General features: G+C 48.1%; 1 protein-coding gene across 1 annotated transcript; it reads right to left on the reverse strand.

Moving 5' to 3' along the window:
- Positions 1-1655: 1655 nt before the first annotated feature.
- Positions 1656-33610, reverse strand: ADAM33 (ADAM metallopeptidase domain 33; the record flags this gene model as incomplete). The annotated part of the gene is made up of 24 exons (XM_081998989.1): positions 32512-33610; positions 29650-29732; positions 21052-21128; positions 17455-17530; positions 16900-16976; positions 15906-16092; positions 15412-15477; positions 15228-15299; positions 14547-14713; positions 14359-14443; positions 13495-13637; positions 11095-11272; positions 10646-10735; positions 10200-10395; positions 9164-9272; positions 8430-8634; positions 7397-7474; positions 6459-6567; positions 5961-6111; positions 5235-5325; positions 4277-4522; positions 3818-3981; positions 3013-3030; positions 1656-1707 (listed from the first exon to the last, which is right to left on the reverse strand). Exons 1-24 carry the CDS (start codon positions 32645-32647, stop codon positions 1656-1658), a joined length of 2856 nt encoding a protein of 951 aa, XP_081855115.1. The 5' UTR covers positions 32648-33610.
- Between the last annotated feature and the right edge of the window lie 38479 nt (positions 33611-72089).

A 72089-nucleotide genomic window follows, 5' to 3' on the forward strand; every position in this document is an offset into this window, starting at 1 on the left:
GTCCTCTGGAGGTCATATGAGGATAATCTCAAGAGGTCCCTTTCAACCTAAATGACTCTGTGATTCTGTGACTTGTTATCAGAGTAAGAGATGCTGGATCCTACATCCACCAACCAAGAAAGATATGGAGAAATGCTTCAGGGAGGTTCCATGTGCCTGACCAAAGACTTCAAAACAAAGCCTGATCATAAGAGAGTAAGGAGAGCTTAAGTTAAGGTGGCTTTAACCACAACCTGCAACTAGCAGCCTGTTTTGCAACACTGAGGATAATGAAACACCAGAACAGTTTCCTGAGGGTTGTCCCTGAGCCTGTATCATTAATACCCTTTACATTGCTCAGATACATCTCAGAAAGCTTTGTCCTAGGTCAGATGGGTAGTTGATATGTCACAGACAGTTGGACTGAATGATCCCAGGTTTAAGGGCTAACAGAAGGAGTTCCAAGGATGTCTGTTTGCACTGGTGTGCTGGGAGACCCAGAGTCCTCAGTGTCTGAAGGCTCAGGGAACCTCTGAGCAAGAAAAGAGCCGGAAGAGCCAAGGGACTGTACAAAGCCTTTGTTCTCATTTCAGACCCTGACAGAGCCGCATGTCAAGTCATAGGAAAGTGGCACGGTATAGTACTGTGCAGGTCAACAGCACCTTTCATCTGAGGATTGTAAAGCCCTTTCAAGACATCAGTTTGTTAAACCTCACAACACCCCTGTGAGGTAGGTATCACCCCCCATTTTACAGATGGGGAGAACTGAGGCACAGAGAAATGCAATGGCTTGGCCAAGGCCTTTGGACAAGCCAATGACACAGGCAGGAGGTCTTCCTGCTCTTGTTCCCGGCTTGTGGCTCCTTCCCCCTTTGGACAGCAGAGCATTAGCAGCTCACAGAGCTGGCCTTGCCCCATGAGCAGGGAACATGCAATGTCTATGGAGGGCTCCTGAGCCCCTTGAAAGCACCCTGGTAACCAGCTGCCACCAGCACTTCAGACATTAAACCATTTCCCAGACAGCTTCTCCTTCCAGGTACGACCCCGGGATTGTCACTGTTTTTTCATGTGCAATCAGGCAGGGGGCCAGGAGGAGCCTGAGAACTTGGATTCTTCATGGAAATGTCCCAGCACTGTATGGCACAGTCCAAACTGGAAACCACTTTTCTCTCGGGGCAAATATCTCCCCGGAGACAATGCCCAGCATTGAACTCTGGTGGCAATGGGTGGTGGTGGGGTCTCACCAGGCCTGGAGGAGAAGGAGGAGGTAGCTAGAAGGATATTACACGGCTTTCACTGCCACTGTTGTCGGTGTCTTTTGTCAGTGTTGGATGCTCACTTGACCCCAAGTCACCCCATCCCAGCTCATGTGCAATGTCAAGAAGAAACTAAAGCTGGGCCAGGAAGTGATGCCAGGAGCTGTGGTGGAGTCTCCATCATGGTAACCCCACCGCCAGCCCACCCCAACCCTTAGTTATGTCATGGTACCGATTTCCCCTCTCCTCCCCCCACCACTACAGTTTTTGTGCTGAATACATATTCTGTCTTATAAAAATAGTCCTCTGGTATCAAAAGACAAATAAAACAAGCGAGGAATAAAAGACCCCTGTCGCCAGCAGCAGTGCAAATCAGGAGAGCCAGCTCAGGAAGGATGGGCTTAAGGTGTCCCTGGTTTGTCACTTCTTCAAGGGGAAGGATGTTGATTGGACTTTGATGGCTGGGACTGGCCTACAGCAAGAAGAAAGAGAAAGGAGACAATTCACTTGAGTGCAAAGACCAAGCATCCACCACCTCCACCGCAACCATCCTTCCAGAGCTCAGGAGAGACAGACCAGCTGCTGTCCCTGAGACCAGAGGGGACCTGAGAGTGTCATGGTCACCCATGTCCTCTCTCAAAAATACAACCCCAAATTGTATCACTTTGAGGTGTTTTCCTTTGGCATACCCTCAAAACCCTGATAAGGATGCAGAGTTCACCAAAGCATGTGGTGGCACCAGGCAGTAACCAGCAGTAAGAACTCGGAGTCCACCAGCTGCGGAAGTGATGTCCCCCAAGGGCTTGCTGCTCTCGGTTTCCCATGAACAGCCAAGGTGGTCTGTGCACTACCAAGAGATATCACCAAATCAGCCAACCCAATATGGACCCTATAGTCCATCCTGGGAATTCATGCAATATTTCACCTCATCCATCCAGGAAAGACAACAGTTCCCTGGCCTTCCCCTAGCATGTTGGTGATGTCAAGTAATGAATCCAGACCAGGACATGGGCACGTCCTACTCCCTGGCACAAGTCTGGCCCTGCCAAGTCAACACTTTCTGACACGGGCACCGTTTCAAGAGAAGATGGCCAGGGACTGCTCCTGGAGGGCAGCAAGGACAAAACTGCACCGTTTGGGGAGGGAGCAAAGTCTGGCTGCTGGGATGTGCCAAATCTTTCTCTTTTGGGACCACAGAAAGGCCTGTCTTATCTACTAGAAGAGATGAGCTATTAGGGATTGAGTTACACTGGGAAATTTTGGGGCATATATTCAGCCTCCTTGTGGTGGCAACTACAAAGGCATAAGAATATAAAATAGTCCAAGAGGGTCAAAGCAGTAATTAGCAAAGCAGACTGTCTGGAGATGAGGGACAACTTCATTCCAGTGTGGTAGCTTCTTCTCCATGGCCCACCAAGCCTGGTTACCAGGAGGGGATGCACGTGCAGTCCCCTGAGGCTCCACTGACCTATTTCCAGAGGATTTAGCAGCATAGCAAGAGTTGAAAGTAGTAGTGATATTGTAAAGGACTTAGACTGAATCTCTCAGCTCCAAACTGGAAAAGCCGTGTCCTCCATTCCCTTTGACACAGATGCCCAAGCCCTCCTATTGTGTGGGTGCTCAGAGGGGCTATGTCCTGCTCACCCAAGAGCCTCTGGGAAGGGGGACATGTAATACTCAGTCTCTTGGGTCCCAACCCAGTGCTTAACCAAAGGCCATCCCCGCACAAGCAGCAAAGACCAAGCCCCCATGGTCCTGTACGGTGCCTGTGACTCACCTTTGAGGTGGCATCGGTCTGTAGGGAGGAAAGGGGAAATAGAGCATCAATGTACATCCCTTCGTTCCACTGTCCCCCCAGCAGCTCGCCAATAGCCCTCTCCGTGCTCTGGGGTGGGGGGCCATATGCACTCACCAAAGGATAGCATCTCCCTTAACCCATCAGGACCCTGTAAGACCCAAAGTCTCAGCCTTGGTCACCAATGGTCAACTTTGGCCAAACCCTGTGGGCTCCTGCCAGGTGTAGGCATGGCTGCAGACCCCAGACACCCACAGGTAACTTGCTCTGGTGGGCAGGCTTTTCTCCTGCACCATGCAAGAGGGAGCGTGGGCACAGGGTTGTTTATGTACATAGGGTCCCCACCAATCTGGACAAACACTTTGGCTGTGGTTGCTCCAGGCAGCAGGATTTGGCATATCTTCTGATTTCCTTTCTACCTGTTACTGCTGTCCCCAGAGGCCCCATACCAAAGTTCCCTAATGCCCTACAGGCCAGTTACCTCGAAGTTGGTGGGCTTCAAACTCCTCTGTAGCTACAGCAGCAGGTACAGACCCACACAGACCAGAGCACAGAGGCAGTGTGCTCTGGCCTGCTCCTCAGCAGCCTGACCTGTACACACCAGCCATATCAGGGAGGAGCAGGAAAAACCCAGGTCACGGCAAAGACACCACGAGGGGCAGACCAGAGCACACCACAGTGACATTTGGGATGTCTCACCCAAACGTGACCCACAAGACCCCCCCCAGTGTCCACCTGCAGGACCCCACCAGTGATGGGAGGTATCTCAACTCCTCTCTCAACTTACTTTAATGGCCTTGTGGGGCGACTCATAGCACTTGTACCCGACGCTTTGAAGTTGGTAGGAGGGACCATGACCAGCAGGGTCTGTCCATGTGCAGGAGGCAGCTCTTTGGCCAGAAGAGGACTTCCAGGCAGAGGCCGACGGGGAGGCTGGTGCTTTGGGATGACACAAAGTGTATGGAGAGAGACAACACCCTTAGAAGAGCATCCAATGACCTCCTACAAAACTCTCTCTCCTGCTCTGCTGCACAGCTGAGATGCTTCAAAGCATGTAATGACACTCAAAGTACCTTAAAATATTCTCATTATCTAATGAGATTTCCTCACCATTGCAAAAGATTCATCTCTTAGCATGACGTGACAGCTCCTTAATAGTGCCCAACCCAAAAGAGCCACAGGCAGCCAAAAACCAGGGAATTTCTATGAGTCTGGAAGGAAAGCACAGCCAACTAGCAAAGCTCACCAGCGGGGTCCTCACGGGGCTGCAGGGAAGAGGTTTCTTTGGAGGTGGCAGCTTAGCTTGGGAGATGACCGTTTTGGTAGGACCCATGGGCGATTTACTGGCCGGCGGAGGTGGCCTGGCAGGCTTGGGGTCTCTTGGGCGCAGAGGGATGGAGTGGGGACCCGGGCGAAGAGGGTGGACGACGTTGACAGGCTGGGAGCCAGGCTGGTGAGCGCTGGGTTTGGGGAGGAATGCAGCCCGTGGTGCCTGCAGGGATGAGAAAAGCAGAAGTATGGAGAAAAATGTTAGGTGCGTTTTCCTGGGTGTTGAAAAGCAGATGCCCTCTCAAGGTCTGGGTGCTAGGGAGCTGCAGGCAGAGCATTGGGCATTCATTCCATTTTCTGCGACCAACACTTTCACCATCCTGCCCAAAAGCTGAACATGTTTGCTCCTCACTAACCATATCAGAGCACACAGGGATGAGAAAGATGCTGGGTTCAGTAGATCTGGACCAGGGCTAGCTCTGGTGCATCCATACCACACCAGATTTCCACTAGACAGGAGACATCATCCGTTCTGCTCTGCTCTCAGCCACTGTCGCCATGATCAAAAACCCTAAATTCTTCCTAAATTCAGCCCCAGGCTTACCCATCCAGCAGCAGAAGCATCTGCCTCCCCAGACACCCAGCACAGAGTCATCAGCGGTATTGCAGACCCCCTGCTCAGCTTTTCCATGGAGATGGGCAATTTCCCAACGGAGGCTCCTGGCAATCACTGGGGTCTTTTTGAGCAGGCAGAGCTCAATAAACTCATTTTTAGGAGGGGTGTGTACTACTGACCAAGGGCTCCCAGTAGACACAGTGCATAACCAGCACAGAGCACCAGTTGCTTGCCCAGCTGCTAGAGGGAGATGTGATCACCCAGAGGTATCAAGTCCCAGGGAGGGAAAGCAAACGTGGAATGAGAGTTATTTACTTACTTTATTAGTGTGGCTGGAGGTGGAAATGTTCCGCAAGGTGAAAGCAGCTTTGGAATGGCCACCAGTTGACTTCCGACTGATGGTTTTGTTTCTGCCCAGGATCACAAAAGTAAGTCACAGATGGCAAAATAAAGCAACCATTTTTGCAACAGCTGCCTCCCAAAATGCTGCACGCCGGCGAGATCCTGCCTCCGTTAACAGATCGTTAACAGACAGTCTTGCAGTGCTGGGTGAGCAGTGGTGACAAGTCTGTCTTGAGATAGTGAGGGTAATGAAGTAGATTGTTTGGTTCTGGGTTTTTTTCTCAAATTATTGCAGGAGCTCTGAGGCATATGTGTGTCTGTACTTGTACTGGGAGGGGAAATAATGAGAATTTTTAAATTCAGTGCTACTTTAGAGCCCTTCCAGCTCTTGCAGTCTGCTAGGAGCAGACGGCAAGAAAGCTCCTCAGTACCAGGCCACCTCTGTCATCATTCTCTGGGATTGTCCTGTCCAATGGATCATTCCTGTCCTTTGCTCAGGGGAGAGCTGAGAGCTTCAGATTGTGCCAGGAGAGAGTTCTTCATATCTCAAACAGGTCTCATACCAGTTTGAAACAGGCCTTGTGCACCACCAGCTCTGCCAAAACCATTCCCACCAGGCTGGATGCTGCCAGTGGCAAGAAATTAATGTTTCAGGGTCTCACTGGGTCCTCAAGAGAGAAGGGATTCAGGACTCATCACCTACCTGCATGTCTCCTGGCTCCTCCTCCTCATCTCCTTTATCCATTTATTCAGAAGCGAGTTCTCCCGCCGGTACCAAAAGTAGACGCCCATCATCAGGGCAGGGAGGAAGAGCAGGAAGATGAGCAGAAGGGTTATTAAGATGGCTTCGTGATCTGGCAGGGAAAGCACAAAGGTGAGTGCAGGGCTGGGAGAGCCAATCAGCCTCTGGCTTCACTCAATGCAAACGTTGGTCCCACCTGCCCATTCCTGGCCACCCGTGCTAGAGACATCATTGCTGATCACATCTCCAACAAGGGCACAGTACCACTCAGTGGCCTCTGACAAAAATGGGTGGCCACCAGGCAACCAGAGCTGGGCACAGGCTGTGAGTCTGCCCAACCCGACCCAGCACATTTGGGAGCAGAGCTGTCAGCAGCTTTATCGCCCCATCTCCCCTTCTCGTGGCATCACTCCAGCCCCACCAGCATCACCAGGCAGCGGACGAGAAGTCGTGACTCACTGTCGTGCTGCACGGGGCCACTGTCCACGCTGCCGCCCAAGCCCGGCTTCTCGCAGTAGGGGGGAGCCCAGCCGGCATCGCAGTGGCAGTTCTTGTTGCTGTTGCAGACCTGCAGAGAGAGAAGGAGGGTTGGAGGTCACGAGGGATGTATGGAAACGATGGCCTGTACGGAAACGATGGTCTGTACAGTGGGGATGAGAGCAGATGGCCAATGGCAGGAGTCTGGCTGACGGAGCTTAACCCCTGCCAATATTCGCCCCTTGAACATCACTCGGATCGTGCCTGTGCTGCCCTCGAATCTGTGATTGCCATGTAGCGAGATATTTTCTTGCTGATACTTCTATTTCCCTGCTCTTTGCAGAAACCCTGGAGACAGGTATCTTACACCCTCGGTTTGCACACCACTTGACTAGACAAGCCCAATGCCCTTAATACTTTGCATCAGGCCAGAAGTTTGTTAAACGTCTTCCCCTTGGGATCTTCCCATTAAACCATAGCATCGCTGTTGCCTTATCTGACAAAGCCCCGCGTCCTGCAGAGGGCAAATCTTTGCAGGACTTAAGCTTTGGACAAGGAGGGCTCTTCCTGTTCGCTGAACAACCACCCTGCCCTTTTGCAGTCCCGGTTGTGTTTCTGACTCTTGCTTTGCTCTCAGAGGCAACAGGCACCTGCTCTGAGCCCTAAACACTCTCCAGTTCAAACTGGACCCTGATCCAAATTTTGCAGATGGTCCTTACGTCACGAACGATATTGCTCTAACTTGGACATGGGTAAGCAAAGACCTCAGCTCAGTCTCACCCATAGCTGATGCATGAGAGAGTTATGAAAAGCAGATGCCCGCTGCGTTGCAAGGCTCATCCCCGTGGGAGACGCTTGGTTTTGCTTAAGAATCTGCACTCGTCTCAGGAGCCTGCTGTAGGTCTCAGGCAATAACTCACCCCATGGCCGTTGCACCGGGAAACACACTTTTCTAACTCAAAAAGGGAGGCATTCTGGCAGCGGCGATCTTTGCAAACCTGAGAGAGAGCCAAGAAGCCGAGGTTAGGGAAAGGCCCGAGAAAGTGGAGACAGTGATCTTCTGGCTTCACAGGTGGGAGTCCTCTGGAAGGATGTTATCCATTGGAAAATGTAGGTTGGTAAAATCATATTGTTCCAGGTCAACACATTTCACTCTGATTTTCAACGCAGGCCAGGAAACCTCTGCCATTCCCACATCCAGGATGGCTCAGAGGAGACCAGCCACCACCACTCCCACTCCCCTCCCCTGACAACCCACCTGCCAGCTCCTGGAGAAGGCATTTCCCATCTGTCCCTAAAAAGCAGAAACCAGCCAAAAAAAGCAACACTGGATTTCAAAACCAGCCATCCTTTCTTATGAAAATGTCAACATTTTGGCCTTCCATCCCAAACTGGGATGAAAATTTCACAATTAAAATGCCAAACAGCAAAGGCCATACCTCTCCAGCCAGCTTTGTCTGGCATGCACCCCTGCTACCATGTTGTTGACCGGGCTTCTGCCCTTTCTCGGCTGAATTGACCCTCTGTGAAGTACTTGGAGATGCAGGGGCTGTAAAAAACCCTAATGCTCAGTTAGCAGCTTCTGTTTGGATCTGACATCTTGATTCCTAACACAGCTTTCCCTTGGGAAGCAGTTTATTCATAGGAGGAAGCCTCATCCATCAAGTCCTGGGGCATGCAATTCTTGTTGTGGTTGCTCCACTATGCGTTAAATCAGTAAAGAAGCATGGAGGCTAGAGAGGAGAATTTGGTGGCCTACACACAAGCATTTGGTGATGTCTAGAAATGCCCCAGTTGAGATGTCATCAAGGCAGTGTTTGCAAGCGTGGGGGGAACCACATCCCATGGCCCAGCTGTAATGCAGAGAAGAACCAATGTCTACATTGGAGCTGGGACAAGAGCCAAGGAGCTGATCTCCTGGAGGAGACCCCAGCCCTAGGAAAAGGTACTCACCATCCCATCACCACATTTTGTTCCCGTCATCACCAGCCCGGGGTCAGAGAGGTCTTCCTCATCATCCTTCGTGGTGTACATGTAGGTGCCCCGGCACTTCACCTCCCGCCCGTTGAAACGGATGGTGGTGTCGATAGAGACAGTGTTGGTCCCCTGGGGCTTCTTAGCTGAGCTCTGGCACTGGATCTTGCCACACATAGCATCCCTAGGAGCGGGGCACAGCCAAGGTGAGGGCAGGAGATGTGGGTACCAGCCACCCCACCTCCCCACCCCATCACCCCCTGCCCTGCTGCCTGCTGGCACACCTCCTTCTGGATTTACGGCCGTGGGAGGTTGTGATGGGAGAGGCTCAGCAGGTTCAGAAAGCAACCAAGAGAAATCATGGACAGCACAGAGAAATGCTGAAGGGAACAGTCCAGGGGGGTCCTTCTAACATCCCTGGTCTAACTGGGAATACTGGAGAGTCCGCATTCCCTAAATACCATCTTCCTCTGATCCTGTCTTTGATTTTCCCTTCAGGCTGCTCTGGGAGGTGACGCATGGTGGGACAACCTCCCAGCAGCAATGGGCTTGAGCCCAGGAAGGACCTGAGGTCCGAAACGGAGCTGGCCCAAGGGGTGTTGCCAGGAGGTTGCAGTAGGACCCTGTCAGTCCCTTCGCAGGGGTGGGCAGCGGGGGGCTGCAGGTGCACGAGGAGGAGATGGGGCACCCATGGGTGCCAGTGCTGCACCCACCTCTTGTCGCATTTCACGTAGCGCCCTTGGCTGTCTTTGCCACAGTTGCCGTAGGTGTTGCCAGCCATGTTCACGTCCTGGAAACAGGCGTCCGGGGCCGGCCAGGCGCCTGCGGCGAGGGAGGAACGGTCCCGCATGGGGTGGGGAAAGCGGCCAGCAGGGAGAAATACCGAAACCGGGAGCAGCAGCTGGGTGCTCACGGAGAAAACAGCACGGAAAAGTCTCCCGGAGAGCTGCTGCTGCCGTGGGTGCCGGCCAAGAGCAGCACGAGAAGGGTGAAATCCCCTTCGCGACCGTGGCGCGCGCAGGGGCAGGCGCAGCCCGCGGCCGCGCCTGGCCACGGGTAGTGGGGGGTCCTACGCAGCAGGGGGTCGTAGGCAGCTGGGGGCCATACACAGCAGACGGCCATATGGAGCATACGCGCTGTGGGCCGTATGCAGAGTGGGGGCCATATGCAGTGTGGGGGCTGTATGCAGTCTGTGGCCACATAAAGTGTATGCATATATATATATATACACACACATGAAGTGTGTAACAACCATACGAAGCATCTGGGGGCCGTATGCAGAGTACGGGCTAACTAAAGCGAGGAGGCCATATACAGTCTTTGCAGTGGATGAGCTGCATGCAGTGCTGAAGCCATATGTACTATATGGGCAGCACTACAGCATGGAGGTCACTTGCGGCGTATAGAGCCATGCGCAGCACGGGGATCATAGGCAGTAGGGGGGCCATATGCAGCATGGGGGCCATTTGTAATGTATTGGCTGGATGCAGCATGGGGACCATAAGTAGACGGGCTGTGCACAGCAGAGGACCAGGCACCTGTGGGCGTGCGTGCACAGCACCCCCAGCCCTCCACGCCAGCCCCACTGACACAGACCCTAACCCTGGACGGGGACAGCATAACCCCTCCATCCACTACCCTCCAGCCCCACGGGCAGGGGCCACGGGGACCCCACGGGAAGACACAGCGCTGAGACCCGTCGTGGGTCCTGCTCCGCAGAGGGGTGGCAAGGAGGCCGGTGGGATTCACCTGGTCCCCAGAGCTGGACGCACTGCTGGTGGTGGGTCATGCACATGCCGTTGTTGCAGTAAGCCTCGCCATAGGCGCAGGACGAGCCGTCCAGCAGGTACACGTTGGCCGGGCAGTAGGGCGAGGCACCCGTGCAGTATTCGGGGAGGTCGCAGGATCCCGCTGCTTCCCTGCAGGTTGTTCCAGCCACCTTTAGCTGCGGGAGGAGAGAGAAACATCAGCACTGAGCGGCAGCAAAGGGGCCAAGCTGGGATTGCTGCTGCCTCCTGGCACAGCTCGGGGCCACAAACCATCTATAACGTCCCCTGTTACGTGGGACTATATGGGGCTGTCAAGGTATAAAGCCAAACTCCTGGGCTGGAGCCCAGCCACAGAGCAGCCGGCAGAGACTCTCCTGCGGACACGAGTTCACGCATAACCCTCCTCGCCTGCCCCGGGGGGCTTACCTTGCAGCTCTGGCAGCAGTCGCCGTGGGCGCACTGGGCCCCCTCCTTCAGCGTGCAGTTGTGCGCGTTGCAGCACGGGTTGGTGCACTCCTGCGTGGGGAGAAGACGACACCACCACAGTCAGTGATTCCATCCCTTCCCCACGGCTGCCCCCAGCCCCTTCTCCGCCCGTCACAGCATTGTTCTTCTCGTTTTGCTGTCGGGGAAACTGAAGCATGGGGGGGATGAGGAAGACCTGAGAACTCTAGGGCAAAGTCAAGAAGAAAGTCAGGACCAGGTTAAATGGATTTAGGAAGGTGGGACTGGGTGGAGTCCGTGTGGTGACCAGCAAACCCCTTTCCCTTGGAAATAGCCCTCCCCACACGGTCCACATCCTGCTACCCAGCAGTTGAGCTGAGCTGAGCTGCAAAGACCTCTGCAGGAAAGCGCTGCAGCACCCAGCATTGTACCTCCACCTCCCCGCAGTCACAGTCTTCTCCTTCCTCCAGAAAGCCGTTGCCACATTTCCGTCCCACCACCAGGTCCTTGGTGTCAGGCAGGTTGAAAAGACACATGCCACCTCCCTTCTGGAAGTAGTTCTCCAGCTGCCTCTTGCTGCAGGAGCTGAACACGCGAGGGAAGGGGTGTCTACGCAGGGGACAGATGGGGAGGGACAGGAACCAGGATATCGGGACCAGGAGAAGGTGGAAAACCATGGTCAGAACTGGGAAACAAGGACACAGGCAAACTGGCACAAAGCCTTCCAAGAGTAGAAGCCACCATCAGCCAGATGCATCATGACAGCGAACATGGCTGAGCATCAGACTAACAACCAGGGGACACCACACTGAACCCAAATATTGTCCAGAAAGGGATGGGATGGACAAGCAGAGCCCACTCCCAGAACATCAACTCTCCAGCAAGAAACTTTTGGAGATTGGAGACCCCCATGGTCTGAACCTCAAAGCCCAGGGAGCACCCACGCCTGCAGGCTCTGCCAGCTCGACACTGGTGTAGGTGTCACCTCTGTGCCTCGGTCCCCCGCACCTGGGACACCGCAGACCCCCCTAGTCCTAACCACAAGAGAGGTCTCCACATCTGCGGTGACTATGTGCTCAGGGTGTCTGCTAAACACGTGCCTGTTATCACTGAACCGCTGATGGGAAATACCCGTTTGGGGCTATTTAAATACCTCTGAGGCTGAGATGGACAAAAGTAATTTTAAAAGTTCAAGGAATATGAAAAAGAAACACCCAAAAAAACCCTGTATTGAATTGTTCAGAAGGCCCAAACAGCAAAAAAAATATCAGAGCCTATAACATGTAAGGTCATTTCTCTAACAGCCCAACTGGCCTTTCCTATAAGGAGCTGGAGAGAAACGGTGATTTTCTAGAGAAGTTCTGAGCATGGTTCTTCCGTAATTTTGCACGAGTTTGTCCTTTCTTTGGTGTGATGTACTAACAAGGAGGAAGCAGAGAGTAAAAGCTGTGCACCACGCTCTGCTTCAACGTGGGTTTCATTTCCTCCTATCGCTGAAAAAAAAGCTTTATTTCATATTAGGACATCTCATTTCTGAGATGACACAGAGGGCTTTTTCTAAAAGTATTTTTGAATTCTGGGGGAAATCTCTTGAGCTGTAGGGAAACCTGCAAGTCCATGCAAGTTATGGGAGGGTGAGCAAGAAAATATACCGAATAAGCCGGTGCATGAACGTGCAAACAGGGACAGGTTGAAGACAGTCAAAAATGTGTTTCCTGCCCATGTGGGGAAAAAAATATTTCATCAAAAATAAGAAGGAAGAAATGTCACGGGGACATGTCAGCTCAGAGAGCTTTGCCTGCAGGGGTGAGCAGGGGCACAGCTGAGCTACAGCATCTGCTCCTGCTTTGCACCAGTGCATCCAGCCCCCGAGGGTGGGGGCAGGATAATTAATTAGTAGGATAACTAAACAAACAAGCGCACAACTGCCTTGTCCTGGAAAGCCAGTGCTTTTCCTCACCTTGTGAGACTAAACCCCATGGGGTCAGCGCCGCGGTCTGACAGCCCTGAGAGCCAAGGGAAAACAGCCTGGGGACACCCTGGAACCACATCGTGGGTTTTGGCTGTTATTTATTAATTGGAAGAGCGAGTGGATTCAAATAATGGGGAATAAACAGCTGCTTTTCTGGCAGTGCAGGGAAATCCGGGACGACTGTATTGCTGGGAGAGGGAAAGCCCAACAGGAGAAGGACCTTGGAAAGGAAAGTGGCACCAACCAGCTGAATTTCGTACAGCTTTGGGCCAAATTAAAAGGTAAAAGCAAAGAAAAAAAAACCCTGGAGGGATGCCAGAGAGCATGAAAGCCAATGCCACTCCAGAGCATCCCGCGTCCAGGTTTAGTGGGGTTGAGGTGAGGGATGTGAGCTCATCCCATCACAACCCCGCGATGCCGTTGAGTCCCCGCCAACAGGATCAGGGACTGGGCATGCCTTGGCCCTCCTTGTCTTACAATAAAGAATAATTCCATTGTGCTGAGGTGTGGGTTAGTACAGGAAAACTCCTTGGATTCCTGTGATGTGTCTACCAAACAATATCCATTTACTTTCGTCCCTAGCTCTTTTGGGATGGGGCTGCTACCCCTCTGCTACCCCTTGGAGACCACCAGCCCTACCTGCTCCCGCGCCCAGGGATACGCTCGCTTCAGGGAATTGGGATGCGCAGGGCAAAGGGGGGAGGAGGGCAACCAGCCAGGTCCCCCTTTGCAATGGGGCACCGCACCCACAACGGTGCCTTGCAGGACAGGACGCCTTCCCCAGCCCACCCAGCTGCAAACAGCATCCCCAACCTGCTGAGGGGCTTAGGGCCCCCATCCCGTCCCCACCGCCACTTACCCAGTGGCCGCTGCCATGACACAGCCGCCTTGCTCCGGGGTGGCCTCCACGCAGCAGCCCGTGCTGTCGTGGCTCATGCCGAAATTGTGGCCAATTTCGTGGGCCATAGTGGCGGCTGCTCCGATGGGCTGCTCCGAGTGGTCCTGCATAGGGATGGGGGATGCGTCAGCACAGCAGCCAGGAGGGATGGAGAGGGGTGATCCCACAGCAGGGAGTGGGGTTGGGGTGATGGAGGGACCACAACAGCCCTGGGATTGCAGCTGGATCCCGTGGGAGAGACAGAGAGGGATGGAGGAGGATTCATGGCAAAAGTGGTGTTTGGTCTCCTAGACGTCCCACATGGGACTGCTGGGAAGCTTTTTTGCTGGAGCCAACTGCTGAAAACCTGGGGCCTTGGAAGGCGCATCCCAAAACCCAGAAACCTCAGTGCCCCACACCACCACCCTGCCTAGGGACCACAGGCCACCAGGGCCACCATCACCCCATCAGGAGGAGGATAAGAGTTATCTGGGGTGGAGATGACCCTACAAAACCAGAGAGAGCACAAGCAGGGTACAAGCAGGGACTATTCAATGTGAGGGGCAGAAGTAACACAGGAGACCCTAAGGCTGCTGCTAGCTGCAAGCTAGGGGTGTACATGGGGTGGAAGACCTTTAAACCAGCCCTTTCTCACCACCCTTAGTACTTGGACAACATCTGAGAGGGGTAAGGGGCTACCAGCATCGCCATTAGCTCTCAGGCTGCACCCCAGGACCAACCCTGGGTGGCTGGTCCTCCAAGCCCATGAAGAACCCCAGCAAGATGGGGTGTCAATGGGGTCCCCCAGCCTGGGAGGAGCAGCAGGGACCCCCGTGTCCCTCTTACCACGCTGACGCCTCCGGAGTTATCCGCGCTGCACATCCCCTCCAGCGGGGCCATGCCGATGGTTGTGCCCCTGAACGTCTTCCCTCTGCCCGGAAAGGGGAACGGAGGGTCAGTTAGGACCCCAGGGGTGGTTTGGAGACCCCGGGAGCCCCCTGCCCCGACATCCCCGGGTCCATAGGGGTGCTCACGTCAGCAGCTGGGCGTTGTCGTGCTTCTTGCGTGACCTCAGCGCCTTCTTCCACTGCAGGAAGGACCAGAGCGTGGCATTGGCGTCGCTAGTCACGGCGCACTGGTCCCGCTCCGTCCACACCTCCAGGCCGATCAGGGCCACCTTGATATTCAGTGACCTGTAAAACTGCAGGAAGGGGACAGGGATGGAGGGGACAGGGACCAGCATTCGCTGTACATCCCCCATCCCTGCCACGGCGTTTCAGCTGGTGGGTCTCCACGCGTTCCCTCCAGCTGGGTGGCTCAGGGGCACCCTTGTCCCAAATCCACCTGCAAGCACCAGCCCTACAGGCACAGGCGCGGGCACAGGCGCCAGTCAGTGGCGCCAGTGGCCTTGTGCCACCCATCAGCTGACAATGCCTAAATGTGTCCCTTCTTGAGTGAAGGTCGCCGGCATTGGCCCCCATGGCCGCAGCAGGCGGGCGCCAGCATACGCTTCGCTGCTGCAGCTCAGCCCACGGGTAGCGAAGAGCTTTCCACCGCGTGCTCGCATCCGCCGTCTAAACTCCTAGCCCCAGTGACACGGGGACAGTCTCTGAGGGCCACCACCAGGCTGGCCCCGAGCTCAGGTGCTTTCACATGCACTGGCGATGACGGAGGTGGCCGCAAGGGACCAGCAGGTCCCTCTCGCCGGCTGTTACCTTGTCCACGTAGTTTGCAATCTCCACGATGCGCTGCTTGGTGTGGCCCAGGTTGAGGTTCTGGTTTCTGTACTGCAGAAAGACGGGGATGGGGAAGGGTCACCGGAGGAAGAGCACAGAGGGACACAGAGAGGGGACCCGGCTTTTCGGCAGGGGACCAAATTTCTGCCCCCACAGCGCTCACCAGTGTGTGGTCAGCAACAATGAAGAGCTCCATGTACTTCATGGTCCTCCAGGCATCTCTCTTCGCCTGCAAGAGAGACAGCAAGGCTCAGAGGAGTGAAGGCGCGGGCAGTCCACGGTTCTGGGCATCTCAGGCTTCCCAGACACCGCCGAGCTGCTCACGAAGGACAGAGGGGAAACTGAGGCACGAGGCGACAAGGAAAATGTGAGTGGCCACATGCAATTCCCAATGTCGCCTCACATCACGGCCCACACGGCACAACGCAGCACCGGTACCCAACCCACACATCCTCCCTTTGAGGTCTCCTGCCCAAACTCAAACCAGGAAAGCTGCTCATGCAGACCCCTCACGTCTCATCTGCCTACCCAACCCTGCCCAGATACCAGGGTGATGGGCATCCCACCACTTGCTGCAGACATTTAGCAAGGGGGCAGACAGCCCCACACCCAGCCCTACGCCCCCTCAGCGAGCAAAGAACCCCGGGATGGATTTACCCGGTGGTGCACCGGCTGGAAGAGCCGGGCGATGTCGGCAATGGTGCTCTCGAAATTGTCGCCGTGGCCGCAGGTCCCACCTCGGACGGGCAAGTGCTCTGCTCGGTGGATGATGTGGTGGCCCGGCTCGGGGGTCCCCAGGGGTTTCAGGTAGTAGCTGGTGTTGCTGCTCAGCACTATCAGGCCCCTGGCAATGGAAAGTGGCCCCCAATGGCTCCTGCGGTGCTTTCGCTCTGGCTCCCCCAGCCCCTGCTGAGGCCCCACAAACTCACTGCAGCTCATCTTGGTCCATACCCGGGGTGGGGGCAGAGATGAGAGGTGGGTGTCTCTGACAACACATCCCTATGAGCTAAGATACCCTTAGCATTAAAACCTCCGTGCCGGTCAGACCACACGAACGTGGGGTGGCAGCTGGTGGTTGCAACGGGGCAAAGCTCAGTCCTGGGGTTCCCGCTGCAGGGTCCGGGGTCTTGCCTCCTCCGGAGACAACTTTCCTTGAAGGCAACTTGTGCTGCCAGAAGAACGGCCTCTCCCCCCGCTGCCCGCCCCCAGGACTGGGTGAAGGATGGGAGAAGGGGAGCAATGGAAGGACTAAATAGATTAGGTAGGCCACTCTAGAGTAGATATTAGGAAAAATTTCTTTATGGAGAGAGTGGTCAAGCATTGGAACAGGCTGCCCAGGGAGGTGGTGGAGTCGCCATCTCTGGAGGTGTTCAAAAAACGTGTGGACGTGGCGCTTCAGGACATGGTTTAGTGGGCTTGGGGGTGTTGGGTTGGTGTTTCGACTTGATGATCTTAAAGGTCTTTTCCAACCGTAATGATTCTGTGATTCTGTGAAAAATCAGCCCCGTGAAGCATCTAGAGCTGGGCTTCAGGACCACCGGTTCTGCTCCGGGGCGTCCCCAGAGGGGTCCCTGCAGAGAGGGAGGGGCAGCCGGATCCATCCCCGCCTTCGTCAGCCCCACCAGGTCCCCAGCCCCGCACGTCTCCGTACCGTATTCCCGAGCAGGTGCTGAGCACGAGCCAGGAGCCGCCGTAGCCCCGGACGTGCCCGTGGTAGTAGCAGTGGTCCTGGAGAGCGGCGACGGAAACCTCCGTTAGAAACCACCACGCAGGACCGGGCAGCAACAAACCCCCCGTGCTCATCCCAAAAACCCCACCCGCCACGGCCAGGCGAGCGGTGTCCCTCTGCACCGGGGAGCGGGAAGGAGGAAGCCGGGACGCTGCCGGCTCCGGCGGTTCAGCCCGGGACACGGGCAGCCCCACGCCGGCGCTCGGCCCACTGGAAGGGTGACAAACGGCGGGCGGGGGGACGCCGGGGAGAGCGAGGGCTGCTCCGGCCTGGCGCGGCCTGTGTTTATTTCCCGAGGTGCTGTATCGCGGCCAAGAGACACAGGAGCCGCGTGCTGCTGCGTTCCCCCCGCGACAGGCGCCGGGGAGGCCGCCAGCGAACACGCCGCACCTCGCCCCGGCGGAGCTTTGGCTTCATCCCAAGGGCCAAGGCACCCCGAAAAACGGAGACAAGCTATGCCTGTCCCCCAGCACCCACCGTGTGGTTGGGGGCCACCGTCACGGGCTGCCCGTTCGTGGCGTAGTGAGTCTCGGTGTAGCCCGGCGCCAGCAGCCTGCGGAGACAGGAGAGGGGAGAGGGGTGAGGACCCCCGGGCTGCTCCGTGCGTCCCGGCACAGCAACACACAGAGTCTCTGCGCCCGGACCCAGGCAGCCGTGCAGGGCTGAGCCGTCCCCGTGGTTCCCCCTTCACAGCCCCCCTTGCAGAGCTTCAGGCAGCATGGCCCGTCACCGCTGCGTCAGGGCTGGCCCCCAACCAGTGGTTGCCCACGGCCAGCGGCAACATGAATCGCAGTCCAGCACCCCCCTGCTGGGAGAAGAAGGGTCCAACCCCGTCCTCGGGCGCCAGCTGAGGACATGGGAAGTTTGCGGTCTCTGACACAGCCACCCCCTCCAGCCCCAGGCATGTCACTTTGCCTCACGGCACAGCGAGGGTGATGCTCCCGACACAACACCCCAGCAACAGGGCAGAGAGTCCCCGAAAAAAACAGAGCCGATCGTGAGAAAGCTCAGGCTGCTTTTAGAAAAGCCTGCACCCCCCTGCCTTCACCCCACGCGCCGCGGCTTCCCCCTCAGCTGCCGGCCATCTCCCACCGAGGCCAATCCTGGAGCCGCCCGTGACACAGCCCCATCCCGCGCTGACAAATTGCTTCCTGCCGTGGGGAAGAGCCAGGGCTGAGCTCACAGCGGCGACCGTGTGGGGCTGGGGGTGCCAGCAAGCAGGCGTGGGGGGATTGAGGCTGAAATAACCCCACGGGTGACGGGAGAGAAGAAAAAGGAACGGGGGTTTCCGGCGCCGATGAAGGCTGCATGACCCTGCCCGGATGCCAGAGTGATGGGCGTCTGACCGTGAGCTTGCAGACACCGTGAGGATGGCAGGTCCCCTCGGGGGGGCAGCGCACACAGGGGTCTCACCCACCCAGGGGAGGACAAAGCAGGGCTGGGTTTGCCCCTGCTGACAGTTTGACCCTTGACTCACGGGGTTTGGCCCCGTCCCAGGGGTTTTATTCTGCAGCAGAAGAAAATAAACCAAGCAGCTGGCCCCAGAATAGCCCTCCCGCCTCTTGGCTTCTATTTTGCAATGAGTTCGGCCCCAAAAATGTTGCTGTGGGCACGTTACCGGCTTCCCAGCCCGCCTGTGAGTGGGTGCCTGGCACCAGTAACTCCAGTTACAGCAGAGAAAGGAGACAGGAGCTCAGCCTGGCTCCTGGAAAGGGACCTGTGGGCAGCCTGGCCAGACAAGTGCCCGGCCAGCACAGGGGCACATGGGCAGCTGCCCATGCAGGATGGGGACAGGGACAGGGATGGGTTGGCTGAGGAGAACAGCAGAGACGCTTTTGCCTCCATGCCATGCCTGGGGAATGGGGGAACTGGGAAGGTTGAGTCAATCCCCCATCGAGGGGCACAGCGAGTCCCAGCGCAGCTTAGGCCACTGGGATGTCTCCTCTCCTCCTTTCCTTGTTGGAAAACACCACAAAGGATGGTTTTGGAGGCTGAGCATGTCTCCCAGTACCAGAAGAAAGAAGATTTAAGGTCTAGCATGGCCTCACTGGCCCATGAGCTCGCAGGGCTGAGGTAGCCCTGGCAGCAGGCACAAGACAACAGTTTAGATGGCCAGGGCTGCATTGGTCTCCTCAGTAGACACAACCACTATGTCCAGCCAGTCTTGAGTGTCTTGGATGCTGTGGACTACCCTGGGTGCCATACGGACTGCCTTTGGTGCCATAGATGCTCTTGGGTGCTATGGACTGCCTTGGGTGCCATGGATGGTTCCGGGTGCCATGGAAGTTCTTGGGTGACATGTCTTGAGTGTCATAGACTGTCCTGGGCACTACGGATGCTCTTGGATGCCACGTACTATCTTGGGTGCCATATGGATGATCTTGAGTGCCGCATACTCTCTTGGGTGCCATGTATGGTCCTGGGTGCTCTGGATGCTCTTTGATGTCATGGCAAGTCATGGGTGCCACAGACAGTCCTGAGTGTCATGGACAGTCCTGGGTGTCATGAATGCTTTTGGGTGCCATGGATGATCCTGAGTACCACGGACGGTCCTGGGTGCCATGGACTGCCCTGGGTGCTCAGCTCCCTTTTGCTGCCACCAGCCCCCTCAACTCTTTCACTGTGCCCTCATCCAGAGCTCAGCATCCTGCAATGCCCCACACTCCTCCAGTCCTGTGCCAGAGGCACCACAGCCACCAGGGTTGCTCTTCACCCCTCCTGGCCATACTCATCCCTTCAGCATAGCAAAGTGGTACCAAGCCAGAATTAGGGTCATGAGAAGACACACAAACATCTCCAGCCCTGGTGCAGCAGCTAGGAACAAGGCTAAGCTTTTCACAAGAGCTTTCATCCCCCACTGCCAGCCCCCGTATAGCTCACAGTCCTGGAACACAATGTGCATGGGAGCTCCCCAATTCTCCTTCCCACACACCGAAAGCTCCTCTGCAGGTTGCTGGGACCTGCTGCCCAGCATGGCTGTTTGGGGGACACTATGGTGGCTGCCTTTGTACCCAAACAGCAGCAGGAAGAGGTTCTGCCAGGCACAAGCCTCCACAGCTGCTGGCAAGAAGCAGAAGTCGAAGCAGAAGCCCGTCCTGCAGTGATGAGCTTTCTGCTCTGCTCCACCACGGGGCTGCCTGGCACCAGGAGGGACCCAAACCCACAAAGGGACAAATGCCATGAAGTCTTGGGAAGAGAGGCAAGGAGAGTGGGGCAGGAGATGGAGACAATTGCTCTTTTTGCTCCAGCCCCAGCACAAGGGGATGCCAGGCTGGGTGACTGTCACAGGGGACAGATGCTGCTGGCACCTGCATCCAAGCCAAACCAAAGAAGGACGAGAGGAAATGGTCTCAAGTTGCGCCAGGGGAGGTTTAGACTGGATATTAGGAAACATTTCTTTACGGAGAGAGTGGTCAAGCATTGGAACAGGCTGCCCAGGGAAGTGGTGGAGTCACCATCGCTGGAAGTGTTCAAAAAATGTGTAGACATGGCACTTCAGGACATGGTTTAGCGGGCATGGTGGTGTTGGGTTGGTGGTTGGATCTGATGATCTTAAAGGTCTTTTCCAACCTTAATGATTCTGTGATTTTGTGATTCTAAGCCCAGAAAGGGTCAAGCGAGGTTGCATGGCAAGGTCACCCATGAATGGTGCCAGGCTGCCAACCCCAAGACAGGACCAGCAGAAGAGCAGCAGAGGTTTCCAACTCACTGCCAGTAGTCAGCATTTCCCACCATGAGATACTTCCAAAGACCTCACAGGATCAGCCCTACCAGCAGGATGGCAGCCCAAGAGCCCCCCGTCCCGGCAAGCCTCTGCCTGGCGCACCTCCATCCCCTAAGCACCCCACGCCACCCTCACATGCGCTGGGTCCCGCGCTGCAAGGCTGTTTCTTGCACAACATGGGTGTGGGCAGTGGAAAAAGGGGCATTTCACCCCAAACCGCCACATCAGATGCAGCTGGCAGGAAGCCACACAGGGCAGGAGAGCCAGGCCAGGGCAGCCGGGACCACTCCAGGTGGGACCATGCCAGGGACACCCAACGCCCCTTCCCCAGCCCCAGCCCCAACACTTACTGGTTCCTCTCCAGCACCAGGACAAGCTCTCTGCCCTCGGCCATCACGGCCATCTTCGCCCGGGCAGGCGCCGGCACCTACGGAGGAAGGAGAGGAGGGACGAGGTTAGAAAAGATGGAGCCCAGGACGCTGGCAGCCAGGTGCCTGTCCATCCCACGGCCTGCCTGCATTATTGTAGGACCTACTGCTCCGTTAGCAACACAAAAGGCAGTAGGTGTAATGGATTTTGAGCATCATTACTGTTTGGGAAAAGCAGGAGCTGCTTTTCCAACCGCAAAAATGCAGCAGGAGCAGCGAGAGCACGCGTGCCCCAGGGCAAGGACAGGTACGAGTGGGGACACCGGGGCCAGGGGGTCCCTGAGCATCCCCAGGCACTCTGCAGGGGACATCCCACACCGACCCACACCACCTCTCACCTCCCGAAAGCTCAGTCTCTCATGCTGGCAATAGACCACAGGGCACACTGCGCCGTTCCCACCGGACAACACCTCCTCTGTCCATCCCTGTCCCCAGCACCTTCCTCTTCTCCCCAGCTCAGGGTGAATCCCAGCCTCTCCTCCGTGGATCTGCTCCACCTACTCCATCCCCTGCCACAAGCCCGTGGAAAGCGAGAAATAAACCCTCCTGCCTGATTCCCCAGGAACAGCAGCAGGTAAAAGACGATTCACGCTGGGATCCACCCCGCAAGAGCCGGGGTGAGAAAGGAAATCTCAGCTCCGCTGGCAGCTCCCCCAGGAAAAGGCAGCACGAGAGAACAGATACGGGATACAGGACCAGGAGCGCTGGCCAAGCATCCCAAATGAACTCTCTATGTGCTCTCTATGTGCTCTGTCCCACCGCGGCTCCATCCCACCAGAGATCCGGAGCCGGATCCTGCAGAGGCTGGTCCCTGGGTGGGTCGGCACCTGCCTGCACCCCTGCGGGGTACGGAAATAAATAGCAACCGCCCAGGCACCGGATAACTGCACCGTTAAAAATACCACGGGGCAACAAGAGGAAACGATTGACTCAGCTTCCACAGGATGCTGGTGGTTTTACTCGCTCCCTCACTTTGGAGGGCGTTGAACGGGAAGCCTGCGCAGGGATCCACACCAGCGCAGCTCGCCCGCACGTGACGGGATGGGCTGGAGCCCACCGTGCTGCCCTCCTCCCATGCCCCCGCATCCCTTCCCCGGCTCCAGCGCTGCGGGCACTAAAAGCATCGTCCTGTCTCTTGTTTATGAGCCGGCTGGCGTGGCTGGCGCTCCCTCCCTCGCTCGGTCCCTCTCCATCCGTCACGGATGCAGGGACCCCGGCGGGGCGCCAGCCCTCTGCCCCGCGCTCGGGATTCGCCCCGGGGCCCCGGCACCCCGGCCGCGAGCCGGCGAGGTCTTCCCAGCCCTGGAGGGAGAGAGGCGAGGAAGGAGCCGTCCCCGCGGGGCTCTGGCTTCGGCTGCTCTCAGCATCATGGGGTTTTGCGGCCGGTCACTAGGAATGCAGCGGGGCGGGGGCAAAGCTGGGCGATTCCCTGCTTGGGCTAAAACAGAGGCCAAATCCTGCTGTCCCCTCTCATCCCGATGGAGGTGGCTGGCAAGGATTTGCTCCTCACGCACCCTGGTCCCCGCCCTGCGCCCTGGGCACCAGGGACACCGGGGGACCTCCAGCCCAGCAGCCCCAGGGCCACCCTCCTGGGGACCACCATGCCTTTAAGGGGCAGCATCACAGGACGAAGCCTTTCGGGGCGCAGGGCAGCCGGGTACCACCGCTGCTGCACCCCGGGACACGGGGTTTCTGCTGCCAGGATGGGCATTCCTGCAGGTCCACCCCAAACTGGAGGTACCCCGCTAAGCTGCTCTAACTGGCCATGGGGACGCTTCTGGCCCCAAAGAGACCCACGGGTCTGAGCCCTCGTGGCCCCGTTCCCCGAGGACAGCCGCATGGGGACACGGTGACGGAGTCGGGCCAGCCGAGCCCCCCCCCCAACACCCTCTTCTCAGCTCCAAAAAAGGAGACCAGACACAGTGCTTTTGGCGGGGGGGGGAAGCCAAACCACAACAGCAAAGCAAGCTGAGCCTGAGGCCCTGCCGCTTCCCGGCGAGCCCCTTCGGCACGGCCACGGCACGGCCACGGTGCCCCGCTCCCGGCGAGGGGCCCTGTGCGATGCGGGGAGGAGGAAGCCGGGGCAGAGGGCTCCCCTCCTTCGGCGATGGTGGGAACAGGCTGTATTTTTGGAACATGATCTTATACAAACATCACTCCCTGGCCAAACATGGTCTGTCCGTTTTTCTTGCCACTTCCCTTCTTTCCCCCTCTCGCCCTCCCTGTTTTCAAGACTGTTTCTCCCCGTCTCCGACCTCCCTAACACCCACTCCCCGCAGCCCTCCTCCTCCTCCTCCTTCTCCCCAAGTCCCTGCCGGCTCCTTCCTGGTTTTGAATTCCCCAGCAATTACTCCCTGCCCCGACTTAAGGGACTTTACTGGCAAAATGCTCTTTCCCAGCTGCCGTCTTAAAGGGACACGTGTGTGCACGGGGTTATCCCGGCACCTGCAGCTCCCCGTGCAAGCACCGGCCCGTCTCCCAGCCCGCCAAAGGCTGGAAAACAAACTCTGCTCATGGGACCCGTGTCCGAGCCCCGCGAGGTGATGCATCGCAAACTCTCCCCTTCCCCGTGCCTCAGTTTCCCCTGAGAGCACATGGAAAGGCAGCGGGGAGCACGGGACTGATCCCGCTTCCAGCTGGGATGGGCTGAAACCAGCCCAGCCCCTGGAGGAATAAATAGCAGTAAAAAGAGGGAGAAGGAGGGTACGAGCACCACTCATGCCAGGTAGGAGTCAAATAACCCAACTCTAAGGGCAGGAAAGGTTATTGCATTAATTAAACATTATTGCATTAAATAAACACTGATAATTTTGCCTTTAGCCTAACTGGCTGGCAGTTGGGTCCCCAAGAGCTGCCCGCCAAGACGCTGTGCACCAGGAAAGAGTGGGGATCAGCATCTTCCCGGGCTCCAGCACCTTCCCAGGCTCCAGCATCAAGGACCTGTTAAGCCACCTGGACACCCACAAGTCTATGGGGCCTGATGGGATCCACCCGAGAGTACTGAGGGAGCTGGCGGAGGAGCTTGCCAAGCCACTCTCCATCATTTATCAGCAGTCCTGGTTACCGGGGGAGGTCCCAGAAGACTGGAGGCTTGCCAATGTGACACCCGTCTACAGGAAAGGCTGGAAGGAGGATCCTGGGAACTACAGGCCTGTCAGCCTGACCTCTGTACCGGGGAAGATTATGGAGCGGTTGGTCTTGAGAGTGCTCACAGGGCATCTGCAGGACAACCAAAGGATCAGGCCCAGCCAGCATGGATTCATGAAAGGCAGGCCCTGCTTGACCAACCTGATCTCCTTCTATGACCAGGTGACCCGCCTAGTGGATGAGGGAAAGGCTGTGGATGTTGTCTACCTGGACTTTAGTAAAGCCTTTGACAGCGTCTCCCACAGCATTCTCCTGGAGAAACTGGCGGCTCGTGGCTTAGACAGGTTCACTCTTCGCTGGGTGAGGAACTGGCTGGATGGCCGAGCCCAGAGAGTTGTGGTGAACGGCGTTAAATCTGGCTGGCGGCCGGTCACTAGCGGTGTTCCCCAGGGCTCGGTTCTGGGGCCGGTCTGGTTCAGTATCTTCATCGATGACCTGGATGAGGGGATCGAGTGCTCCCTCAGTAAGTTCACAGATGACACCAAGTTGGGTGGGAGTGTTGATCTGCTGGAGGGTAGGAGGGCTCTGCAGAGGGATCTGGACAGGCTGGATCGATGGGCTGAGCTCAACTGGGTGAGGTTTAATAAGGCCAAGTGCAGGGTCCTGCACTTGGGCCACAACAACCCCACGCAACGCTACAGGCTTGGGGAGGAGTGGCTGGAGAGCAGCCTGGCGGAAAGGGACCTGGGGGTGCTGGTCGACTGCCGGCTGAACATGAGCCAGCAGTGTGCCCAGGTGGCCAAGAAGGCCAACAGCGTCCTGGCCTGTATCAGCACTAGTGTGGCCAGCAGGAGCTGGGCAGAGATCGTGCCCCTGGACTGGGCACTGGTGAGGCCGCACCTCGAATCCTGTGTTCAGTGTTGGGTCCCTCATGCCAAGAAGGATGTTGAGGTGCTGGAGCATGTCCAGAGAAGGGCAACGAAGCTGGTGAGGGGTCTGGAGCACAAGTCTGATGAGGAGCGGCTGAGGGAACTGGGGGTGTTCAGTCTGGAGAAGAGGAGGCTGAGGGGAGCCCTCATCGCTCTCTACAACTACCTGAAAGGGGGTTGTGGTGAGGTGGGGGTTGGTCTCTTCTCCAAAGTAACCAGAGATAGAACGAAAGGAAATGGCCTCAAGTTGCGCCAGGGGAGGTTTAGACTGGGTATTAGGAAAAATTTCCTTACTGAAAGTGTGGTCAAGCATTGGAACAGGCTGCCCATGGAGGTGGTGGAGTCGCCATCTCCGGAAGTGTTCAAAATACGTGTAGACATGGCACTTCATGACATGGTTTAGTGGGCATGGTGGTGTTGGGTTGATGGTTGGACTTGATGATCTTAAAGGTCTTTTCCAACCTTAATGATTCTGTGATTCTGTGATCATCCCAGGCTCCAGCACCTTCCTCCTCCACCCAAACACCACCACCTCCTTTCTACACCATCCATGAAAAGGATGCACTGGTCCCCACCACAGGCTGCAGGAACCACCTTCCCTCAGCTCTGGCTGGACATGGAGGTGGTGGCCCCTCTCCAGGACATCCCAGCAAAGCCAGTCCCACCAGGGGTTGGCCTGGGAGAGGCAAAGAGCAGCTGGGATGAATCCACGCAGGCTGGGACCCAGCCCACAAGTCCCAGAAGACTCACTGGACTGAGCTGGAGTCTATTTTTCTTTTTCAATCCACTGATCAGAAAAACCACAGTGATGTTTGCAGAGGAGCTGGGGCCAAGGGGTTTGCGTTGCTCTTCGAGGGCAAGGACAATCTTTGTTTTCCCGCGGCTCCTGGCCATCCTCCTCATCCAGGTTCCCTCCTCCGCACCTGCCGGAAAGCTCCCGCTGCCGTGCGGGAGAGCGGCTCGCCCGCGCGCGGGCTGAGACAGCTCTGAGCTCCTTGGGAAATCAATGGTTAAGCCTAAATCCAAAAGCCAGGCTCAAATCACAGCCCGGTCATCTGCTCAGGCAGGTCCCACAAGCCCTGATTTCCTAAGTAAGCACATGCAAGCCTGGATGTAAGGAGGAAGACGGGGCTCAGAGTTACCAGGAGATGCTCCGTAGGGGATTTGGTGATGGGTTTTGCAGCTGGAGCATCACGGCTGAGCCAGGTCCTCCCCAGGCAGCTGGATCCAAGCAGCAGGGTTAGGGTTTGAGGAGCACAGCCTGGGGACCGCATCGCCTAAATGCACACCGGGATCGGGATCCGAGACCTCAAGGACAAGCCTCTCGCTCCAGCTGCTCACCGGAAAAGCATCCTGGGGGCAGCCAGCTCCAGGGGGGTCGGGGGAACCAGGGAAATCCAGGCCCTGGAGACAGAGGCAGGATTTTGGTCATTTTGAAGCAAACTCGGCTCAGGGACCACGTCAGGGTTTGCTCTGTCCTGCCGCGCGTTGCCAAGGGCAAAGGGCTTCCTTGCAGGAAACAGGTTGCAGGAGTGCGTGTCCCCGGCACCTGCAGCCCGCCTGGAGCCACGGGCCGTCCTCTCCTCCCTTCCTCCGTCCTCTCCTCCCTTCCTCCGCCGGGAACAAGGCTGTGCCCCGTGCAGAGGCCACGCTCCCCGGGGAGGGGCCCGCGCCGCCGGGCTGGGGGAGGCGAGGGGTATCGCACCCCCACCGCAGCCAGCGGGGATGCTCCAAGGATGAGGGGGAGATCCAAGTCCCGCTGCCAGGACAGGGAGACGCTGGTTGCACCAGGGACCCAGCAGACGATCCCACGGCGGGTGGAAGGATGGCGTATCGGGTGCGTTCCCATCCCGGGTGCCAGGGGAGACCCGGAGGGAGGCTGAGGTGCTCTTATGCCTGGGTGCTCCTCAGCCCTTGTGATGTATAGAATCCAGAAGGGTTTGGGTGGGAAGGGACCTCTAAAGGCCATCTACTCCAACCCCCTGCAGTGAGCAGGGACATCTTCAACTCGAGCAGGTTGCTCAGAGCCCCGTCCAGCCTGACCTGGGATGTTTCCAGGGATGGGGCATCCACAACTTCTCTGGACAACCTGATCTGCTGTCTCACCACCCTCAAAGTGAAACATTTCTTCCTTAGGTCCAATCTAAACCTCCCCTCCTGCAGTTTAAAACCGTTGCAGGGAGAAACCATGCTTGGGAAAAAGCAATTACAAAGGGAGAGAAGTAAGGCAGGGAACAGGCAGCACGACAGGCTGGGTGGCTCCCCGGGTGGGGACAGGGGACTCCCATGCCTCGGGGCTGGATACTGGTGGGACGCCTGGGCCAGGATGCTGGGCACGACCTCCATTTCCAGCTCCGAAGGGCTGGAAAAGCCCACGGGCAGCTCCGGCAGCCTTCGCTCCGCAGCCCGAGCCAGGAGGGAAGGAGCGGGAGGAGGAGGATGCCGGCAGCAGCAGGGCAGGATCCCACCCCGAGCCGGCGGTGACGAGAGAGCTGTTTGCAATCAGGGTCCCCACGACCTCCTCCCCGGCCTCTCCGAAATCGCTTCCATGTGTGCCGGGAGCCATCGAACCGGCGGGGAGTTCAGCCCCGAACAATAGGGGAGAGGAGGGTGTAGAGGGGGGGAGGCAGGGTCCGACCCCCCCAGCGCCGTGCCAGCCCGCACACGATGGGACCGCAGGGCCACCACCATCATCCTCCTCCTCTTCCCGCTGGCTGGACCTCGCTCCTCTGGGAAAGGAGGGAAAGGAGACGCGGTGACATCCCCTGGGACCCTGGTACGGGCCACCCCCCAGCATCCCACCCGCTGCGCAGAGGAGCAGCCCCCGGGGAAGGGATGGAGGAACCCTGGGGAGGTCTCCGCGCTTGAAGCCATCATTTCACGCGCTCGCATGTTGCCTCCTCACAGGCTCCCGCCCAAGAGCCAGCCGCGGCCGGGCAAACAGAGCGGGCTGGCGGCAGTCGCGCAGCCGTATTTACTTCCAGGATCTTTGCTGGAGGGCAGGAGACGGGGCGGGGACGGGGCGGACTAAATTGATCCTAAAAATATACACATCAGCAGTACCCAGGGCAAAAAAGGGCCAGTTTGGGGCTCTGTCTGCAAGCGAGGACCTTGCTCGGCCCTACTCCATCCTTTGTCTGGTTGCCACCGTCCTTCCCCCACGAAGCCTCCCCACTCCCGACTGCGACCACCCTCCCTCTCCCCTCCTTCCCCCCGTTCCGAGGAACAGCAGCCTCCTTGTTTCGGGCTGGCTGGAGGCAGCAGAGGCAGAGCAGATGCCAGGAAACACGCCAGGACCTGCCCGGCCACCCCAGCCCCAGCGGCCCCGGGATCCCCAAACTCCCCACGCGCCTGCAATTTGCTCCCACCCAGCACAATTTTGGGCGGCGGGGTGTTAGCGAGAGTATAAATAAAGCTCCTGTCTCGAGTGCCCTCCAACCTAAATATAGACCAATCCAGGGCTGCTAAGAAGGGAGGGGACATTTCTGCAGGCTGACCGCAGCATCCCCGACGCGATGGGCTATTTCAGCTACTGGAGAAACATGATTCCCAGCAGCTGGCATCGATGGGAGCAATGCTCCCGATTCCCCGGGAAAAGGCATTGTCCAGCCCCTCGGAGGAGACAGGGCAGCACAAAGTCCCTCTCCACTTTCGGGGCTCACTCCCCCCTCAGCATCTCCTGCCTTGGAGAAAAGAGGTCTCACTTGGAGGTATCTCAGGTAGCTTCAAAGCTGCATCCTCATCCAGGGAGATGCCACCAGAGAAGGTCACTTCCTAGCACTCAGTCTTCTGAGCAGCGAATCTGCTCAGCCCCAAAACAGAAGTTTCCCGCAACCATCCGCATTGGCGCTTGTTTTGCTGGGAAGCGATTTAATCTGCCCCGAAGGAGATCGCAGCCCCCGACACCCTCCCAGCTGCTGGGTACGAGGACCAGCTGCTGCAGTCCATGGGCAGCTGCGGATCTGGTTGACCCCAAAGCCCGGCAAGGCACCAAAACCAAGCAAGGTTCACCACAAGCATCCCGTAAAGTGGATTTGGAGACAGTGGGGGCAGCGGGGAGGGGGTGACGGTCAGGAAGAGCTGTTCTCTCCGCCACGGAGCCCGTGCCTGGCTTCCCTGCAGCCTTCCCGAGAACATCGCTTTTAAATCCAGCAGCACTTTCCCATTAGCTAATAATGCTGGCCTGTCTATCCTGGCCAAACCTTCAGTCTGACAAATCACCTCCACCTCTTCTCTCCGAACTGCCCAGCTCCTCTCTGCTCACCCTATAGCTCTTGGCCACCTTTCCTACTGCCCAAAAGTTAAGACCGCGTTTAATTAACTCGCTGTTGCATCCTCTGCTTTCCCTGTTCATCACCCGAATATGGTGATGGGTCCTGCAAACTCGACATTCTGCTCATGGGTCCTGCAAACTTGACACCTCCATCCACCTCCCACCACGAAGACCTCCAGGTACAGGACCCAGCCGTGCAGCGCAGGGCAGAGGAACCATCTCTGTCCTTACTTTTTCGTCCAGGCTGACGGCTCGTCTGGTACGGCCCCTGAGGAGCCAGTGCGGGGTGACCCACTCTCCATGGGGCGGTGGACCTGGGAAAGAGAAGACCCAGTGAGCGTGCGATCAGACCTTGCAAGTCCCTGGGGGCAGGAGCTCCACCACAGCCACGTCAAGAGAGAAATGAGGGGAAGAGGCAGAGCTGGGGGCTCTGGCTGACATCCAGGGCCACCTCTCAGGTGGTTCTGGGTGATGGACACCAGCACAAAGCCGAAGCATCACCCCCTCCCCAGGCCAGCGCCCTCATCGCTGCCCCGGACTTGCTCCTGGAAGCCTCCCAGGAGCATCGCTGCTCGCCCAGGTCCCAAACCTGTGGTCTCAACCCCCTAAAATCCACCCTGGAGAAGCAGCCGGCACACAGGTGGCACCACCCTGGCCCTGCTCGCGTCCCGGCCATCACCAGCCAGCCCGGACAAACCCCTGAGCACCCCCAGAGCCCCCAACCCGGGGTGAGGGCAGGGGCTGCGCAGGCAGCACGGCAGCGGGCAGCAGCGCATCCTCCCACCTGCTCCATCTCTCCCAAATCACACAAGGAGCTTCTTTTTTGCCTTTGGCGGGGGGGGCGGGATTTATGCTTTTACACCATTGGTTGTCGCTATTTACAGGATGGGGGAACATGGCTTGATCACCCAAAAAATTGAGCCATCATCTTTCCAGCCAGAGCTGGGCTCGAGCAGGGAGCAGAGGAGCTAAAATAGCTGCAGCACGTTACGGGTTTCTCTGAGCCATCCCAGCTCCCCCAGGCAGAGCACAAGCAATTCCTTGGCTCGATTAGAGATGGGCAGACTTTCTAAGATTTTTTTTTTTTTCCTAAACAATGTGGTGTATTTGATTGCAGCAGAGCGAGCAGCTACTGATGATTTACGCCTGGACAACAACAGAAAAAAGAAAAAAAAAGAAAATCTGAAGATGCTGCGGAGAGGGGATGAGGTCTAGTGAAAATGTCAGGGGATGCACCAACTTGCCAAGCCAAATGTTGTCAGTGAAAGCTTGGATGTAACAATCTTCCCCAGCAAAGGGCAAAGTTATTTACTAAGGGAGTGGAATAACAGGGCTTATGGCTTTTATAATTTTATATGCTTGTTTTGGTTCCCCATGCAATGATCGGGGGGGACTTGGCTTGAGGAAAGATGAAGTTACTGTAAAAAAAAAAAAAAAAAAAAAGAAAGAAAAAAGATGGATTTATTGGTTGGGAACTGCAGATTGAGGGTTTAAAATGATCAAGCTACCCGGCCCGGCCATGTCTGTCCCACAGGGCCCTGAGACGCGCCCGGCGCTATCGCACAGTGGCATTTAATCAGTTTTCATTATATATAGCATGCAATCAGATTCCAGGAATAACTACAGATAAGGTGGTGGCACGATCCCAGTTTCCTTCTCCTCACCTCCTCCAAAAGCCAGGCCCTCGGACCCCCCCAGCCACATAGAAGCCTCGTTTTTGGGTGGGGAAACTGAGGCACGGCCGCCATGCAACCTGCATTCAGCCACGCAGGGCGGGCGGCTCCGGCAGGGTTTGCTGCCTTCCCGTTACAGAGAAAGGGGAAAAAACCCATTTTTTTTCTTCCCTGGCTGCCACGGAAGGAGAAGGGCAGAGACACCGCGAAGCCCACCTTTCTCCCACGCTGTCTGGGGAGAGGATGGGACACGAGGGGCAGCCGTTCTGTGGGGATTGCTGGGCTGGGCTTCGGGCCACGTCGTAAAAACCTCTTGGTTATAATATTAAGCTTCGTGCTGTTTTGACTATAGCTTTTGCTGGGAATCGGAGAGACTCAGAGCATGAGATAGGGCCTTAAAAATCTTAGTCAAATAAACCCAAATGTTTCCCACCTCCCTCTTCTCTTTTTTTTTCCTGGAAAACACACTCATTCCCAGCCCTTTCTGGGAACGCTGCGTTGGGAACAGTGTTGCTTTGGCGTTTGGGACGTTTGCACCATCGCAGCTGGGCAGCCCCGTGTTTGGGGGATGCCTGAGCCCAAAGATGAGCCCCCCAGCCCCCAAGCTCCAGCCAAAGCGGGCAGCTTTCCTGTCTGCTCCTCCTTTTTAATCCCAGCAGAGGTTTCTGGCTCCCACCACCCTCCTCGCTACTCTCCCAGCTGCGTGGCTCGCACGGGTCTCTCTTGGAGTTGCTGGAAAGCTTACTCGCAGCAGAGAACCCGACGAAGTTCGAAAGTAAAAAAAAAAAGAAAATAATAAAACGCATGCTTTGTGTGGAGAAGCATCAGCCCCAGCTTCTTGGTGGGGTCGTGGAAGGAATTAGCGATGGAGAAGAGAGACTACAGGAGGCTGAACCCCAACCTGGCAGCTCCCTCCCCCAATTTGAGAAGTGATAGGAACCTCTGGGGAAAATACTGTATTTCCTCAAGGGCAGAAAAAGCCCAGTTTCACCCCAAAACATGCATCAGCAGCCCAAGCCCCCAAGCCGCTGCCAGCTCCCTTTCAAGGTGCCACCGCCCGGAGCTGGGGCGGTTGCGGGGACTCAAAGGAGGCGCGGGATGGGGAGACGAGGAGGGTCTCTGCCGCTCGGGGCTGAGGAGCCGAATCCAGCCCCTCTCCCGGGGGGGCTGCCTGGTCCCAGCCCTCCCATCCCGGCCGGACCATATAGAGTCATAGCGCAGAGCCCAGCGCTGGGATGGGGCTTGGGGGGACCCGCCCAGAGGATCTGGGGGGCACATGCCCCGCAGGGCGATGGGCCCGAAGGGAGGGAGCGCTCCCCACACCCCTGCGACCCCAGGGACGCAACTCTCCCCCTAAATCCACATCCATTCTTCCCCTGCAAACGCCGGGGCACCCCCCACCCGCACCCCCCCGCCTTACCTCGCTCTCCAGACGCATCCCCCCGCCCGGGGAGCAGCAGCAGCCACCACCACCCCCCCAGGAAGAAAAGGCGGCTCCCCCAAAAAGCGGCCGAGCCCCCTCGGCCGCGGGGCTGGCGGGGGGCCCGCCCGGCCATGCCGGCGCTCCCCGGGGCTGTCACGGCCTCCGCTCGCCGCCGCCCGCCCTGCCCTCCCCTCTTAAGCCCTCGGGTCCCCTCCCCTCCGCCCGGCCCCCCCCCGCCAGACCCGTTCCCTCGCCCCGGCCGGCCGGAGCCCCCTCTGCTGGGCCGGGCGGCGGGGAGGGGGCGGCTGGAGGGAGGGGGAAGGTATTGTTCGCCTTTATTTATTGCTGTGTTTCTTGGCCCGGCCGGGCCGCTTAATGAAAACCAGAGCGGAGGAGAAGGGCTGCTCCCAGGCCCCCCCCGCCCGGGCGGCCCGGCCGGCAGCCGCCGCCTCCCCCCGGGGAGGGGGCCGGGGGTCCGGGGCGGGGTGGGGAGGCAATTAAATAACCCCAGGCTTCCCCGCAGGGCGAGAGGGAGCGGAGACGCCGCTGCCACCCGCAATGGACTCCACGGTTGTTGTTATTATGATGAATATTATTTTCCAGCGGGAGAGGGGTGCCGGGGGGAGGACACAGCTCCCCACCACTTCTCAAATGGGGGGGGGGGGGGGCCAGGTTGGGGTTCAGCCTCCTGTAGTCTCCCTTCTCCATCCCGAACTCCTTCCACAACCTCACCAAGAAGCTGGGGCTGATGCTTCTCCACTCCAAAGTACTCATTTTTTTAATCTTTTTTTTTTTTTTTTACTTTCGAGCTTTGCTGGGGTCTCTGCTGCGAAGCTGAGCGAGGGCACAAGGCAGCACCCCGTTCCCACGCTGCTCTGCTTCAGCCCTTCTGGGTCTCCTCCCGCAGTCACCCAACCCTCTCCCTCAGTTCAGGGCAAGGATTCATCAATGGTTATTGAAGCCCTAATAATAATATTGATCAACGTCAGTAATTAAAGCTTTGCAAATTATTTTAGTCTAAAAATGGGGACAGCTGTAAGACACTCTTACCCAAATTGCTCTGGGGACTTCAGGTGGTGCCAGCCCAAGGTGACATTTCAGCAGAGGAAAGGACAGGGGATGTTTCTGGGATAAATCTAAATAGCACAGCCCCGGCAGCAGCACCGTTGGCATCCTCCTGGCACTCATCCGGGTGTTGAGGTCCTATTAACAGGACCCTCGGATGCAACCAGCAGATGCAAACATCTGGACAGCGTTAGCGAGTCTCCTCCAGCTTGGCCGCACCTTCAAGGCCCCATTAGCCTCAGACACAGCAGTTCTCAAGAGGGTTAATGCCATTTAGCAACACCTCACTCTCACCACAAGCTCTCCCAAGCATCTTCCGCCCTTTCTGGGTCAAGCTCTGCACAGCACCCAGGAAAGATTCCTTTCCTGAAGATGGTTTCCAGCCAAAGCTCACCATGGAGGGACTGTGCAGGTCCCAACACTTCCACGAGAGGACAAACGCTGCAAAAAATAAAGTCACTCCAAAGAATAAACCTGTGGAAGTGTGGCAAGAAACAGAGGGCATTGCCGTCCCTTCTCGGATCCAGGCAGCTCAGTGGAAGTTCAGCAGAGCAGCTGTAAATCAGCAGCCTGGCAAACACAAGGAGAGATTCAAATGCATGACAGGGCTTTCAGCCATCAGGAAACCATCAGCAGCAAGGTCCAGAGGGACAAGGCTGCACAGAGCTGCAGAGAGCTGTGAATGGCTTTCCAAGAAAGGGCAGTTGGTGGCCAGGATTGCCACGGAACGGTGAGCCAGGGGGCGGGATGGAGCAGGGACTGTAAGCTGGAGGAAACCCAGGGCAGCTGACAGGCTCCAGTCTTCACCCAGCGGCCCATCACTGCGGCAAAACTTCACCGTTACTACGAGTTACAGGACGTTTTCCCTCATTCCTCCACTTTCTCAACCAGTACAAATCACTGAAAGTAGCGCAGTCTCGGGGCAGGTGGAGGCAGAAGTCTCTCTGCTTCCCACCAGCACAGGTTACCTTAGCGTAGCCATTGGCCACGGCAAAGTACATGGCCCTACATGGGGCTGGGGACTGCAACGGCTGGTGGTTATCCAGAGCAGCTTATAAAAGGCCTTTTTGTGCAAAGGAACAGGCATCCTTCCCCCCTGCCTACAGCCTCGATCACTTGATATCTCTACTGACAAAAGCCTACAGAAGCTGTGGCACCCGACCATGGTCTGCAGCTGGGCCACGCAGCCTGGCAGCTGAGCCTGAGAGCAGGGATTTCTGCATCCTGGCGTAAGCCAAGAGCAACACGTGTGAAGTAGGGGCGGGGGATCACTCACAACCATGGAATTAAAGACAGGGAGAGCCCTTTGGTATCTACTTTCAGTGTTCCTGTCCTCCCAGGCATAGTTCCTCCCTCCTCGTTCTTCATAGTCATGAAGGAGGCCACCGGCACATTGCGTCACACAAGCATAGGAGGTGTGCTCAGGAAGATCCCGGGCACCCGCACATCAGGTCTTCCACCACTACTTCATCAGCACAAACAGTCTTAGCCTCTTATGGGTGCTTCTGCAAAGGACAAGGCCAGTTGTAACACAGTAAAACAGCTCTACACCATTCATAAAAACCTGTGCCTCGATAGACCAAAAACAATGTCTCCTTAGACCCAATTTCACATAATGTCCCATTGAAATGACTATTCAATCTGCACACAATGCCACAGGAACTCAGCTTCTCACACGCAGGCACTCAGGAGGCCATGGAGCATAGCTGGCATGCTACGTCCTCCAGATCCAACCAGCAAGTCTCAGAGTCAAGAGACTTAATCTTCTCCAGGGGAAGGCCGGGGCTAGCTACTCAGCAGATGACTCAACAAGACTTGGCAGAGGCCAGCAGCCAGCCCCCTACGGCAGAGTGATTCATGCGGACGTACCTAATTGAACTCGGGCAGAGGAGCCAACACAACTTAAGGAAAATGAGCTGGAGTCTCTCCTTTCTTTTGCATCATGAAGATAAGTTTGAAGTAGCTTCTGGTGAAGCTAGAATGAGACAGGGCTGCAGCACATGGGTACACAAATAAAATTAGATTGTATTAAAAAAAAAAATCTCCCCAATCAAGACCTCTTACAACTGTCCTCATCACCATGGAATTTGAGTGCCTTCCAGAAGTGTATTAATCAACATGGCTTTCATTTGTCATGTGGAGGTCATTCACCCTCCCGCAGGGTCTAATTTGGCCTGGACAATTCAGTTTATCTGCTGATGTAGGGAGAAAAATATTAATAAAAGTTTGACTTTCAAACCTTGCTTGGTGTGAAAGAATCGTGTCTTTTCCATTTACAGCAGTTCAGCTGAATTCCTTCCCCAAGCCTACAACGAGCATGTCCAATGACTTCATGTTACACTTTTAAGCTTTACAGAAGTACAGCTGCCCAGCTGGCCAACTAATAAATGCAGCATAAAGGAAGCAATATATTAAGATCTTCTTTATTGGATTAAAGTTTGATCTGGACTAATGAACAGCCAGTCAGGAAGTATTTTCTTCATTAGGTTATTGTTTCAGGAAAAGTGCATTATAAACCAGGATGCTTTCACAGACAAGCAGAAGCAATTAGCTCACCTGCTTCTGCACAGGGCAAATCTCCATCAGCCTCCTCCTCTTCAAAGTCAGTCAGTTGTGGTTCTCCTAACAGGCACAACCACTAACAAATTTACCACCGACAAAGGTAGACAGCAGAAGTCCTTTAGGGAAGCAGTCGTCCAGGAGTCAACCACTCCAAACCAGGCCTAGAACCATCTAGACAGATGTACAGTAACATGTCTATACTCTGTGGGGAACTTCCTTTTCCAAGGAAGCCGTGCACTTCAGCTTTTCTTTTACATCATCCTCACAACTGGCTTCCATGGTGATCTTTCCAGCGTGTCCAAAACATCACCCACTCAAGCCGCATCACTGCCTAATGGGCAGACCTCTAACTTGAGAACGGTTCTCCATAGAAGGGACTCCAAAAACATCCACCAAGAACCAGAGGAATTATCGTGTTATTATAAAAGGTCCATAAGGATGTAATTTACAGCACAAAAGGTAGAACTAGTGGAAAAGGTCAAGAGAGAAGAAATGGAAGGTGCTTCTGAAGGGCAAACAGGCCTCTTATTTTAAAATAAGGAATATTTATTTTTACACGAGGTAACTTTTTACACCTCTTTTGTCTGCCATTTCCTTGCCTTGTTCACCTCACCTGCACATCCACTGCACTTCCCACTTCAAGTTCAGTTTTGCAGACAGCACATCACAGGCAGCCCAAAGACAAAGACCAGCCATTCCATTTACTTGGCAATGAACAAGCTACAAACAAACAATGACACCACTAGATCAAAGCTGCTTTCAGTTTCTAGAGACAACTCAACAGACAACTGTGCTGCCCTTTCCCAGTTTTTGAGACAGCAACTACGATAGCTGGCCTTTTGGTGAGACTCAAACATGCATTTGGCATCTACACAGTAATCATTGTGAGGGGTGGGCATGGCAAATGCTGATTGAAGGACATTTCTGATTAACTAAGAACAAAAGGCTGCTCCTGTAGGGTTAAAGAAAAAAAAAAATAGTTCTGCCTTCTTTAAACTTCCAAAGATCTGCAGAACTTGCCCTAAAAGTCTTTGTATAGCAGTGGATTAAGAAGAGATGACTCCACTCTGGAATCAACACAAGCCAAGCATAATTTCCTGGTCTTTTGGAAAGAAGTTTTGTGTGTTGGAACCAATGACTCCGAATGTCAACAGTCTCCTTCCACAGAACTATAAACACTGGATGCTTTGCACCCAGCACAAGCTTTATCTGACCCGATGACAACAAGGAATGGTAGTGGAATGGGTGTGAGTCAGCTTCACTAGCACCCCTCATGAAGAAATCAAGAGAAGCATGGATGATAATGCTGTCAGAGTACAGGGCCGAGGAGGAGACCTGCCTCCTTTCAACCTGGCCATGCGGAACCTCATTTTCAGTTCTAAGAAGTTGCAGCTCCTCCTGATTTCATCTGGAATTGCAAGTGCTCACTCTGGGGATCAAAATCAATTGATCTCATACTGTTCCTCTGCAAAACTTTCTTTTTTTCCCCTGTGTGCAAAGGGAATTGTTTGCTTTACAATATTTCAGAAAGCAGAGTGTAAACTATTTGTGCAGCTGGAGACCAGCATAAAACATCCAAGCACAGTCTTCAGATTGCACATTCTAATATATTAAGGCATGCCCAAACATAAAATTTTTAACAGAAGCAAACTCTTCTCCCTTAGCAAAGGAAAAATGCTACAATATTATTACCAAATGAGGAATTGCCACTAAATCTCTCAAGCTGCAACTCCAACAACTCACAGAACGACAGTTACTGTTAGATTACTTTGGTAGTTAGTGAACATTAAGTGAGGTAAAACATTAAAAAAAAAAATAGTAATTTGCAGCAGCTCTTCCTTTGCTTTGAAAGGAAATGATGCATAGTTGTCTACTTAGGTGAGGATGGGTACTCCGACCAGTTGAAATGGACTGCCTCTACCTTTCTTCAATTTGTTATGTGCTTGATTACTGGCCTCTATGCTTTTGTTAGAGAGCAACACACAGGCGCACTACGGACATTTAAATAAACATAACCATCAGCTGTGTTATCTACCATTATCTACTGTAAGAAGACTTCCAAGCATCCCCTCAGGCATCAGCAGGGCCCTTAAGCTCTCTTGTTTATTCATCAGTTGAAAGCTTAAAAGCGTATTTAAGAAGCTACTGGCTTTAAATGAGCACGAGTGAGGCAAGATCTTGTCATGACTCCAACACAACTGAATTTCTTTTCGCAAGGAAAAAGTCTATTCATATGTATATCAGAGAAACGCATGACAAATCTCAGTACCAGCAAGTTTTAGCACCTTCTGCTTCAGCAACACACAGAGCTGCTTTCTAGCCCCAGAAGAGCAAAAGCAAAGGAGCAACTTGCATCCAAACTGATCCCAAGGACAAGACAGTGGAAGGAGCAAATAGGTAAAAATAGCTTTTGAAAAGAAGAAACATCTAAAGAGATAGGCCATTCTCCGAGCTGATTTATCACAGCCATGTGATAGTGTATTATTTTTAAGTCGCACTTTTAGCTTCAGATTTCTGAGCCCAGACCAGATATGGCCTTCCAACATGTCGATCATGGTTTTGTGGTGGCTGATTTTTTTGCATGCTATTCTGATAAGAAGAGTACATCCAGATAAGATATAAATTTTACACCCGCATATATTCTCACACTTGACTCTGGGGTAGGATATAACAGCTGCTTTAACAGCATGTGGTACCACCACCACAGGACACAGTTCGAAAAATACTATCCCAAATCTTTTGTCTAGTGTATTTTGGTGTAGTTCTACTGACCTTCAAGGGAATCACATTATTCCCCATCATTTTACATCCCAGTGTAAACTCCAGGGGTAACTGTCAGAGCTGGACCGTAGCCACCGCTGGATGGCTCAGCCAAGGGGTGAAACAAGAAGTTCTACGAAATTCTTAGTGAACACAAGAGGTCAAAATCTCCAAGCTGTGCCTCATCCTCTGCAGAATTGGGTGAACCGTTACAGCTGTTCCTTGAACTAAATTGCTATGAACATCTGAAGTACAGAAAATAGGAAACCACTGTTCGCACCCACTTAGTTTTCCTCAGATGTCTTTTCCTGTTTATACATCGTATGAGGTCTATTGTGATAAGCAAATGAAACTGAGACTTCAGGCTTCTATCATCAAGAACCACAATCTTTGTATTTCATCTTTTGCCACTGTGCTGCTAGTTAAGCGTACAATCAAGTATCCTGTCAGCATGCAAGCATCTAATGAAGTGAAGGGGACTCTCCCAGGCAAGGCTTAAAAATTCCCAGCATCATAAAAAAATTCTGATTAGACTCTCCTGGTTCATACAGAAAGACAGCAAACCAAGCAAAAGGTCAGTGAAGTCATGACTCCTCCACTCTTTCAGGTGCTAATAACATCCAGTTTAAACAGCCACTGCAGTTACCTTGCAAGTTCTTAAATTCTGTAGGCAGATTAAGAGGTAACCATGGCCCAGTCTCCCCACATGCTGTCCATAGAGCACAACTGCGAAGATACGTTTCATGATTTCTTCAGTAGTCCCTATAAACTGATCTGATGTTATTTATTTAAGGGGTTTTTGCAGTACAAAACATTACAAGTAAGTTTTCTACATTGAGACAGGAAATAAAAAAATTTAAAAATCAGTTTAAAACTATTTAAAATAAATATATTGAACTGCTATTCCAATCAGGTAGTTATAAGTATATTATGAACCAAGTACTTCCAAACTGTGTTTACTTTGGAAGTGCATAATACCATTACAAAACCCAGCCATTTATTTAAAAACCTGTCATTCATATCAAATCATTGCTTCTTAAATGCGGCAAGATTATATTAGTACAAAAATGACACAACTGAATACCACAAAAAATACACTGCACAAGTATTTACTGCATTATCTGTTTCACATGACAATCTCCTTTGCACAATACACCTCTGTTTGAACAGAAGATCTTTATCAGTTCCAAGGCACCTTTCTCCCTAAGACACGGTTGGTGATTTTCTGAAAGATAAAAACAAAGCAAGAAAATGAGTATTATTCCTCTAAAAACACTAAGCATGAAGATATCGTGAACAAGTTTTCTGAACAGAGTATCAAGGGCTAATAGCCATTTTTTACTGTTTTATCTAAACCTTTTAGGACACCTAAAGCAGCCTAGTTGCTTCTCACTCACTGGTATGAAAAACATCAGGATACCCCTGTGCTGGCTGCTGTGGAAATGGTCAGAAACAAGTCTGAGGAATCAGAATACATCTTGACATCAGCTGACAGACTGTTTCTCCAACTAACCACGATGCACGTCTCGCTCTTCACCTTCTGAATACAAACTTCAGGGCGTCAAGTGTTCCCCAGTTTGCAATACATTTATGAAGGACACAGGAAAACTGGAAGAGTTACAGAGAAGAATAACAAGCATAGTGGAAGATAAAGAAAGTGTTTTCTATGATAAACAACTGAATAAATTAGGACTCTTCACTACAGTGGGAGGGATGAGTCATGACTAAAGGGGAAGAGATGAAAGTCTATACAATCCTGAGCAGCCTGAAGCAGGTGAAAAGGTATTGTTATTTGCAGACTCTTCCAAAAATAATCTGGGGAGGCATCATATAAAATAACCGCTAACAGATTTTAAAGAAACAAAACAAAACAAAAAGACACAGGATACTTTGTATGAACAGTCACAGTCTTGTGCAGTTAAACTATGGAACTCTGCCCTGTGGTGCTGCGAACACCAGACATTTACACCCCACAACACAAGTGGACGAATTCATTAAATAAATTAAAAAATTTAAAAAAAACCCAAACCACCACTACAAAGATGGATTCAAAGCTCCTTGGACATAAATCACACCAGACTGTCAAGTATCTTTGAAAAGCACTGCTAACGCTGGCTCTGTTACAGTATTCTTCCCCAGGCACCTGCTAGCGTGACCCATTCTTATAGGGATGGACAATCCAGATAATGAAACACCACATCATTCCGCTAGCTCAGACGGCAGATCACTGGCGTTCTGAAGCATGGAATACATATTATGTAGCTTTACAGAAGCGTACGATAAAGTAAGAGCTTTGGGTAACTCATATATTACTAACAGCAGTGGGAGTGATACAGTCATTACCTGATGAGACCACACAGATGAATGCAACACGTAGCTCAGCTCTTTATAGACACACACACAGAGTATGCAGTACACGTGCATATAGTATGTACACATAGTATATACAGTGTATACACCAATATAGAATAGATACTCTGCTTACATACATACATATAAAAAGAAGCAAGGCTGCTGACGTGAATCGCAGTGTGAAATCCGTCCCCAGTGCTTCCATAAGCCTCAGAAGGGCTCAAGACGCCTCACGCCAGAAAACCTCTGAACAGTCCTTACAGCTCACAGGCCCCTTTGCAACCTAATAAGCAAGCCCAGCTAGCAATTAGATGCTATCTCCCCTCTTCGCTCCGCTTCCAGGAAGTGACTACAAAACAAAAAACCCTAACATGTTGCTGACAGGAGGGAAAACGTAGCCAAGAGGATGAAAAACAAAATTAAAAAAAAAAAACCTACTGTAAAGCAATAAGCAAAGTGCAATTCAGTGTTACACCTCTAGAAGCATGTGGTTTTTCCTTTGGGGTAGTGACACCTTGTGGCCCCTATCTTGCATAGGCTCTAAAGGACATGTCCCATCCATAAATAAGAGTGATTAGTGTTCCTGAATGCTAATATATTTTTTTTCTTTTTGAAGGGGTAGAGGGAAATAAATAAATTAATAACTTTGCTATCCCCTTTATGGAGGTTTCGCCCATGCTCCCTATTTACAAAAATGACAAACTCACTAAATCTAATGGAAAAGCTTCAGTAATGGAACGAATTTCTATCTGATAAACTCATAGAATTCATTTTCACTTCAATTCACTGGGGTTGAAAGAGTTTTGATTTATGCTGCCATCAAATCAGAAATCTGTCTCGACTACACAGTTTTCAAAATTAAAGGGCATGCACCATTCCCTTATCTGACCAGTATAATTTTATGCTCTATTTGAAATTAAAAGTACTAAAGCAAAGGGATACTGGGACAGAACATCAGCCACAGACCCATGTGCATCCTGTGATAAAAATAACTTTGCTATCTTAATAAAGTTAAGCATTTAACGATTCGAAAAATTAAGAATGCCTGTGCAACCCTCTCAGTCACCTTCTAGCACAGGGATCTTGATTTCCAGTTATATGAGCCCATACTGTTTCCTCCCGAGGATGCCATCCTCCCTCAGTGCTAACAGAACTGCTACTTCATTCTCTCCTCACCTCCCACACTGCCACTGTAGCACATAAATGCCTTAAAACAAGCACTGACAGCCTTATTTCTCCAGCGTCCTGTATGAGTATTTTCACTTGTACTTTACAAAAGGTAAGAGAATTTTTTTCATAGCTATTCAGTAATCTGCGGTCCTATTTTGAGCCAAATAAACTCAGTTTCATCTCATGCCTCAACCTGGATGCTAATTTGAGATCATTACCCTTGGTTCCCTACAGCTAATGAAGAGCGACACGCTGCCTCCAGAGAGCAGTATGTCCCACATAGTAGCTGTCGTTGATCACACTTTTTTGCTTGTTTGTTTTCTCACAATACATTTCTAAGAAGCTGGTGTTCATTTTTCTTTTAAAAATGCCCTTAATTTACATCAATATGGCATTGTACCTAACATACCTTTAAATTCTGGTGTGAGGATACTTCAGCAAACATTTGTCCATGTTCATGTACATACAGGTAGGACTGCGTGTACATGTTTAATTCATTGCTTCCTTTCCCAAATTTTAATCACCCCTAAGCTGTGAGCCTTCAACGCCCCATAGAAATGGCATGCACACTGTACTGCTAGATACTACCATCCTCAGAGCCACCTGTACCGCTATTAGTGAGGTGTACACCTAGTTTTACTTTTACATGTCTACTCCTCTGGCATCAGTGACAGAAATAGAAGAACCAGTGTCCCAGCACCGTATTACACCATGGCTGAGATGTAATAAATCTAAGGTATAAGCACATTTCACTATTACAACAATGTGTTCAGCTACAGGTGCTGGGAGAGAATAAGTGCTCAGACTCTCCTTCACTAAGCAAACTGGCCTGCAGATTAGACATCCCCACCTGGCCAGCTCTTTCATTAGCGCTCCTCTGCTAGGTATTAACATTTGCACAGCAGAAAGTCAGCCAAGAAAATAGAAGTGTAAGCCTTAGACAGTGCAGAACAGGATGTCTCGGCACACACTTTCACCAGCAGTTTAACGTACTAAGCTGCACTCCAGAGTGGCTGGGGGCCTGACTACATCCTTTCCCTAGATGTCCAGTGCTAGCCTGTCAAAATCCAAAAAGTGAAGGACAAAGAGGTTTCGGTAGGGACAAGTCATACTGCTAAGCACTGACCTGGGAGTCAGACAACACAAGTACTATGCCCAACTCCACCACTGACCCCCCCCCAAACCGGAGCAGGGGAATTGAGTCTCTGCCTCTTCTACCTTTCCCAAGCTTTGGCTGGATACATGCCACACAATCTTGGAAGAAAGTGTCCCCTCCTGGGTTTGTATAAGGCACAAGAAGACCCCTCTAGGTGACTGCAATTAAAATAAGAGTCAGATCTATTCCAGAGTACTGATCTGCTGTTCCACATCAGCAGTTCACAAACTTGTCACTATGAGAGATATTCAGACCGCGGTTTGGGTACAGCGCTACAGATCATTTAAATGATACAACCCTAGATTACATGTGTTTGTAGTCTAGCTTTCGTACCAGCTGTTTTCTTCTCCTAATACTCTGTCATCTTTGGAGTCATTCCACAAAATCTGTGGTTCTTTTTTTCATGCACAATCAGATCCGCTTAGAAACTGATGCTCTCAGCAACACATCAACCAAATTCTAAACAAACTATTCACTGTATTTACAGCTACTCACTACAGCTATTCTGCATCATCAAGGAAGACAAAAAGATTACAATATTTACTGCAATGAATCACCATCCCTCTTCCAATCAAAACCCCACTTACATACAAAGCTTCTGATCCAATTCCCTCTCTGCTTCCAGCTGAATATGCTACTTCAAGTCGAGGACTGCCAGCATTCATTAACTCTTAAGACCTGACTGTACAGGAATCTGAGACTCTCAGACTAGTGAAAAAAATATGTCCTGAATATACCCCGCAAAAGCACAGCATCAAATTCCAGTAATTCTAATGGTGAGAACCCACAATCAGATTAGGGAGGTATTCTGGATAATACATTGTGTTACAAGCCCTGACTTTTAAAATCCAATTACTGCTGTTCCCAACAAATAACTAACCCTATTATTCCAGCTCTGGTAGGACAACTCAGCCAAGAAAGAGTTGCAATGCTAAAACTGAAGTAGAACCTTAAGATCCAGAGGGAAAAAAAAAAATCAGTTTTAATTTTTAATGCACGTCCTTAAACCACTGAGGCTCGTAATGCAAGCCAATAGGCTTGTATTGCCTATTGCCAGAGTTCCCCGGAAGTCTATTTTTTATGGTATATGGGTTAGTTAAAGAGCGAGAAGGTTAGAAGTCGGGTTAGAACCTCAGCACTTGCATTGCAAACTTTTGTTTCTCATCTCTTAGTTCTTATTAAGTCTTAAGAGAAAGCTTAAGAATAGGAATGCCTACAACAGCTCAAAAAGTGATACACTGGTCAGTTTTGGATATGCGCTTCTCAGAGGGGACAAATGTGCCTCCTCTGTTTTATCAGGACATTTATCACATCATTTGTATAAATTGATACTGCTTGTTAACACAGAAATAATAGCATATTATTATATAGAATAGAATAAATAACACAGAAAATTAAATGTGTGCACATAGGAGGGCATAAGGACAAAAGACTCTCTTCCTTGTTACATATCGTGCTTAACCCAGGTGAGTCTCTAGCACAGGGTTTTTCAATCTTTCTGTCATTAATCAAACCTGCATTTAACAGACAGACACAAAGTACATGTTACACAACTTGGACAGCTAGGGTGGAAGAGCATTAGCAGCACCTGGGACAGAAGCAGTTCCCTGCAGGGATCTCACTGCTTCATGGCAGAATGAGGGAGGATTCAGCAGAGTCCTAGAGTAACCCAGCAAAATGGGCCCCACTGTTTCCTTCTCCTGCTCATCAAAATCACTCCACCTTTGCTCTGCTGCTGTGTGCCCCAGCACAGAAACTGTTCTTGAACTGCTGGATAAGTGTTTGCAGTTCAGAGTTAGTCACACCCATGCTTATGGATACTGGCTTATTCTACAGCTTGCCAGACAGAGCTGATCCTAGGCTGAGCAGTGCCAGTGCAGTAAGACCACACTATCAGCTGAACAAATGCATAATGGCGAAATCTAGGGCCCTCAAAGTTAACAAATTACCACCAGGACTGCCTATTCTCCACTGGAGCAAAACTAAGAATGATGACTCCAAGTGTTGTTAACCATGGTTGCAAAGTTAGCTGTGAATGGTGTAAGCTAAATCCATCTACAGCGAGGGTGCACGAGAGCAAAACCGGCAGCCTTCAGTTCAAAGAGGCTGTCCATGGAATACCTTCTTTAAATAAGCTCCACGACCCCTCTGTTCTGCCCTGAAGACTGCACAAGACCTTTTTTGTACGCTTCAATCAGGACCATGCTTTGTTGTCTTTTTTCCCATACACCATGTGTAGATACAGGACGGATTTCAGGTTAGGTAGGGGGATTTTTTTTGTTCCCAGTTAAAGGGGAAAAAAACATAAGCCTGACTGCTTTAACCCTGATTAAATGCTAGTATATCCTAACCACGTAGAAGCTGCAAAATAATACCACAGAACTAACATTTAGAAAATATTACTATAATGCTTGTGACCTCAGGAAAAAAATTGTAAAATGGTCCAGTATAAATACTTGACCAGAACACCTACTGTTTTGTAAAGCTGTGCTTTCAGACGGTATGAGTTGTATTCCATTTTTCTCTTCTCCTCCTCTCGCTTCTTCTGCACCTCTGGCAGCTGCTCATAGATCCTTAAGTGTAAATACAAAAAGTCAAAAACAGTGACTTGAAAGGAAGGAACTTATTGATATAAAAAAAACCCCACATCCTCCATTTTATCTTCACATTCTGTTAAAGGCTACTGGCCAGCCACATCACAGAAACATTTATTTGGGGGTTTACTAGTGTCATACAGGGAAAATGTGGAATACATAGCAGTTGTGATACCGGAAATTCCCACATCCCATAATGCCTTCCTCCTGCAAGCAGCACCCTCCTAAAAGCAATATTTATAACCTTAAAATGACCATACAGCTGGTATGATTACCCAGCTGTAAAAGGTACAGCTTCAGTATCTTCAGTACTGGATAGCCCCATCGCTTTGAGGATATGCTGATTCCGAGTTACATGTTTATCCATGCAATATCTTTATCACAAGAATAACCTGATTTAAGCTATCTAGGCAACTTTTCAAAATTTCAATATTTTCAACATTCAACCATGTTGCCCTGTTCAGGTGAATGCTTTGTCTTCTCCAGTGCTGAACTTCTCCCATGCCAGAGCCAAACAGAAAGGGATGCTCTGAACTGAAGGCGACTGGTACTCAGTACCGAGTCAGGGCACTACTCTAGCCTGTTTTACCTGCTACCATCTAAAGGAGGGACCTGAGAGCTAGGATGGCAATGTATTGCTCACACCACCTTCCCCAAATCTTCCTTTAAGATCACAAAGCTTTACGAATTTCATGACAGTGGTTGCCAAGAGATAGGCAGCTTCAAAAGCACTGGGGTTTACAGGAGGTGGAAAAGAACAACGTTCAAAAATTTCAGTCCTGTAATATTTAAAGCAAGACAGATCTTACTATAACTCCTTTCTTAACGTGCTGATTTGCTAATCAGCAAATAAGAGAAAAAAAAAAAACTTGTTACAGATACAATGCTGCGTTATACTCTTTTACAGACTGTTTCATTCTTACATCAGTATAATGTCTTTGCATAATTACTGTTGGCACTTCAAATATTTTTAAACACATCTATGTTCAACTCGTATTATCTGAAAGTACTTCAACACACCCCATTTTGAACATGGCAAATCAATACAGCCCACCAGCCAGGAGGGGTATCTTTGACAGTTGTCTTGGTAGTAATTCCAGCAGGAAAATAATACTTCAGACCGGCAAGAGAAGTGAAGGAGGCAAACGTGTGTCAGTTTGCACCCAAATACTTAAAATATTTCTTGCCGCAAGGTACACTCTTGACCTTTTTCTTTTTTTTTACTCTAAATAACTTACAGTATCATTGTATTTTTATGTAACTTTACAAGTTATCAGAGACAACTTCATGAGTCTTTGATTTACTTTGAAGTATTTATGTTGTTTCTCAACTGGTACTCTTCCAAACCACCTCTTCTTGGCCCAACTGCTACCGTTTAAGAATCTAGCAGCAAACTCCATTATTTATTATACTTTCACATGCTCTCTCTAGCATAGCTATTCCAAATGTTTAATACAGAGTTAGTGTGCTGTGTGCTTTATACATGAATTACTTGAGTCAAAAATAAGGTAAATTCTATCATAAGGTGGTTTTCTTCAAGGGTAAAAGCCTCCACATTCATAGAATCACAGAATCTTTGGATTGGAAGGGACCTTTAAAAGCCATCTAGTCCAAACCCCCTGCAGTGAGCAGGGACATCTTCAACTCGAGCAGGTTGCTCAGAGCACCGTCGAACCTGACCTTGAAGGTTCCTTTGAGGGTAGTTATTTCTTACATAAAGCTACTTTCATTTGGTGAAATGATGCCTCACTTCCTGCACCAATTACCTAGTTTGGTAATGTTTAAAACCATACAGATGGAGGGTGTGGGCCACTAGACCATTTCCTCTCCTTTTGGGATCCAGTACTTGCACGGTTTGCTGTAGTGCTTGAATTGCAGATACTGCAGCAGAACACAGAAATAAATTTTCCAAAACTATCTTGTTTCTCAGGTTTTCTAAAGAGGTGTTTTCTTCCTCTGATAAGGTATCTACATCTTGTACTAAAAAAGCTGAGTCACCCCCAACAGCCAGTTCTTTGACTGCAGATACAATTCATCCACCTCGCCTATCCATTTATTCAGGTCACCTATTTCCCTGAAACAGAGTTTTCTTAACCTTACCGTTTAGATCTTTGAACCATTTCACTCTTTGGAATTGTTCTTCTCTTTTCTCTAACCAGAAAACCTAAATGGAAAATTTTTATATAAGAGAACAGTGAATAAGCCTACTTCTCCCAAAGAACACTATTGCAACAATCTCACTCCTTTATAAGTTATGGACTCTTATAGACAATAATGTTAAATAACTGTAATACTTGTATTAAAATTACACACACCCTTAAGTATAATGTGAAAATTCATTAATTCCTATAGAACATAAAGAGCAGAACCATGAAGGTACCTCTGTCAGACAGCACGTGACTTGCATTTCTGTAGCCCTTTCTTTTCTCTGGAGGATTAAATAGCTCTTCACGTTCGGACTGCAATACGCTCTGTATCCTCCTTTCCTCCATTACAAGCTTTAGATGCTTCACACGCTCACCAGAGCGGGAGATGAAATCAGGGCGATGCGCTGCAAGAGCCTCCTAAGATGGCATGACACAAAACAAAGTCTAAAGTGGCCAGTCTCCCTAGAGCTGGAAGGGAATAATCAAAATACCTAACACCATCACCAAAGCATGGAAAAAAAATCCTGTCAAAGTAGCATTTGGTATAACAGACAAAATCTTGTATCCTTGATGCTGGGTGGATCCTCAGAGACCTTGTTTAACAAACTATTTGTCAACAACCAGAAAACTGACTGTCCAGAAAGAAAAAATGTTAAAATAATTAGCAAAAGGGACACAAACCTCCTCTCAAAAAAGCATAGCAAATTTCACAAAGTTGAGCCCATAGAAGATTCTGTAACTTATTAGAGTGTCCCTTGCCATAAATCAGTGGGCACATCAAGATTAGCACTTCATTTTGGATCAGAAATGGAGTTTTGAAAGCAATCCCCTGATATCTCTGTTTGCCACACTTCAATTTCCATCACAGAGCAGTCTCCGAGCACATGAGCAGAGGCAATTGAATTTAAAGAAACTTCAGAAGTGTGCCTTAATTAGCGCTTCCTAATTTACATTTCACTTGCTGTGGACAATCTCTTTCAAAAATATTTCTGTATACTACATCTGTATTTTTCCACAGATATTTATAGTGATCACACCTGATCTTCAGTGTACACCATATATGCACGTGTGTGTATGTACACACACATATGCTGTTTAAACCGTATGAATTAAAGCCCATTTTAATCACATACTATGTACATCACACAGTATTATTTCTCCGTGGAAGCAAGTATGACTTGATACTACCTCAGCTACATTCCCTCTAGTTCCTGAAGCCAAATTATTTAAGTCCTAAAATACTAGGTCAATTCAAATATATTAGGATACTGTGGAAACCCAGATTACCATAACAAAACAGGACAGACAAACTCATTGGTTTTCTTGGGGTTTGTTTTTGTTGGGTTTGTTTGGTTAGTTGGTTGGTTTTTTAAGGAGCAGTCTGTAATGTGTTGGCTTCCACTGATTATAGAGGTGAAATAACAAAAAAAAAAAAAAAGGGAAAAAATATATTTCTACAAGATTCAGCATTACTCCTGAAATCCTAACTGAGATCCCAGCAGCCTTATAGCTCAGAGTGTGCTTCTACCTGTAGCGTAAGCTTCACAAACGGTCGTAACGACCTGTTCTCAGCATCTCTTTCTGGAACTGCTGGCTGAATCATTTTGCTATGCTGCTCCTCTTGCCAGTTCTTCTCTCGGAGAGGCTCTCTCCAAGGCTTTGTGCCGGTCAATGGTTCAAACCAAGATGGACCAGGACCAGAAAAGGAATTGGAATGGTTTTCTTTCCTAGATTCAGATTTCAAATCTTCTGCTTGGACAAACCATGAAATCCCTGTTAAAGACCACAGAAGAGAAAAGAAAGATTTGTAAACAATACTCATGCCTATTTTCCACCCCTATCTATGGCAGTTCATGCCTGTGCTGTTTTTGACTGGGATAGAGTTAATTTTATTCACAGGAGCTAGCATGGGGCTGTGTTTTGGATTTGTGCTGAAGACAGTGTTGATAACACAGGGATGTTTTTGTTATTGCTGAGTGGTGCTTACAGAGAGTCAAGGCCGTTTCTGCTCCTCACCCCACCCCACCAGTGAGAAGGATGGGGGTGCACAAGAAGCCGGGAGGGGACACAGCCAGGACAGCTGACCCCAAGAGACCAAAGGGATGTTCCAGACCATATGGTGTCACACTCAGTATATAAAGCTGGGGGAAGAAGAAGGAAGCGGGGGGACATTTGGAGTGATGGTGTTTGTCTTCCCAAGTAACCGTCACACGTGATGGAGCCCTGCTGTCCTGGAGATGGCTAAACACCTGCCGGCTGATGATGAAGGGGTGAATGAATCCCTTGTTTGGCTTTGCTCGCGTGCACGGCTTTTGTTTTCCCTATTAAACTGTCTTCATCTCAACCCACAAGTTTTCTCACTTTTACCCTTCTGATTCTCTCCCCCGTCCAACCAGGGGGGAGTGAGTAAGTGGCTGTGTGGGGCTCAGCTGCCGGCTGGGGTTAAACCACGACAATGCCCAAGGTCTTAGCTAAATCCAATCAATGGCCTAACACTGCAATAAATACTCACTTCAGTTTAATAACAGTGGGACTCTGTAGCAGACACCTTTGGCAGTTTCAAAAGAATTCCTTTGCCAAGCGTCAGAAAACCAGCAAGTCTTTATCAAACAACACTTTTGAAAAAGCACAAAATGGCTTAGTTTGCAAGGTTCTCTCTTTATAGAAAGAATAGTTATTTATCAGTAATTACAGATTTTTAAGGAGCCTCTGTGCTGTCCTAAGAACTACAGCTTTTTATAGATATTTTTTAAGATCAAATGCATTACATCTTCCAAATGTTAAATATGTATACAAGAATTAAATTACTCACAGTTTACATGCATAATGGGTTTTGAATACCTCACTTCGTACTCTGAGCAGATATTCTACATTTTCTAAATTAAACCAGTATGAGAGAGAATGATTTGTCCCTATAACAACAAGAATGATGACTAAGGAAAATATATTTAAACATTTCATCATGACATTGGTAAAGACTGACAGGAAATTTACCAAAAGAAAAAAAAAAGTCAGGAGGCTGCAAAAATGCAACTCTAGCTAAAAGAGGGAGACCAGTCTAGTTCTTCTGGTACCACAGTCTTCCCTCAAGTACTCCTGAAAAAATACTTGTTCTTTGACATCTCAGTACATGAAACAGTAAGTACAACTTACAGTGACCAGTTACTCAGAGCTTAACAGTGCCTTTTATACCTTGAAAATCAAAATTAACTATCTAGATTATTCCCATCTCATTCATCTTTCCTCGCCTTATTCATTGCTTCCTATTTACTACCTTCACTGGATAGGTTGCATCTAACAGCTTGATTGAAAACACCATCGTAATAGAACACTGGAGAGCTCACTTGACATAGTGTTTTGGTTTAAAATTCATTGATGAAAACCAGAATAAGAACTGACTGTACTAGCAACGGAGGTTATTCCCTGTCCTAGCTAATTCTCCTCACGTATTTTGCTGGTTGCTGTTGAGATGTACAGCTTTTATAGTCTGCAGAGAAAATATTTTGGACTGACCTTGTGGTAAATGCAGCCTGCTCCTTTTCATCCTTTTCTCCACAAAAAAATTGCCTGGCTGTTCCTGCTTACCCTTGCTCCCTGCTGCCTGATGATCTGTGACCATACCATCTGACTCTCCAAAAATACCATCAACACGATGCCAGGGGTCCTGTGGCCGTTGATTTGTCTGGCTAGATCTTGGGGTAGGAAAAGTCACACCAACATCTCGAGTGTTTTTCTTAGTTGCACTGCTCACAATCTCCAAGTCTCCTGTAGTTGAAAATGAAGCAGTAACATCTTATTCCAGAGCAGCTGGAAGTCCTTTAATATCAGCACATGCGACATGCATAGTTCAGGGGGCGACACTCAATTTTTACTTTGAAGCTGAAGGATCACTTTCTTTATCCCACCTTCAAAAGGCAACATCTCTTATACTCCCAATTCCAATTTAAGGAGAGTTTACAGTGACTCAGGATTGTTACTTTATGATAATCTGAGTAACATTAAAATGGTGTAAACTGAGTACCTGAAGCAAAAAAAGTATATATAATGTATGTGCATATATATGGGGGGTGGGAATTGCACTTGAACCAGCCATGCCCCTTGCTGGGGACCTGAGTTAACTCTCTGAAGAGTCAATGTCAAATCTGCTGCTGAAAGACACAATGGCAGGTCAACGTTCAGCTTTACATTTTGGACAGTGGAACTGCAGGTTTTTCTGGAGCCGTTAGTTTACCCAGTGTGTCCCATCCAAAACTATGTTTTAGCTATAGAAGATTGGTTTGCCCACAGCACTGCAAATATTTAACAGAAACACCACCACAAATATTTAACAGAAATATATAAAGGGGAAGGTGTCAACTAACATCCTAAAAGTCACAACATGATCTTGAAGATGAGCCATGAAAATACTTTTCTGATTCAATCCATTTGCACATAAAAAAAAGCAGTGATAAATAAATAACTTCTATGTCTGATGAATAAAACAAAGCCATTACTCAATCTTATGACGGCAACTTGGCGTGTAAATGAAATCAATGAAGAAACTGATAATCGCCACCAGAAAAAACAAAATGCAGAACTGCACCAGTCCACGATCAGCTTATGTTTTAAATAGAATATAACATCCAAAATATTACCAAGAAGAACATGAAACACTGCAGTTGCCTTTTGAAATAGCATATGCCTACAAAATACATTCTGTGAGTAACAGATGTCTTGTGGAGAAAACAGTATTAAAAAAAAAAAACACAGTCCACCTGTACTATTGAAATGGATCAGAAGCTTAGTTTAATAAACTTAATGAGTAGAAAACTTGCTACTGCTCAAGCATAGAATCATAGAATGGTTTGGGTTGCAAGGGACCTTAAAGATCATCTAGTTCCAACTCCCCTGCCATGGGCAGGGACACCTTCCACTAGACCAGGTTGCTCAAAGCCCCATCCAACCTGACCTTGAGCACTTCCGGGGAGGGAGCATCCACAACTTCTTTGGGCAACTTGTTCCAGTGCCTCACCACCCTCATAGTGAAGAATTTCTTCCATACGTCTAGTCTGAATCTACCCTCTTTCAGTTCAAAACCATTATCCCTTGTCCTATCACTACAGGCCTTGCTAAAAAGTCCCTCTCCAGCTTTCTTGTAGGCCCCCTTCAGGTACTGGCCAACTGCAGTAAGGTCTCCCCGGAGCCTTCTCTGCTCCAGGCTGAGCCCCTCCAGCTCTCCCAGCCTGTCCTCCCAGCAGAGCTGTTCCAGCCCTCGGAGCATTGCTGGGGCCTCCTCTGGCCCCGCTCCAACAGGTCTATGTCTCTCCTGTGCTGAGGGCTCCAGAGCTGGACGCAGCCCTGCAGGGGGGTCTCACCAGAGCAGAGCAGAGGGGTAGAATTCCCTCCCTTGACCTGTTGGACACACTGCTTTAGATGCAGCCCAGGATACAGTTGTCTCTCTGGGCTGCAAGTGCACACTGCTGGGTCATGTTGAGCTTCTCATCAACCAACACCCCCAAGTCATTTTCCAAGGACCAAGGAAGCCCAGACAGAACCAAGAAAGGAATTGAAATGGCTCATTTTAATTAGAACATAACATCTTTCTCTAAAAGCATTTGAAGTGAATTTGAAGAATGCTGCATATATATACCCATCACCAGAAACGTGCAACAGACTTTTGAGAACGGTTTCCAAAGAGATGAAAGGCAGAAGCAAATACAGAAAAGAGAAGTCTGTAATTCAACAGCTCACCTGCTTGGATACCTTTGTTTAGCATCCGTGTCCGTCGCTTGTTACTAAGAGCAGAGCTTGGTCCCCAAGAACTGCTGCTTGTAGAAGTTGAATCTGATGAAAGGGAGACTGCCTTCTAGGAAAAAAAAAACACCAACATGCTATAGTCATTACTATTTACTTATTGTACCTTGATTCTATTGTTATTTAGATGTTTATCACAGGCTGATCAGTGTCTCTTGCTGCTGTGCCATACAACAGCCAGCACTGGCTTTATCCTCATGCACCAATGCACTTCCTGCATCCCATTCTAGTAAAAGCGCATGGTTTCTGTACGCAAGAACTTGCCTGTGATCAGATTCAGTACAGTGCTGAGCATCTCCCATTTGTTCATGAGACAATGTGGTCCATCAAGACAGACTTATAAAAAACCCTTTGCTGTGGCAAGATCATTTGTTGGCTGTACTTTCACAAAAGACCAGAAAGTGTGAAATATTTCTGCTTTGGAAAGAGGGAGGAGAATAAACATCTAGACTGAATCCTACATTCCTACCCTCTCAAACCAAAAGCCTTTAAAAGTTGCTGGCTTTTGCTGGAGGGACAAACTGTCTTGAAAGATTAACACGTTGCTTTGTAAATTCACAATGAACTCCAGTTCTATACCACTGGCATGAAAGACCAAAGTCCTCTCAAAACATGGGAAGTTCTCTCAACCTGTGATCCTCATGACACAAAGTTCTCCAGGTGGAGAAAACTAAACTCAATAAAAACAAGAAATAGGAGACGCATGGTAAAAGCACAGCTTAGGCAAAATACTAGTTTCACATCTTCACCATTTGTGCAAACAGAAGTTCCAGCTGCAGGGATGTAAGCAGCACAACCTCCTTATAAAGAATTAATTTAAATTTTATGACATGTTATAACTTTATAGACATTTAAAAAGGAATATACTCTGTAACGCATCTAGTCCACAAGCTTTTTGGTTATATAAAATACAGAGAAGGTTAGTGCTTTATTAACAGCAATTAACTGACAGTGCTTCCCCAGGCTTCAACTCCAACAGTGCAGCACAGACCAAGCTCTGCAACTCTGCTGAATTTAATTTTTAATTACAAAACAGATATATTTTTTCCTTGATCATAGCAATTAGTATCCTATTAGTAACTCATAATGCTAGCCACGACAGAAATGAACAAAGGCTTTTTTATTACCTTTTTATTGAACCTCTGCTATCACCACTTCAAAGCAAAACATAATTTCATCTGAACGTTAAAAGGAGGCAATTTTTATTTTCATGCTTACTGGCAAGAACTGTTTTTTAGTTTCATAAAGCTATTTCAGCTCTAGTAGAGTGCACTAGACAGATGTAGTAGATATGTATCTTCTTTCAGAGAACAGAAGCAAATTTGAATATGTGCTCAGCAAAAGGGAAGAGAGTATAAGGAAAAAAAAACAAGATAACCCATTTACATGCATATCAGCCTGCAGAAATAAATATAAGCAGCCACTCAGTACTGAATAGTGACATGCATATTCCTACTTGGACTAGAATACTCAGTGCAGTGCTTTCAAAGCCCTTCAGCAGTTGAATAGCGCAACCTTTAGCTTTGTACCTGCTACCAGATGGCAGCTTGAAGAGTGCTTTAGAAATAACAGAAACTGGAATAGATAAAAACCTTCTGGGATGGGTTCAGCATCTATAAATAAAAAAAGCTGTAACCAAGTTTTCTGGAAGCAGAGCTGACAATAGGCTCTCATAAAAAAACTGAGTTACAAAATGCAGCACTTGCCTGAAAAATTCGTACAGTAGTCTCTCTAGGAGTAGGGCTCCTGCTATAAACAAACACCTGTCTCTGAACCACAGACATTTGCAACTAAAAAAAAAAAAAAAATCTTCATTTCTGTTCAGCCAAGCATCACAGAAATTACAAAAATTTGGATTTTAAAATTAAGTTCACCATTTTGCCATCAATTTTCTTTCACTCCTTATTTGAAGTGGGTGATGTGTCTCTTCATATGCAATTTTAAAAAGAACACTACCTCAGCGGATAAAAGACACTACTTTCTAAAGTGTCCTTTCAGCCAGGATAGAGCTGGTTTTCTTCACAGAAGCTAGTGTGAGACTGAGTTTTGGATTTGGGATGAGAAACTGTTGATAATGTGCTGATGTTTTGGGTCATTGCTGAGCAGTCAAGGACAGTCCAGCTTCTTGTGCTGGCCTGCCAGCAAGGAGGCTGAGGATGCACGGGAAGCTGGGAGGTGACACAGCTGGGACAGCTGACCCAGACTGGCCAAAGAGATATTCCCTACCATACGACGTCATGCCCAGTACATAAACTGGAGCTGGCCGGGGGGCGGAAATCGCTGCTCGGGGACGGGCTGTCGATCGCCGGGTGGTGAGCAATTTCTGTATTGGGCATCACTTGTTCTTGTACATTCCTTTGTTGGTATTATCATTGTTGTTTCCTTCTTTCTTTCTGTCCTATTAAACTGTGTTTATCTCAACCCACGAGGTTTTTTTCCTAATTCTCTCCCCCGCCCCACTGCGGGAGGGGGAGTGAGTGAGCGGCTGCATGGTGCTCAGTTGCCGGCTGGGGCTAAACCACGACATAAAGCCACCTGGGTTCAATGCAACATCAAGCACCAAGAATAGTGAGCCTTTATTCTCATACAAGTATTACTGCAATCAGTTCTCTCATGGGTGAGTTTAACAGGCAAAAGACTAGGTGTTGTTTTTAAGGTCCAGATAGACATTGAAAGATTAGTCTTATGAATGGGATATGGAATAAAATCATCTCCTAAATACTGCAACCATGCAAGAAATGTTGGATCCTAATTTCATTGTTAAATGGTCAGTGTTCTGATTAATGGTCCTAATGTTGCAAAGTTTATGACAATTTTATTTTACCTTTAAATAAATACTGTAAATAAAAATATTAACAAAATCTTTTTAAAACCATTCTTAGTCTTGAAAAAGACTATTTCTCCCCCAAACATGCATTCATTAGCTTACTTGACACAGAGACTGAGTTTGAGTTGTTTCTATAAAAAAAACCAAATAACTAACTCATTTCAATGAAATCTATTAGCAATGATGACACTACCACTTTCTTCCAGTAATACAAAAAAAGAAATATTTCTCACTTGTTTCTGTACTTTTCAGCATTAATGTATATTACAGAACAACAAAGCTCTATAATTTCTTACTGTAATCACCAAATCCATGCCAAGGCCCCCTTTCAGGAAATTAATTTTCATTTCTCCTCCAAAGAGCAATGGCCAAATTCAGCTGAAGTAACAAGAAAGATTTTCTCCACTTTAAAACAGCTTTACTCCAGACTTTTCACATAGAAACCTTAGGGCTGAGAGTTGGTCTTTTAATACACCTGAACTGCCAAATACAGAAATTGAAGAAACTTACAACGAACACTCAGCAAGACAAAATAATTCCAACATTTAAAAAGAGACAAACAGTAGGAAAATTCAAATAAGAATTCCAACTTTTATGGAACAGTGTTTATCATTGCCCAGAGATATTTAGGTAGCAATATGCAGTCAAAATCCACAACCTCAACCTACCACTGCTGTCTTCAGGATTGCTAAAGTACAGAACCTGCAGGTAACTAGAAATCAGGTAGAGCAGAATCTTGCTTCCCAAGACAAATAAAGGAAGAGAAAAGAGGCATGTAAGAACAAAGGGAAAGAAAGCACAATTGATGTTTTAAGATATTTTGATCTCGTCCTTATTCCTGGAAAGGCAGAGACTTGTTTGAGCTACTTAGATCTAAGACAGAAGCCTACCATATAAACAACATTCTCTGGAAAATTTGAAATGATTCTCCAAATAACAAACTCTACTATTGTACAGCAGTTTAAGAGCTCCTGTAAAAATTAGTTAAAATTGTCTTTTGGTCTAACTGACCACATACCTGGATGTCTTTCCTTCTCCTGTGCGTCTCAGAAGTAACCTTTGGATATTTTACACCCACTGCTTTGCCACTTCCCTTGTCCTGCTTTTCAGAGCGACTTTTCTGGTAGCTGATGGTATAATAAAGCTGGGAGAGTCTTGGTGACACCCGCACTCTTTCATGCCCAAAAGCCCTGATCAGCCTGGCAGTATCAATGGTGGAAACGGAACTGCTCACCTCAGTCTGAGTGGCAGTTTCCATCTCTGTTTGGGTCACTGCATCTGATTCTGAGGTGGTGGAACTGATCGTGGTGCCATGATCTCTGCTAAGCCTTGTCTCTGAGGAAGTGTCACTAGGAGTTTCCAAGTACTGCTGGTGCTCCAAAATGTTATTCATGTGGCAGATAATTTTTTCTCCTGACCTATTTTTCCTGAGCTCAACAAGGCTATTTTTATCATGGGTGATACATGGTCCTTCTTCAATATGTGCTGCATTAGGCTCTAAGGTACTTTCAGACATGCTCTTTTCTGGCAGTCTTATTTTCTTCTGCTCTCTTCCCTTAATTTTCTTTTCAGAAGCATTCTTTTCAGATTTTGTTGGTATTAGTGTATGCTTAATGGGATTCTGAAGGACCCTGGCCAATCGATCCAGGCGTTCAACAAGGGACAGCTCACCGTTACTCCTAAAATCATGGTGCTGGTGTCTCTTCTGGCACTCCAAAAACTTCATCCAGAGTTCATCTAAGCTACCACTGGAGTGGGTTCTTTGTCTCAGTGGTAGGCCTTTCTCCACAGTCTCACTGAGGCGAGTTGTTTGGCTACATGGCAAAGGATAATTTCTAGCTGCCTTTTGTTCTACTTCTCTTTTGCCACATTGCAGCAGCTTCTTCTCCGACATTTCATTCCCCGAAGATGTGCTAACATTTAGATCCTCATTCTTGCTGTAATCTGCTTCTGCAGTGAGTGGAAAGAATTCACTTTCACCTTTTTTATGACGAACCGAAAAAACACGTTGATGATGACGTGCTTTTTTCCAATTCTGCAAGACAGCACTTGAGGATGGTCTAGCATGTCCAATACCAGAACGGTCTTCTGACAGCTCACTGTTAGACAGAAAGTAGCTCTCACACATGGGCATTGGATGATGAAAGCAGAACTGTGCAGATTTGAAGACCGAATGAGTGTTTTTTCCAGACTTTGAATGATCTGTGCGTCCTAGAAGAGAACAAAACACTTTAAATTTTTGTTTCTTTACAGGAAGCAAGTAGCAAACAGGAAATCTTACACAGGATTATTTTCATCCTAACGATTTCAATCACTCCTAAAGATTAAAAGCAGGAATCACTGTACCAATTCCTGAAATGCAACAAACTTAGAAATGAAGTTTCAGCATTATTAAAAGTACATAAATAACATTTTTTACCATTTGCAACAGGGAATCCAAGAGAATATTATATCCAACTGAATCTGAAGGAGGAATCTAGATACATCACAGGCGATTACCCAGACCAAAATTTGTACTGAGTCTTTACTTATTTTTAAGGAAACTCATGACAGCCGCAACTCATTTTCAGACAAATGCCCAGGGAGTACAAATATCCCCTAAGGCAATGCCTGACATTCTCTCATAACTAACTCAGAACAGCACTATATATAAGACAACCAATACCACTTCCTGTACAGCTCCTAGAACCATCTCTGATAGCATACCAACACTTAGCCCTGCCATGCTTTTAAGTTCAGATGACACATTTCAGTTCAAAGCAGCAATGAAATCCCCCCCAGAAGATGCTACTGTCCGAAATTACAAAGGACTATATGCAGAAATCCAATTATAAACTCATTTGTAAGAGACATACTCTAAGTATGCATGCAGCATGTGCTAACAGGAATATACTCCAAAATAATTTAAAAGCCATTTGTAATATACTGTAAAAAAAAAAAAAATCAAATTTTTAAAAGTAAAAATGTGTTTCACGTTATGTTCTTTGTATAATGGACTCAATTATATAATGATCCATGAAGGCAGAAAGTAGGAATTATAGATGCTAGTGCCAGAAGGATTTCGCAAGTTGCTATGCTTGCTGCAAGATATTCCATGCCATTTTAGCCAAGTATGTCATTTAAAGATGCCTTATAGAATAGTAATAGCTTAAGTATAAATAAAAAAGTCCATATAAAAAAAGAACAGTCCATTTACTAACGGTAACACCAGTGAATAGGTAATTGGAAGCTGTCAGCAAATGCGTATCAAGCTCCATTAACAGCAGGAATCACACACAAGTTTTTCTCTAGCTCTCAACATTCCTCCCAAGTTTGTTTTATGGTTGCATTTTTGTTGTTTTGTTTTAAAGTCTGAATTTTCGTGATTCTGATCTATTGATGAAAACAGAACTGGAAACGAGGTCTTTCTTTCTTCATCTGAGCAAGCTTTGCCACCAATCCCACAAAAGGGTGGCAAGTCCCACAACCAAGCTTCTCCATAGCCCAGGAGGAAAACACGTACCTGCCTCATCAAGAATCACAAGCTATGTTTTTATAAAACCTCAATCCCAAAAGGGAAAAAGTGATGGAAGATAAGCTCAGGAAGGGTTACAATTGCATGAATTCACACTGTTAACACTGCCTCCTAAACCTTACTTTTACTTAGTCACTTGTTTTCCTTACATTTTAGGCATCTCTTCCCTTCCCAACCAGAGGCACTTCAGTGTAATGCCAAGATCATGAACAGCATACCCAGACCCAGTCCACTAACTCTGAAACTGGAGGAATTTGTCTTCCCATACAAGGTCAATGTTTATATACGCATGTAAGAGGATTCCTCCACATCCCCCTGACAAATAAGACCAGGCTTGGGAATTCTATGCAGAATTTTTGCTATTTCTGTATTTTTAAAAAGTTACGAACAAAATGGAATGAATGCAAACAGGCAAAAAATAAAAATAAGTTTATATAGAGAAACCTTTTTTAAAAAATACGTAACTTGCATAATGTTAAGCTCTAGACAAGCTCTGTGGGTAGAGGTAATCTTTTATTAGACCATCTAAAAATATAGTTGAAGAAGTCAGAGAAGATTTTAGACATGGAAGTCTTTCTTCAGAAAGCTTGCTCAAGTTTCCAACTGTACTGGCTGGTTTAACAAAAGATTATATCTGCTTACGGTTATTTTCTTGCCTGTGTCTTTAGATCATCACAGCTACAGAAAAAAAACTATTAGAAAATTTTATATTAACACTTGTATTCCCCTTTCAGTTTTATCCAGGCTATTCAAAGACAGGTATCCATCGATCTCTGCTCCAACATGATATTTTGTTTGTTAATGCAGATTCTTGTTCAGAGACCTCACTTCTGTATACGCACTCTTTCTTCAGCTCTACCGCCATGACCCAGCATTCTTCTTCTGAGTTACCCGCAGCAAATGAAGAAAAGCGTTTTTCTACCTTACTCCACTATTTTCTGTATCCTTCCATTTTGTAAATGCTCACAGAGAATTACTTCTTCCATTAGAAAAACTAGGTGAAGACAACATTCTCTTTATTGTTGCGCTAATTCAACTATTGGTCCTATGTACACTTACCAAAAAAGTAAAATGAACATAAAATAATGAAGTTCAGTGTGTCTTATGCAATCATTTTAAATTATCTTCTAGAAATAAAAATTATCTTCAATTAAAATCATCAGAAGGAATGCCCATCAATACAACAGCCCAGCTCTGTGGGGTAACCTCAACCCAAGCACACTGAGCTGCCTGCTTAAACAGGACAACAATAATCACACTGAGGTGCTCCATAAAAATCTGTTTCATTAAATGTTTTCATATAACAAGTTTACATGATACTAAGAAAAATAAATGGGCTCCCAAAAACCCTATATATGTGACTGCCTAGAAGGCAGCAGGATCTCTCTAATTCAGAATCCATTATGCTGTTCATATGTTTTGGGTCCCATCCCTCATTAACAGCCATAATTATATTACCTCCTTGCAATTTGCTCAGTCTTTGTTTAATATAGCACATGCTGCAAAATACTGTACTGTGCAATAAACAGCTTCCCTGAGGAATTAATATCTGCATTTAGGAGAGATGGCAACCACTCAGCAATTTTCTGGTTGCAGTTACTTCTGTCCAGGAACAAGATGCAATGCTCAAACACAACAAAAATCCTCATCACTACTCATACTTGAGAAAGCTTATCAGCCACTCAAAAAATCACAGGATGAGGTTTTGTACAAAAGGAGTGTCCATCAGGACTAATTTCAGCTACTGTCACAAGATACAGTGTCAAAATCATCCATTAGCACAGCATAACTTAATTTTTTCAGCATTCTCAACAAATCAAGCCTTAAAGTAGGCTACTGTAGTAGTAAAACCTGACCTTCATCCCTCATCCAACAAGGTTAATGGAGGGGAAGAAGAGAGATCAGTCAAATCAAATGAAAATTCAGTTAAATACCAACATCACAGAGATACTTTACATGACACCGCAAGACACCAGTGTATTTGTGGGCAGGAACACAACCCCAAAACAATATACAGAGCCATCCCACTTGCTTTTATTTACGAGGGAATTTCTGTCATTTTCTATACATAAAGAAGACTTTGCACTTCACAAACTTAAGAGTGCCTTAAAAAAAAAAAAACATAAAAAAAACCCCAAACCCCACCAAACACAAAAAATCCTGCAAAGACTCTGATAAGCACTGGGGCCACTGGAACGCTAGCAAAAACTCATGTCCAGGTATTTGAGCAGTCAGGGAGAAGCAGAAAGATGAAGAAGAGAAAAATGAGTCAAATTCAGCATCTTCAGGCAGACTATCAGCAATACCATGAGACCAGAAATCATGGATCCTGAAACATAATTCTTTTGCTCAACTTTCTTTTATGTGTATGAAAACACATGTAAAATTAAACACACACTTTAACTACCTGGGGAAGGTTCCAGTGGTTTTATTTGCTCCTCAGCCCAGGCTAGCTTGGGATTGGCCCTCTTAGCTCCTTTATGCTCAATAGCTGTCCTGTCTGGAGGATTATCATCCCTTAAACCAAGCACATTTGATAAAAACCTTGGTGGAAGAGCATCATTTGACCCTGCAGAGAGAGCAAGCAATAATTAAGAGTAAAAAAGAGGAAGCAGGACAAATAGATACAGAAATTTCACAACAAAGACAAAGTCTGAAAGGAAGTCTGTTATCCACGTACTAGCACCAGTGTATTCACCAACCAGCAATCACGATCCCTAGCAAGCAGTTCTAGTGACTCACACAGCAGCAGTAGGTATCGCGCCACATTGCTTTCCATGATCCCTGGTGACAAGGTTCTTACCTGAGAGGTAGATAAATTTTACCTATTCTACTAATAAGCAGAGAAGAATACAAGAAAATGAGCATTAGAGAAGTCTGTCAGGAAGCCAGACACAGGACTTGGAATGCCCAGATTGCCTTCTGCTCACATTAAAATTCCAGACATTTTCACTGATTGATGTAAATATCTACTTTCTGAGCTCAGAATAGCGATGGAAGAAAACTGGAAAACTAGAGCAGGTCTGTATAACCTCTAAACAAGAATTCAAGACAACAGCAGCAGAGCTCTCTCGCTATCATATTGCTGCTTTTTAATGTTGGAAACAAAAAATGGCCTCTGATTTATCATCCTTATCAACATCACCTGGTTACATTCAGCGGACTTAACTTATTTTCCTTCAGCTACTACTCATGAGCTAAGAATCCTAGCTGCAGCAAGGAGTTTAAAAAACAAAATTTATTTTTTAATTCCACTGTACATTTTCTAGAACCTTGCACCGCTTCATATGCATATTGAATTTTTATATCTAGCATCATAATTTCTGCAAAACAACAGACTCGCATCACATTTGTTTCCCCCATTTTGACTGTATTATCACAGACTGGAAAAAAGTAATGAGCAGAGACACATAAACAATTACAAGCACAATTTGTGGCTATAATGACTAACCTGTGCACTTACTGTCACTGTTGCATCAACCTACTTCCCTGGGGCACATCTGTCAGGAGCTGGACACCTCTGTAATACTAGATTTGTCTGCAAATAACTTTGGATGTCAAAAAACTCTGACTGAAAATATCCTGCAAATAAGATCTATAATGCTTAAGCGATGCCTTCTTTATGTGTAGGAGAGAATTGAAAAATAACAGCTCGCAGAGCAAAAGAAGTTGATGAATCACAGAGCATCCTTTCCTCCGGTAAATGAGAAGTGTTTTTTACTGGGAGATGGGAGGATGTGGGGAAGAGGTGAATGTATATTTTAAACCACAAATTACATTATTTATAGAAATGCTTTCTATACTGGAACCTCCTAACATGGAGGAAAGAAATTCAGTACTGGGAAAGCTATTATCTGAAATGTGTGTTGTATTATGCAGGTATTTCAGAAAGCACACATACCAAATTAATAAAAAAGGAGGTGAATGTACATAAATAAGGGAACTAAAAAGAAGGAGAACTGGCAGAGATATGAAAGAGGCCAAACTGAATAGTAATTCCCAGAGGAAAGTAAAGAATTATCAAGCTGTAAAACATTGAGCCTTGTTTCTTTGCACTCCCAAAATGGAGTATTAACATCCCTTTCATCAAAGAAATTGAAACCATAGCCTTCAGTCAGGACTCATACATCTTTGTGTTATAAAGTGGTGTGAACATGAACAAAGACATGTTAAAATCCATGCACTTACTCTAAACTGGTAGGACAGAAGAGTTCTGGGCTCAACTGAGACAATTCTGCATAAGAAATAGATACATTTTGGTCCATGAACTACAAGCATTGTTTTGCATTTGGAAGACCTAAGATAAGTACCTGAGTGAGAGCTCTCAACACAGGTTTCTGACGCAACTGGAGAAATTTTGGATTCTGCCTTTAGATAAGGAACATAATACATCCCAGTACTTCCAGAAGGTTTATATGGCAGCAATAAGGGCTGATCTGTGGGGATGGAAAGCAAAGCAATTAACAAAAGTCAGGCTTTAACCCTTTAATGCAACCAAAGATAAAAGCAACAAGTCAGGACCCAAGGAGATTGCTGAAGATGTTCACTGTGGTAAATCTGGCAAAATAGCATATTCTGTAGGAAAATAAATTGCAATGATTAATTATTTAATTAATGCCCACTCAATGGTTAGAAGATTGACTGTTGCTTAGCTAGAAAAAATAGCTCACTTACCTATTCAATATTTAATTTGCGACTAGGGTGACAAACACTGACTTAAAAAAAAAAAAAAAACCCTCACATACCCACATAGCTCCCAGCTGATCCATGTTTAATGAAATAATTTTAAAAGAGCATGTATATCTGTCTCTCAAGCCAATAAAAACAGTGTGCTGTCATAACAGAATTCCAGCAAATGTTTGGACCAAAACATTAGCTGACTTCTAATAGAAAAGAGGTGATCAGATAGCGGAAATATTTTTTTCACTATAATATAATGACAGAATCTGTTCTCTCAACTCGTACTATTTTAAACACCTTGGGAATAGAGATGCAAAGCCCGGAGCCTGGGAAAAATAATGAAAACTACACACGGCTACACACAACAGTAGTATAAAACACCACTGTGGAAAACCACTGCGCAACATCCACATTCTTCTGTTAATAGATTTTAAAAGCCCTGCACATTGTTCTATTTTATTCTATTGAAAATAATGATGTGCATATTTTCCTCTTAGTTTCTGTACTACTATGACTAGACAGTAAATCAGTAATCAGATATATCTCTTGATAAACTCTAAGCAGTGAACCAAATTATCTAGAAACAAATGTCAGAAATTTTTCTTGAACCAGACTTGCACCCAAAAAATTCCGTTCCAGATAAACCTAAACTGAACTACAACTGTATTTATGCAACTCCCTACCCACAAGACTGCAAAGCCCAAGTTTAAGGGTTTGGTTTTTTTCCCGTAAGAGCAACTTTAAATATCAAAATTATCTCAAGAATGTTACTTCCACAAAAATATTGGATTTGTTTTTGTTTTTCAATACCTATAAATATCTCAAACTTGAATAGATGAAAGTCTACATATAGATACAAGACACTAATTTGCTCACCACCCTGCCTTGGGAAAGAGGAAATCTTGTTAAGGGATGAAGTTGTATTGTTGGGAAGTTCATGCGCTTTCTGGAGAGACGATTGGTGGACAGCATTTTCACTGTCTTGTGGATTAACATAAATTTCTGCTGAAAAGGTTGTTTTTTCAGGACTTTCTGTTGTTATCTGAGTGGTAGCATCAGAAGTACTTTTCCCAGTTTTTGCAGGAACTACAGAGTTGAAGAGATTCTTCAGATTACACCCCCCTGAACCCAGAACAGTGACTTGTGGTCTCTCACTGCTTTGCAGAGGCAGCTCTTGCCCTGCCGAGCTTCTAACAGAGGAAAGCACTAGGCAGGGATCTACTGAAGACATTGGCATTGGGAAAGATGAAGATCTTTGATCTTCTGGAACAAGGTCAGCAGGTGATAATTTAGAAACAACTTCTATTAAAGTTTCTGGAGTTTTTAAAGACACTGGTTGAGTATTAAATTCAGTTTTATCCCACGATCTCATGTCATTTTCAGTACTCAAGTCATTATGCAGCTCTGAGTTATTACGCTTTGAGGAAAGAGTTATGTGGATACAAGACAGTACTTTTTTAGTTGGTGATGAAGGAGATACAGATGCGGTGGATAAAATCTCGTCCATAGATGAATGGTGAAACATACCGATTTGCTCTCTCGCAACTTCTTTCTTAATGAGAGGTGCTTCATGAGAAGGTCTTTTCTTCTCTTCTTCCAACAACTTAATATGGCCCTTCTGCAAAACAGTTTGTATCTCTGGATCTGAACCTTCTAAGTTCTCATACAACTGAATGTGTCCACGTGGGCTGCTTTTCTCTTGCTGGTAAAAGCTTATAGAACGGGGTTCATTATATCTGTTCATTTCTTGACTGGATCTTCTGTCACAGTCAAGACCCACGAGTCTGGCATTATGCCTGCCCAATTCAGTCACATCTTGAGGCAGAACATCAGAATTTTTTGCGCTCAGGGTCTGTCTTTTATCAGCACGGATGCTTACAGAATCCTGATCTGACAAACAGTCTGTTTCTTGATAAGCTCCAACTCTGTTACTGTCAGCAGAGACATGATGAAATTTCTCTTTCTCAGCAGTAAAAGCAATCTCATTAGGCACTGAGCCAGCAAGCACTGGACTTAGAGGACAGGTCTTAGATCTTTGACAGTGGTGTTTGCCATGGCTCTGCTCCTCAGGGCTAGCAGAGTCAACCTCTAAAGGCATTATCCCATCAAGATCATCTCTAGTAAGACTGCTGCTGAGTACCATGGAACTCAACGGTGACTGCAAACGTTTTCGGGATGAAAAGGTGATAGAAGTAATTTGCTTAGCCATATCTTCAGAACACTTTTCCATAGACAGCTTCTTCTGAGCTGGTAAATGGACTTCTGTTTGTGTATCGGATACAGCCGCAGACCTCACTGCACACATGTCACATTCCTTCTGCAATGGTGGATGAAGTTCAAGAACAGCATCAGAATGATTAGTTGGAACTGTTTGATGTTGATTGCGGATAGGTGTTTGAATGGTACTCAAAGTTCTAAACTGCATATCCTTCAGCAGGCAACAATCAGAAGGATCAGCTGTAGATAACGGCACGGCTTGTCGTAAGCTTGACTCTACAAGCTCCTTAGTCCTGACAGCTTGTGTTTGTTCATCAGTTTGAAATCTTTTGTCACTTGGAGCTTTGAAATGCTCTATGTCCTGTTCTTGATTATGGCTATACTCAGAAGCAGCTTCCAAACCACATACCCATGGACCCTGAAAAATATAGAAGAATTCACATAGGTTATGTGGACTACTTCGTGCCTCCACCAAAATCTGGATTGCAGAATTCAAAGACAGACTAGTGCTGTCAATAATCAAGTCTGTCATTATGAATGAGCACATCTGTTAATGGAACTAATAAAAAATTTGTCATATTTTAAGTGCCAGCAGATTAGCTAACATGGTTTTGATGCCGTAACAAACAGCAGCAGTGACATCTATAATAGAACCCTTCACTTTTGCAAACTATAGAGTTGTAACTCTGTTACTTAGGCTGACTAAGTTTTAAATACCTCACAACATCACTCACTGGAAAACAAGAATTAAACTTTCTTCCATACTATCATTTGGCTTCATACACAGCTGGACATTCATCATAAACCCCGTTCATAATGTACTAGGAATAATGACTATCTTTTGAATGAACATTTACTTATTGACTATTTAAGTTCAAAGGGATTTAGAGGAGACAAACACATTGTTATTTCAGTGATAATTGTATTAATTAAAAAGATAGCCAATTAGCTACATGAAAATCACAGAAACACTCAGGTTGGAAGAAACCTCTGGCAGTCTCCAGTCTGACCTCTCACTCAAAGTAGAGCTAACTTCAACATTGGAACAGGTTGCTCAGGGCCTTGTCCCATTGAATTTCAAAAATCTCCAAGGATGAAGATCTGATATACAACTTAACTACTTGTGATCTCTAAATTACTGATGAAAGGCATCCCTTCATAGCTCCATGGAAAAAAACGAACACAGAAACACACGTTTACTTCCAGTTATAAGTACCCAAACCTTAACCAATTATGTAATGTTAAGTTCTGGACATCTCCAAGAAATCAAGTAGCAGACACACACTAAAATTCTTCTGGTTTAGCCCAGAGTCCAAACAAACTCCACGCTATCAAAGCACTACGTTACGTGACATTTTAGAGTTACAAGGATACTTCTGCATGTGACATTTTGCTATGCCATAACTATCACTGTGAGAACAGAACTTGATATAAAAGGTTATCCCTTGCACTTGAGTTGTTTGACTCTAGCGTTTATGAAGCAGAACTAAAATGAAAATGTCTCAGTTACATGGGAACAAGTGGGAAGAAAAGAAAGCTGTTCTTTATAAAGCATGAGAAAATATGTAATTAGAAAAGCTTTCATTTTCCGTAATTGATATTTCTCTTTTCCCCTAAAAGAAGTATGCCAATTGCCCTCTCAGACGAGAACTGTAATAAATCTTTTTAGTTTTATGGTCACTGCCCACTGCTGACAATAGTTTAAAAAATTACTGAAAATAATCAGAGCTTTGAGTTGGTCTTCAAGGTAAATGATAACTTGTAAAAACTTTCCAGTTCTCAGGTGCAGATTATTTTCTTTCTCCCATCAAAACAGACATGTTTGCCACAAATACTATTTTTTTGTTTGGAAAGCTGGTGACAGTGCTGCAAAAAAGAGAAGGTACTCCTAGCAACAGATAAGACACTAATCCCACCAAAACCAAGGAAGTTCACTGTCAGTTGTCTTTGCTCATATAATCTTTTTAAAAATAAGTTACATTTACAACCCTGTCTGACCATGTAAATTGTCCCACATCTGTATCACTCCCGAGTATCAGAGCCACTATATTTAAGACTCTGCTATTTGACTACACATATTCAGGCATCTCTGGCATGTATTTTACACAACAGTATAAAATGCTGTGTCTCAAATTACATGCCTATGGTCATTTAGGAAACTGAAACTAAATAATTTGCTTTAGTAGTAATTTCTACCCTGATTTTTTTTGCCTGATTTTACTAATCATTCCCATTTTCAGCATGCTTTCCAATCCTCATTGCTTCATCTTCTCCTATACCTCAAGCCCCATTCCACCCTCAAAAAAACCTCCCAGCAGCAACAATCAACAGCATTTTATCATATCAGGTAAATAAAATTAAAGCAACATATGCTGTAGCCCCTCAGCAGAATCAGACAAAAAAAATCCACTCCCTACTCTCTGAGAATACTCATGATTGTGTTGCCTTTCAGCTGCCTATTAACGAGACCGATTACTGACACTGCCGTTAACTGGAAAATTCCCAGGGTTACAGACCCTGCTTGCTGAGGAACCTACACCTTCTTCTGGCATCTCAAAATGTAACCTAATTTCTTGACACACCTTTTGCAGAAAAAGCAATAATATAAATATAAACATAAATATAAACATAAATATAAATACAGAGATAAAAGGTATGAAGGGTTCAGCAAATGGCTCTAGTTACTTGCTGAGCAAAGTAGAAATAAATGTGTCTAAATACTCGGTGAAGTTTGGATATTCCAAACTCTTCTTTCAACTCATTACAAACAGCAGATACTAACAAAGCACATCCATCGTCTGCAGAGATTTACTGAGATGAACAAGACCGACAAACAAACCGTGATGCTTTCTCTCCGACTGGCTCACCGCCCTCATTTCCCTACTTTCTGCAACTCCCCATGCATCTGGAGGGATCAGGAGGTAGGGGTGGATAGAACTTTTGGTTCCAAGACTTTGCTCATTATAGCAGAAGCTCCCAAATGCTGACAATCTTTGCAGCAACTTAACCTGACTGGTGTAAGGAGTTTGGAAGAAAAGAAATGCAAATGCCTCTAGATTAAAGATCACACTACAAATAAGTGAATAAAACATCACACCCCCAGATGCATGCAGAAAACCTGTTACGCTAAGAGCACAAAGAGAAAGCCTTGCAGGTACAACTGGGAAAACCTTAAGTTACCACTCACCGTAATTTATTACTGTCAGCATTGATCAAAAAACTGCAACAGATTTTGCCCTGAAGGAAATTAAGGCAACTACTCACCTGATCTGTTAACACGACACCTCCAATGAGGGGCAATACCAAAACAACCCAAACACTAACCTTTGGAAGTAGCTGTATCAATTCTAGAGAAATGAAGATTAATCTACACACTGAGATTCCTCTCACTTGGATATGCACTAACTAAAACAGGTGTCATACAGTTAGTCCCATTCCTGACACAAAATACCACACCACACTTCACACAACATGCTAGAAAGCAGCTCCTTCTTACATTATTTCACCCCAACTCTTTTTGATGGGTCAGTTTAGTGTCACAGGCAGTAGCATGGTCAGTGAACACTGAAAATGGACAAGACAAAAGACAAATAATTTCATCAGCGTCCAAACCTTATATCGAAATCTCATAGCTCATGTTAGCGTATGTGAAACTACAGGCCACCAGCCTTCTTTAGAGATAATTTCTTAAGCGTGGACATCATTTTATTAATTTATCAGTATTTGCACTTCCTCTATTTGTGCCATTAAAAATTACAATACTTCCCTTGAGGTGCAGAGAGCAAATCTGAGATAAATATACTGCCATGCAGATGGTCCAGATAAGCGTGGTTAAAAAAAAAACCCAACAACAAAAAACGCCCAAACAATTAGACTGTATTTATTTTTGCCTACTGATTGGAACAACCGTGGAAACAGCAGAGTATATTTAATTAATGAAGTGCAACACAGGTCCCTGGATGATTACATCCTCGGCAGCTAGCATTAAGGAATTTGGAAATAAAAATCAGTCAAAAGCATTTTTGGTGTAAATCACAAAGTATAAACAAGACCAATTTTCCATCCTTTCTACATCCCAGACGTCATTAGCAAACTAGTTCAGCAAGGTCCGGATTATTATTCCAAAGCAGTACTGTTTGGTGGCCATATATATATATATATATATATATATATATATGTGTGTGTGTGTGTGTGTATATATATATATATATAGTAAGCAAGTAAACTATTTGGCTTTCTGTATTTCCTACAGCCAAGAGGGTCAACAAGAGACTGTTGAAGAACACAAGGACACAGAGCAGTCCTGTGCCAGGGTAGAGGTGGTCCCGAGATGATCTCTTCCCTAAACCACATACCAGTTCAACAGCCTGAAGTAAAAAACAGCAACTCCTACTACTGAAAGCAAGCACAGAAGTTGCTATAAACTCATCTTCCCAAGCCTTTCACATGTTTTATTGTGCTTGTTATGTGTCATCTTTCCAAAAAAGATCTGTATGGCATATGATCCACAAGAGATGGCAGTGCAAATTTATAGCTACAACTCAGTGAACTTCCTGAAAAAGTGAGAAAGTACAAGAAGTGGAAAAATACAGCATATAGTGAAAGAATACAGTGTACAAAGGGAGAACGCTCTTTTTGGCACCCAAAAAATACAGGTGGGGTAACAAGGTTCTCAATTTAGAAGGAAAATTCTTAGGTTTAATATGCTGAAACTTTATTTAACATCTAACAGCAACGC

Source organism: Phaethon aethereus, assembly GCF_964289735.1.
Source record: "Phaethon aethereus genome assembly, chromosome: 4".
Taxonomy (NCBI): Eukaryota; Metazoa; Chordata; class Aves; order Phaethontiformes; family Phaethontidae; genus Phaethon; species Phaethon aethereus.